Here is a 72,089-nt window from a genome sequence, read left to right as displayed (position 1 = left end):
AGTCCAGACTTCACAATCTGCCACACTGTGTAAAACAGGCTCCATGTTCTTTAGTTGGGAGAGTGTTTTTTCCCCTCCAATGTCATTTGCTACATTTAGGTTCAGGGATTTGGCTGGAATGGGTGTGAGAGAGAAGAGGGAGACAGTGGGGGAAGGTGTGGGACAATGGGGAGAGGGTGGAGCCTAGAAGGGGCAGGGTTGGAGTATGGGTGAGACCACAGGCTGGGGAGCTTTCATCCCTCAGCAGCAGCTTTACCGGCTGTCCATGGAGGCTCAGACCAGCTTTGTCCAGCCTAAATGTTTGAAATTTCATCTGCCCCTATATGCAGTCTGCTACATAAATGGACTGTTTATCAGAGGTGCTGGGCCCCCACTGTTCCTGTTGATTTCAGCAAGAGCAGGGCCCAGGGTTCTTTTATTTTCTTAGCTGGGATTCTATGATCAAAGTGAAAATAGTTATACAGAAGCTACAGGGTATGTTTTTGCTCCCCTTGTAAAGAATATCTCACTTTCCTACACCTGGGGCAGATTTGCTTCCACTGGTGCAGGGAGTAGAAGGGTACAGATTACTTCCCCCTGCTTCCAACACACACATCTTCTGCACAGAATAGACACAGAGGACAGTAGGCGGCCAGATCACTGACAGAAAGTGATGGTTTCTAAGAAATAGGTCACACCAGTGCTGCTTTGCCTCTATTAACCCTTGGAGTTAGGCCTGTGATTCCTAAGGCACTTACACTAGTTCTCGTTGTACAAGCACAATAAAAACAGTAATGCAGCCAGGCAGCATGGGCTAGATGTTCTGAGTGTGAATTCGTAGCAGAATCTTGATTTTTATATGTATGACTATGTGTTCAGAAGCAGCACAGACACTAGAGTGGAGGATCAGCCATGAACGATCTGTTTCAGAGAGTCCTAATCAGTAAATAGATCTCTGTTATTGGAAGGACATTTAAATGGGAAGCCATCTATTTATTTGAAAAGCAGACGATCATTGTATTTCTGAGTGTGGTAAGAACTGTTGTGTAGCGGTCAAGACAAAGGACTAAGAGTCACAACTTCTGAGTCCTATTTCAAACCCTGCCACTGAGGCTTGAACATGTCACAAGGACCAAGTTCCATGGATCTGACCAAGCTCTGAGCAGCATAGGAGCAGGAGAGTTGGGACAGGGAAATCTGGCTGGGAACTACTTTACATCTCCCACTAATCTGGCTGCTGAATTTTTTGAGGGCCTGATAAAAGCTTGAGCAGCTTTGAGACGTATCTAACTTTGCCGACTTCCAACGAGGTGTTGTAATATTAATAAGAATTGTGGCAGCATAAAGCACTATGATCAAGTCTCATCCTTTGGTCAACTCCAGCATTCTCCCTAATGCCACTGGGAGCCCAGGAAGGGATGGTGTCAGCTAGTTACATGAGCTTTCTACTGTTCAGGAAATCCCCAGCATGGGTGGAATTGCAAGATAATTTGCTGAGATGATGTAACAGTATGGGATAGAGTCTATTCTTTTTATGCCACTGTTTCCTTAGCTGTAAAACAGGCATAATACCACTCTTCATTTATGCACGTCTGCATTGCATTCTAACTTAGTTAACAAGAATGGGCTATACCTGCGCTAAGTATAAGTTTTGTGTTGCTTATAGTGAACTGGAGACATGGATGCCAACACAATTCATTATGTAAGGCACTGGCTTTCAGTAAATCTCCCAAACACCCTCGTCATTTAAAATCCAAACAGAACCTTGAATACCACTTGTTAACATGGGGACTCCCTGCTTTGTCAATAGCTTTCTTTTTCTCCTTGTTAAAATCAGCCCAGACTTGCCACATGGATTCATCCCTGGGGTAACAGTAGTGAATGAATCTGTCCCATTGAATTACTTGCTTTACTGCATAGATGAGTAAGTAGTCTGAGTGTTCTGAGGGAAAGTATTAAAAGGAATACTGATGACTGGCAGGACATCTACAGAAAGGGATAAGCCAACTACCCCACTGCAATGAGGAGAACAAAGCAGCTATGCCAACTCTTTCCAGTAGGTTGTACATATTGATAGTAACAACCGAAGTTTTGTTTTTTTGTGGGAAAATGCACAAGGACTTGAATTGTCTTGTTTAACTTGAAACTAAATGAATGAATGTCATGGAAAATCTCACACAATACTTGTATTGTCTTTATCAGTATATATATGAGGCTTTGGGAACAGTTTGTTATTATAAAAGAACAGCATTAACAAAAAAACAAGCCAATAATTAATTGCTACGCTTGGGGGCACTTGAGCAAAGTGGATATTTATTTATGGAATTATAAAACAAAACCCAAATACTCTGATTATTTTTCTCAACCACAACAGTTTTATATTATGTGTCCTTTTCGGCTACAAGTTCTTTGGGGCACTGAGCAGGCCTATTTGTGTTTGTATGTTGTCTTCTGTAACAGGTCTTAGCTTGAACAGAGTCTTTGGGCATTAAAATAATCTGAGGAATAACTAACAGCATGCATGTGCTGCATATATTACTCCTGGGGGAATTTTGTGTCAATGTGGAATGCAGAGTTTTGCAGAAATTAATGTGCATGCAGAATTTCCTTTTCTCCCCACAGAAATGGGCTGCAGTGCTGCTGGCTACCACCAGGGACTGCCAGACCCAGCAGAGCCCACCTCACAAGTAGAAGATACTGCTGGAGGATTCCTGCAGCTGCAGTTCCTAGCACACCCTGAAAGAAGAAGTTATTGTGCAGGGAATTCTAGGCAAGCCTGGATCCCTAGGTTCTCATGGAAGGGAGGGTTGTGTTTCTGGGCTGGGACACCTGTAGCTGGCCTCTGGATGGGAGATGCCTGAGCTAGGGTGGAGGGAGGAACCACAGCTGGGAACTGTGGAGGAGGGGGCAAAGAAACAGAAAGTGGATTGACAGGGGTTTCTTTAACTCTACTTCTGGGGGAATTTTTGTGTGTCTTTATTGTTGCAGACATACTTCCTGACAGATTGCAATAAATTACCAAAATAGAAACTGGTATGATTAACAGTGTTTATTTGGACAAAATTTGCAGATTATTAAAATACTGTCTGCAGAATTTCAAAAATTTTTGGCTCAGAACGCCCCAGGAGAAATGTGTGATGATGGCTATCTTGTTCATGATTGGGCTGTGTAATATGGACCACCAGCACGAAGAGCATGAGTCTGAGCTAATGGACTAAGGGTAAGATTTTTTCAACGATAGATGCTTACTGGGATTTTCAGATACACATCAGCACCTAACTCCCATAGAAATGTGGGCCTGGAAGGGATTTCGAGGGGTCATCTAAGCACTGCCATCAGGCTAAGGCAAGTGTAAGTATTCCCAGACTTCCCTTTATATAGAATCATAGACCTGAAAGGGATCTTGAGAGGTCACCAAGTCCAGTCCCCTGCGCTCATGGCCGGACTAAGAATGATCTAGATTCTTCCCGACAGATGTTATTCTAAACTGCTCTTAAGAATTTTCATTGATGGAGATTCTATGATGTTTAGTCACCCTGACAGGAAAGTTTTCCTAATGTACTACCGAAATCACTCTTGCTTCAGTTTTAAGCCTGTTGCTTCTTGTCCTATCATCCTTCTTGCAACAACCTTTTAGATAATTTGAAAACTGTTATCATGTCCACTGTCAGTTTTTTTCATTTCCAAACTAAAGAAACCCCATCTTTCCAATCATCTTTCAGAGGTCAGATTTTTCTAAATCTTTAATCATTTTTGTTGCTCTTTTCTGGACTTTCTCCAGTTTGTCAACAACTTTCCTGAAATATGGCACCCAGAACTGGACACCTGTCACGGCTTTTCCTCCACGCTGGCACTTTGAGTGGAGAAGGGGGACACCTGCAAAAGACTGTGAAATACTTTGTCAGTAAATGTCACAGATACCCAGGTCTTGGATTAGTATCACTGTCACCACCCAAATGCAAAACCACACTGAGAACCCAAGAAGGTGCACTTGGGCATTTCTTCCTGTGAGGTACCCTCAAACACTTTTAATTCTCCTCTGGAGCCATCTTGAAAGCCCAGGTGCTGAGATCAGTTGATAATGGAACTTTATATTTTCCTTAGTAGTTGGGTACATGCAGACAGAACCTCCTCTCTTCTCGGACGGAGGAATCAAATTATGGTCTTGAAAAGGAGACTTTTTTTTTTTAATTTAAAACCCCATATTTGGTAAAAATTGCTTGGTTGCTGGGTGCTAGAGCAACTGAAAAAAGGATTAACACAGAGAATTGTTTCCCTGGGATTCTGCTTGGAAAGTTGCAGTATAAGGGGATAGTTAAATGTGCTCAACACAAGGAAGTGCAACAAATTCAAATATAAAGAAATAACCTAATTCCATCTGACTAAACATTCCGTATTCTACTCACATATCTGTAGTTTCAAGACTTAGTCTTTCGCTAGGAAAGGATGTCACTGGATTCTCCATGCATGGCTGCCTCCTTAGAGGTGCTTTCACGAGCTCTTCCCTGGCCATGACAGGAAACAGGAAGAGGCACTGCTTTCAGTTCAAAAGCTAATACTTTGTTTTCATTGATTCTCCTGCCCTCCCTCCTTCCCTAACTAACTAACTAACTAACTAACTAACTACCTGCTTCCCTAAGCAGTCCCAGGACACTCTAGGACTCAGTGGCTGTTTTTAACTCTTACAAGCAAGAAAATTAGGGTTGGATATAAAGGGTTAACAACTACTGAGATAAAAAATTAGCTAATTCACCACAACCCAGTTACATCAGTTGAGGCCTCCAGCATGGAGTAGAGGGGGAGGATTCCTTTTCGTGTCTCACGGCATATCTTCACTTTGGCTGGATTGCTGGCACTGTGATTGATCTACTGGGGTTTGATTTATCATGTCTAATATAGATGCAATAAACTGATCATGAATCATTCTCCTCCCAACTCCCATATTCTACCTCAACAAGGCATACCAGACGAGCTGATGGGAGAGCTTTCCCAGTTGACAAACTACAGTGATGATACCATGGTAAGTAGATCTAAGTACCTTGACTTCAGCTACGTTATTCGTGTAGCTGAAGTTAAGTAACTTAGATTGATCTCCTGCAGAAGTATAGACTAGGCCTTACTTGCTAATACATCCCAGAATGATGATCACTTTTTTTTTGCAACAGTGTTACATTATTGACTCATATCTAGTTTATGGTCCACTGTGACTACAGATCCCTTGCCACAGTATTCCTTCTTAGGCAGTCATTTCCCATTTTTATACATGTAGAACTGATTTTCTTCCCGTTCCTAGAAGGAATACTTTGCATTGGTCCTTATTGAATTTCATCCTATTTACTTCAGCTCATTTCTTCAGTTTGCAGACATGCATTTGTCTAACTGTTCTTAAAAACCTCCAGTGAGAGAGATTCCACAACCTGGGTCAGAGGTAACCTAGTATCCCTGAGTAATCTAATCCCACCCTTCCATTCCCCTAAATACTTAGCTACTTTCCCCTCATTTTAAGATGGCTTCCTAGTTCCCATCCTGAAGGGACAATTTCCCCAGTCAGTGACTGTCAGCAGGACCTGCATTTGGTGTTATTCTGTCAACGCTAGAGAAAGGGTCTCAGGCCACGCTACTGCTTTTTATTGCAGGGTTCTTTTTTTGCTGGGCTCAAGGAAGGTCTCAATTTGTGATATTTCAATTCAGGGGCTGTGTTGTGGGGGTGTCACTGGACACATGGCCTCTAGGACAGCCTGGAACAGCAGCACCAACAGCCTCTGCAGGCCCCAGGGCAAGATGCTGGAGAGGGGCGGCTTCGTCCCCAGGAAGGGGCGGGGCCAAAGGCAGTCGGCCCTCAGAGCTGCCCTCCCCCCCCCGACCCCTTTACAGCTGCAGGCAGCAAGAGCAGAGCTGCAGCAGTGTTTCAGTTGTTTGGGGAAGAGGAAAGAGGGTCCTGCTTTCCTGAACAGATAAGACATTTAAGATAGGTTTAGCATCTAGTGCAGTTTGAGATATGAACAAAAGTTCTGGTTTACTAACCTTCTCCATGTATGCATGTCTGTGGAGCTTTGTGGTAAGATTGCCTTTCTGGGCTGAAGTTTGGCAGGCAGTTGTACCAGTAGCCTCTCTCCTCATGTACTTCTAGACTCTCCTTTTGCACAGAGTTTAGAATATGTCTTGTGCTTGTCCTTAGGGCCCTTCGCCACTCTGCTCTTCTCCTGCTCACCAGCACTTGCTCTGCTGGCACAGAATGTCAAGTGTTCCTGTTGTATCCAGAGAGAGAAGATACATTTGATATTTGTATCTTGGTGGTTATTCTCTCTCCTGTCAAAGTCATGGAGCTATTCCAGCTTCACACTGTGTTCAGCTGGGGTTCTAGTTCAGTCCCATTAAAAGGTGAGTTGGAGCTGTGGACTTTGGATCTGGATGTACGTAAAGTCCAAAGCTTTTGCCTGAGGAAAAGAGGAGGTGGATACCAGGTCCTATATTTGGGCCCAATATCTAATCTTAATTAATATTCGTTATGACCATTTTGGGCTTAGGTATTTCTCTGTATTTGAATCAAGACAGATGCTTGGGGAGCTACTTGGAATGGTATGTTTGAGCTCTTTGTGTCTATTGGCTACTATTGGTTGGATGTTTGGATGTCGGGTTTAGAGGGACTTTTTACACCTCTTTAAGGTTTTCACTTCCCCTTTCTCATTAATATTTTCTGCAGCTTCACCGTATCTGTACCCGTAATAGCCAAATATATCCCTAGTGACAGTTTATCTTGCTTGCTACTATTTCTCCACGATGCCTCTCAGACATGAGAATTATGCTATGACCTGGGTTAACTTTGCACTCCATTCAAGAAACATTGGCATCTTAGCAGAGAGTAACAGACCATAAAGCCTGTGGGAAATATATTTAAGTTTATATGTCACTTAGATTTTTAAAGAAACTCTAAACTTAACACCCATTGAATATCAAACACTTCAGCCTTTTTAATTTTTATTTATTTTTATTTTGCTGTTTGGAATTTTTGCATTTTTCAGAGACTTTCATGTAGAGCTGGTTGATATTTTTGAAAGTGTGCCCTCACACCAAAAACAAACCAAAACAAACAAAAAACCCAATCCCAATGTTTTTCCTGTGGAAAAAATACATTACTTTTCTGTTTTTTTTTCTCTCCAAAATGTGTGCTGAAAACATTAAAATCATGTTGGAACTCTTCGTGTAGCAAAAGCATTTTTTTTGTTTTGTTTTGTTTATTTTTTGGTTAATGGGTTCTTTAAGTCATGCAACAGGGTCAGGCCAGAGGGCTAGCTGAGAAGAGGAGAGAGACAGCACCTGGCTAATGAAAAGAGGGATACTTCAGGGCAGCAAGGAGCTGCTGACCTCGGGAAGCAGCTGAGGAGGGGCTGCTACAAATCAGTTAGGGCCAGCTGAGCTCACTTGAGGTTGCTGCAAGACTTTTTAGAAGGCCTCCCTAGCTAGGAGAAGGGGAGGAGAGCAGAAGAGGAATTTGGAGTGATGAGAACAGAGAAGGTGAGAAATCAGAAAAAGAACACCAGCATTGCCGGAGACCACGCAGGGAGGTGAAGAGTTCCCATAGGGAGTGTTTGGACTCCTCAACCACTCCCAGGTGACCAGAGGGCCCTAACACAGCTCCCTTCAGCCAAGGGGCACAGGAGCAAACTGCGGCTGGGGCACGTGGGGCCCAAGCTACTTGTGGGACTCTGAGGGAAACAATGGTCTAGGGCCCTGGAGTGAGGCTGACCCGGCCACAGTAATAATTTTGACATTTTAAAAGTGTGTGTGTGTGTGTGTGTGTGTGTGTGTGTGTGTGTGTGTGTGTGTGTGTGTGTGTGTGTGTGTGTGTAACAGGGCCAGATAAACATCCCAATTTCTGGATGTTTAACGTGTTCAGACCAACCTTTTGTGGTTCGTCAGTATATGAAACTTCGCATATCTGTAGAAATAGCACTGTTTAAACAGTAAGACTGCAAAGTGAAGCATTTGGAAGTCAAGAGCCGTGTCTACACGTGCACGCTACTTCGAAGTAGCGGCACTAACTTCGAAATAGCGCCCGTCACGGCTACACGTGTTGGGCGCCATTTCGATGTTAACATCGAAGTTAAGCGGCGAGATATCGAAGCCGCTAACCCCATGAGGGGATAGGAATAGCGCCCTACTTCGACGTTCAACATCGAAGTAGGGACCGTGTAGTCGTTGCGCGTCCCGCAACATCGAAATTGCGGGGTCTGCCATGGCAGCCATCAGCTGAGGGGTTGAGAGACGCTCTCTCTCCAGCCCCTGCGGGGCTCTGTGGTCACCGTGTGCAGCAGCCCTTAGCCCAGGGCTTCTGGCTGCTGCTGCTGCAGCTGGGGATCCATGCTGCATGCACAGGGTCTGCAACCAGTTGTCAGCTCTGTGGATCTTGTGTTGTTTAGTGCAACTGTGTCTGGGAGGGGCCCTTTAAGGGAGCGGCTTGCTGTTGAGTCTGCCCTGTGACCCTGTCTGCAGCTGTGCCTGGCACCCTTATTTTGATGTGTGCTACTGTGGCATGTAGACGTTCCCTTGCAGCGCCTATTTCGATGTGGTGCTGCGCAACATCGATGTTGAACGTCGACGTTGCCAGCCCTGGAGGACGTGTAGACGTTCTTCATCGAAATAGCCTATTTCGATTAGCGTTCACGTGTAGACGTAGCCAAGATGTGTCAAATTAAGGTTTCCCAAGCATCCTTAGATCAGTCTCCCTTTGCTAACACACACTTTTCCTGGATTACATCATTGAGTGATGCAGACTGTCCAGTATGCAGTGAATGAGCATGATTTTCAATAAGAATCCTTTGCCTAATGGGGCAAATTTGATCATTGAATGAATCATGACAACTTCACTTGAGCCCTGCACATTACTAGGTCACATAAATTGAGTGTCAAAGGTGAAAGCTGTGTGCCTGCCCGCCAACACCACAGCTACACTTACAGGCTATGTCTACGCTAGCCCAAATCTTCGAAATGGCTATGCAAATGGCCATTTCGATGATTACTAATGAAGCGCTGAAATACATATTCAGTGCCTCAGTAGCATGCCGGCGGCCACGACTCTTCGAAATTGCCCTGGCTCGCTGCTGCATCGCTTGTCCAGACAGGGCTCCTTTTTGAAAGTACCCCAGGAACGTCGAAATCCGCTGATAGGAGTCTAGTGGGTTAAGCACAAGACTAGCTTGGGTATCTGAGTTCTCTTTCTATCAGTGTGAGGTGTGGGCCAAGTCATTCAAATTCTGTTTCCCCATCCGTAAACTACAGGTAACAATATTTTCCTACATCACATTGGTTTTGTGAGGATTCCTGAATTAACATTTGTCCACATAGTTCAAAAGAGCACCCATAATGTAGGTGTTGAGTTATTTCAGTTATTTCCACCACAGGTTGAACCTCTCAAATCTGAAATGCTCTCATCTGGCAAACTCCATAATCCAGAATGATTTTAGTTAGCTGGATGAACATTTATCATGGATGTGGCCAAGTTTCCCAAGTTTGTTTTCAGCCACCAGGCTTGGCTGTGTTCTATTCTGTTATTTAGCTGTAATTTTCCGAAAGTGTCTTCTAAGAGCCCAGTAAGCAGTGGAACTGTTGGTAACGTGTTAGACAGTATGACCTCTGGTGGTCTGGCAAATTCTCTCATCCAGCTCCGGTCAGGTCCTGAGGGTGCTGGATTAGAGAGGTTCAACCTGTAACATTATCTTTATGAAAACATTTTATTTAACAGCATCTAAACAGTGGGCCGAAACACCTGATCATATCCCTTTAAGTTTCTATGACTATGTAGTGTACTGTGACTATTACTTATGTGATTTTACTATCCTCCACCATTTGTTTTATCACTGGTCTTGTATCAACTGAGCTTGCAAACTCCTTGGGGCAGAAACTTTTGGTTATCTCTTTTAAATCCTTTCCTATTTACAACATTAGTACTGTTTCTTAAGCATGTGTATGATGTCTGGCTCTGATTGTGACCTCCTAGGTATTACTGCAACATAAATAGTTAATGTAGTAAACTCTTTCATATCTGGCAGCCCTGAGAATGGGAGGTTGCTGAATATTCAAATATTCTGGATACTAGAGATGTATATCCAGGAATTCAGAACAATGACAACAACAAAAATAGACATTAAGAAACAAGTGTATGCAGAGTACTTTATCTGCCCACAGTAGTATTGCGCATTGTAAACTTATACTCTTATTTGCTGTATTTACTTTCACAATACTGTACTTATGGAAAATGTAACTAGAATTTTCTTATGGCTAAAATGCCAGTTATTTGAGAGTTCTAGATGGTAGAATGCTGGATATGAAACTTTACTGTACCAATAATTTTTCAAACGAATCAGGAAATTGAGCTCTGGAGTCTAGACTCTATTTCAAAAAAGTGTCTTGCATTTGATCAGCTACCAACTTTGCTAGGTGTGAGCATTTCCTCCCAGTTATGACTGCTGTCTTCCTAGGCATCTTAAAAACTAAATTCCTGACATGTACTATGTGATAGTGGGGTTTTTCCTTCTTGTGCTATTACCTTCCTTGTATAGTAGCCGTGATCTGATGTTTTTTTCTCCTGATCAGTATTCTGGTTCTGAAAATTTTCCAACTATTTTGAGCCTCTTGAAGGCTCTGGTCAATGGCAATTAATTCTCACACACAAACACTTAAGCATTATGGCACATTTACTTGATCTGAAGCATTATGTTTCTACAGGAGTGATTGAGTGCATACATATGATGCCTGGTATATGCCTTTATAAATGGGTATTTGACCATGCTCAGTTTCTGGCAAGAGCTAGTTTTCTTTAATGTCAACTTTCCTTAACACTTTGTTTTCAAAGCTGTTATCAAAAAGTTCCTGAGCAGATCTGACATAAGCCCCACAAAATGTATGCTTGAATGCTTTTTTTTAAAGGTCGCCTTCAGAGAGGTGTTTTTTTCATTTTTGCATGATACATGAAGGTATGAGGAAAAAATCTGCTTGGTTTCTTTATCTTAGAAATATATGTGAGACCCTAGAAGGCGAGTAAGAGCTTTTTCATGTCTCGGCTAATAACGTACAGGTACATTAACAGGTTTGCACACAGACCCCTCAGATTTGGGCCCCTTCTGTCCAGTGTTTCTTAAACTGCGTTCTGCAGAACACTGGTGTTCCATGAAGAGCTCGTAGGTGTGCCGTGAGTGTCTGACAAACTTCTGGTATCATACACTGATGGTATCTATTTTCTGTTATTAAAATCAGATACAACGTTACTTCTTCATGGCTAGGATACCTGATTAAATTACTGCATTTTGTTTTTGCTGTATATGTTGCTGTTTGGGGTTTCTTTGTGTGACAGTTTTTTTCTGAAGAAAATTTGCTTTGGTGTTCCAGATAAAAATATTGTTTTTATAGGTTGCTGTTCCTTGGTCTCAAAGTTTAAGAAACATTGTTTTTGTCCACGTCGGTTCCCACCATCTTCTCTATACAGAGTTTCAGCTCAGAGACTGCTGGCTCCTGCAGCTAGCTGGGGAGTACAGCCTGCCACCTTGTGGCTCCTCCCCTTCCTTTCCCGCTACTTCCTGCCTGTAAGGCTTATGTAGTCCTGTGGTTAACAAGGCCTGCAGCTGTTCCCCAATTACCTCTCAGGTGCGGGCTTACTCATCCAGCTCCAATTACCCTTTCCACTGCATAGCAGAGCTCTGTCTTACTCTTAGCCAACAGTCTGTCATACGGTACATGAATCATAAATTGAGAGCTTTTCCCCAAATGTGTATTTGTGTACTTGAGTTAAATGTGTTAGCAAAATACATTTCAATAGTCTCATTAAAATACTTTCTCCTCTTATTTGCTCAGGTTTTAGATACTCATCCTGCATTATGAATCACATGGGAGCAGCAGTCTGGCTGGGGCTGGAAGCAGAGCTGGTCTGGGGCCCAGGAGGCTGGTAGTGGTGGGAGGAGAAGTGGCCAGGGGACTGATGACTGGGGCCAGGAGCAGAGAAGAGCTGGGGAGCTAGAGGCAGGGAAGCCAAAATTGGACTTCCCCTGGTTCAGCAAATCCCTCATTCAGGATTGGTCAGGTCCCAAGGTTTGTCTGATCCAAGAGGTCCAACCTGTAATTCATTGACTCTCCACAGAACCTTCCAGCAAAAAACAATGCAGGTTATTTCTAAGGTAAAAATAAAAAAAAAAAGTAACTTTGCACCATCCTTTTTGGAACTTCATTTAGTATGATAAGGAAGTTAGCACTTTACAGAAAAGAGTCAATAATAGTTTTACAGATAGCCTGAAACTTTTCTACATCTTGTGCATTTAGTGTAAGTCTCAGTACATCTGGCATTCTGTACATTGTTATAATGACATATATACCAGACATGTCAAATATACCTCTTCAAGCAGTGGGTCAGTAATTTCCCGCTTAAGGAAATCTGGTGGTCTACAGCCTCTGTCACAATTCCTCCTCCATACCACCACCTCACCCCAAAGGCAATGAGACCTGGTCAACATAACCTATAGTCTTGTGATCTCAAGTTCCCAGGTTGCTCCCTTCAAGCTGCTTTGACTGAAGCAGAGGAGTGGATTAATGGGATAAGAGAATTGCATAGATGCTCTAAAGTTTGCTTAAGTGCCCCTCCTCCCCGTCACTTGGGTCTTTCATAGCTCCTTAACCAAACTGCAGGAAAGTGTGTGTGCAACAAACTCCCACAAACCACCTTCTTAACTTTCGATTTGGTTTCAACACAAAGATAGCTGCACTGCTCAAAAATAGCTGTGAGCTGACATAACACTTAGGGTATTTCCAATGTCCTGAGTAGTCTGTGGTAAATCAGACCTAAATTCTGTGGCAGTACCTGGTGGATGTCTGCTAAAATGATGAAGAATTAAATATTTAGCAGTAGCGACATTTTAATGTTAGCAGGTGGGGGTGGGTGAGGGTAAAGGAGCAACTTCCCCAGGGCCTAGTGATTCAAAAGGACCCAGGGCTCCTGGCCGCTGCTGCAGCAGTGATGGCTGGAGCCCCAGGCCCTTTAAACTGCAGCTAGAGCCCTGTGCATAGTGCCCTAGACAGTGCTGTGGGAAGGGGAAAGGGCCAGGGCATTGTCTGGGTGGTGCTGAGGTGGTGGTGCCTATTGCCCAGCCCTGCCTCTTCTGTCTGAGGTGCCACCCCTTCCAGGAGCCTGGAGCTGGCCTGCCGCTCATGGCTCTGAGATCTGGAACGTCTGCTGGCTCATCTGACCATTAGTTTAGAGTGAACACCCCTTCCCTTTGAGATGAAAAATGTAGTTTATACCCCTCTAAGCTCTATTACAGACTGCTGACTCAGAAAGACGGTCCACTGATTTATATTCAGCTCCCATTTTAAAGTCTCCTTCTTGTAAGCTATACAAGCTCCATACACACCCAAACGCACACTCTCTTTTTCCTCTGTTTTAATGATGACTTAGCTTCTGGAGCATGATTTTGTGGCAGCTCTCGTGGCTGCGAAATCATGACAAATATCCTGCTTAGTCCAGAAAGTAATTTCCCTTTGCTTCTGGCATGCGCGTACTTAATAGTAACAGAACTTATACTGCAAAGGAGATACAAAAGAATCTTACTAAATTAATTATTGCTATAACAGAATTTATTTTAGATGATCTTCTATAAAATAGGAAGTTGCTATCATATAGCAATAGCATTTTCTGTGATAAATGCATGTTCTGATTGCATGAATCGAACAAATGGTTTTAGCCTCTGTTCTTATTTATTTACTTTTGATTTGTGTGAATATTTTGAAACACTTGCATACCAATTACCATACTTGGTAAAGCAGTCCTGTAGAACTGGAAGCCTGTGATTTTTGAAGTTTCTGGAGAAGCTAGAGTGAGTAAGAGAAGTGGATGTGGAAAGGTGAGTCTTTGCATGTGTTGATTAACTGGTTAATAGGTTAAATCATGACCCGCTAGTCTACTAGGGATGACCAAGCAAATAGTCTTCAGGAAAGGAGTGAGAGAAGATCTATGGACATCCTAAAGGGCATGAATTTCTAGCAAATTATTATTACTTTGTACTCAGGCCCATTTAGTCCTACAAAATCCTAAATCAGGGTCGGAAACCTTTTTGAAGGGGAGTGCCAAAATTTGACCTTTTAACTTCTATGTCTGGTCCGAGTGCCGATGATACTTTCTAAAGTCTCTAATAGTCCCACTTACAACACCTTCATTAATAAATAAATGAAAATGCAGAGTAGCATTAGCTGGTCTTTTGTTAATCCACAGGTGCAATGGCTTTGAATAAGCTCCTGGCTGCATCGGGGAGGAGGGACACGGCTGAGCTCCCACCTCGCGTGCCAATAAAAACCAGCTTCTGTGCCTCTCTTGGCACCCGTGCTGGGGGTTGCTGACCCCTGTCCTAGATTTTCTGCACAATACTAGAGTAAGACTGAAATTGGGTTTTTACAGCTTCAAGACTGTACACACATTTCAGCAAAATCATAAGCATCACCAATTATCTATGTGGACAAATGTCTATGTATGGGGTAAAATTTTGCAGGATAATGTTAGTTTTCGAATTCATGTTACTATTATGCATTTCCTGACTATTTTAATATAGAAATATAAGTATTTAGCAATGAGGTATTTCTCTAGAGGGTGCTACTCTTTTTAATAGGCTCACTGAGTAAGTCCCATTACATACTTCTGTAAAATCATTTGTGAAAAACTATCTCCCTAGTTCATTAATATGGTGAAGTTGAGTTCACCATGTATTTCAGGCAGAATCCCTTCCGATATCAAGCTTCACTTCTGCTCCTGTTGCCTATTGTTCACCAGACCAAGAGACTCTCTAAAACAGATGGGAAAGTTGTTAGACACTTGTTTGCCAAAATGGACTGTTGGCAAACATACAGATATGGAGGGTGTGTTAGAAAACAGCCCTATTCTGAGGAGACATGAAGACATGTTTGACTGTGTTTTCTCCCACTTGATCTATTTTCATCTTTTTGCTGTCCTTGTGGGAGGTCCCGTTTTTGGGTGTGTTTCTTTACACTCATGAGCTGAATGTGACTTTAATCTGTTCATGGACACTTTAAAATATTCATTAAATGACCTTACCACTGCACTGAAAGCTTTTCTGTAATGGATGAATGACATACATGATGCTGGGTTGTATGTATTTATTATCTGAAGTGCATTTTATTCAATGAAAGTGGCCAATAGTAAAGAAATGGAGTCCAACAAATGGTATATCAAATGCATAGAAATACAATGCTTTACTTCTGAGAGCCCATTGCTGGGAAGATAGTAGATTGTTAGAATTCAGGACATTAGCTTGGATCCCTTGTTAACTTACTGGACATTAAGATCTCCAGATACCAACATATGTGCATGCTATGAAGCTCAGAAAACACTTGAGACAAGGTGTGTGTATTTATGGGCATGCAAAGAAGAAATTTTAATAATTTTGATGTAAGTGCAGTTTGTGATATAGTAAACATATTCAGCTAAGATCTTTTTTCATTTTATCTAAAGACACAAACCATGAAGATAGTAGGGAGCCGGGGAGGCTACGCTAGGCAGGCAGCTCAGATAAAAGTACTTAGGGGCTTTGGCCACAGAGGTTTGCCATTGACCCAGGTTACTTTTCTAAATAGTAATTCCCTTCAGCTTTGCAGCTTGCTCTTCAGGGGTTGAATTGATGTTCCTGATCTAGCCTTTATAGGGAGCCTTTCTACTTAAATACTAACTTTGGGGAGTGACCGGTCCTGCCTCTCATTCGTTCTTCAGAAGCAGGATTCCTTCTACCCAATTCCGCCACTGGATCAGATTGCCTTCCCCTTAAAATTAAAAAAAAAAAAAAAAACCCTCTGGAGTCTATGCCTTAGAACACCCTAGGAATGGAAAAATCATCAGTCTTGTAATTTCCCCATATTTTTTTGAGACTAATGGAATAAACAGTCAAAATAAACCTCAGAGGTGTGTTTAATTGGCTGCTGTCTGGTTACATATAATTTTACACACCAGCTAAATTAAAGAGCCAAATGCAGAGTCCAGCAATCTAGGTTCATGGTATGGCTTTGTGTTATTCCTAGGGACCCTTCAGTCTATTACATGCATTCAGACAGCTCGCTTTTTCATTGCGCTTACAGTGATGTAGAGAATGTGTTTGTGCAATAGTTCTTTATTTCATTTAGCTGTGTCAGAAAACGAAGTCCTAGACTTGCAATAAAATGCTAGGAATTAGAGAGAAAAAGACCTAAGTCTAGTCATCTCTTCAGTCCATTTCCCTTCCAGAATTGGTTTCTACAGTACATTCTCAAGTGCTTTGTTTTTTTATTTTGGCTCTATTACATGAGCTCCATTACAGTAGTATCTGAGCACTTTTAAAATCTTTTATTCACACAACATCCCTATGCAGGAGAGAACTGTAATTATTTTACAGATGAGGATCCAAGGCACAGAAAGACTAAGGTTATAGCTACACTAGTGAGTTTTGTCAACAAAATGGGTGGAACGTCCACACACACACAATGTGTTTTGTCGACAGTATGTTGACAAAAGTTGGTACTTCCACCTGTAATCTGCTGCCTCTCCCAGATGAGGAAGAGTGCCTTTTGTTGACAGGTTCTGTTGACAAAATGCTGTGTGGACATTCTGGGGAGGTACTTCTCTCAACAGACAGAGTGCCCAAGACAATGGGCAGCCCTGTTTACAGTGCTTCTGGGTGCCTGTTTTGTTGTAGCAGCAGCCGGGTAGTCTGGTCGCTCAGTCAACAGAGCGGAGCACTCTTCTGATTGGCCGCACTCTGTTGACAAAAGATTTGTTAGAAAATCTCTTCCAATGGTGACTTCTGTCAACAGCTTGCTGTAGTGTAACCATAGCCTAAGTGATTTTTTCCAATGCCACCCAGAAAGTCTTTGGCTATTGTCACTCAGTCTCTCTCTGGGCTAATGTGATGAGCACTGGACTATCCTCTTCTTCTTCTATCTAGTCTTAGGTTGATCCAAACAGTGATGAAAAGACAACAGAATAAGAAATGCTTCTACGGCAGTTGTAGCATTTTGTGAAACGTAGAATAAATTTTCCTGCCCTGTGACAAGAATGCCACAAAATGCTGCAATCCTCACAGGGGGTTTTTGTTTGTTTTTGGAGATTAGTCTTTGTCACTTCTCTCTCTGTCTATGTAGGGAAGAGACTGACATTACAACAGCTCAGCTGCGGATGCCATTGTGAAAATAGTTTGCAGTGTTGGCTAACTTTGAATGAACACATCTTTCTTTTAAGGCGGAGAGACATATTTTCAAAAAATCTGAGGTGACTGGCATGCTCCCAGCTTTTTTGTATGAATTTAACATATATCCTTCTAAAAATGTGTTTGAAGAGGGCTGTTTAAACAATAAATGTGTGCTTTGTAAAAAACGTTTGGCATCAGTTTGCCTAAAAATGAAAAGGACAATTTTATAAGCCTAATATAAATTTTCAGTGAGATAACAGGAAAAGGACCAATAAATAATTAATAGTCTTTTGCATAAAACTTCCTCCCCTTAATAAATATCTTTGTCATTTAAAAAAATTATGTGATCACATTAACATTAGTCATTTAATGAACTGTCAGGTTTTGAGACAAGTGTCTATCACCATCTCCCAATTTGGCTTTTTTTATCTGTTGGTGTAATTGAGTAGTGTGTCATATGACCATGACCTTTAGAAATTACATCGGAAGGATATGGTTTAGACAAGCCAGTTGGCATCTGTATTGCCATGGTATTTTCTTGCTGGTCATTGTCAAGCCATAAGATTCAAGTGCCAGAAGCAGAACTTATAGTTACAGTAAGTCTACAAATATGGCTGCAATAATCGAGCTCACAGTTACCAATTTCTTTGATCTAATGGAGTCCATTTGATCAGTGCTTGGCAGCTACTACATGTTGGCATAAAGACACTGCAAAGCAAATTTGATGAGGGTTTTCAGATATATTTTTCTTCAGAAATGATTGGTTGGAACCAAAACTTTTAGTAGAAATGTCTATTTCCACAGAATTTTCATCAGGAAAGTTTCTTATGATGAGGAAGCTGGGCCTCCCAGCCTTCACTACTAAGCTACAGAGAGAGAGAGAGAGAGAGAGAGTGTCTTGCACAATGAAGGTTTCATTATTTATACAAAGTAGGACAGCTCTGGAAGGAGAGAATGAGAATGAAGAGTGTCTGTCAACTGCTGGGTGCTCAGTGAGAACCAGACAATTCTGAACAATAGTTATGCCAGTGTTTAGGTGCTGATTTTTCTTTAATGCTCTTTTGATAATTTTTTTTCCTCAGGAATGCCAGCACATATTGAAAAATGGTCTTCATTAGGAGAAGTAAATGTAAAATCTGAAGTCTGTGGGTTAACACAGCAAAGCTTTAAAATTTGAAGAATTTGTCTTTGAGAAATAGGTCCAGTTTGTATTTGCAGGCTCTATCGATTTCAAGCTATACCTTGCTGGAAGTCCAATGGTCTTGAGGTCCATTGATTTCAAATGATACCTGTTCATGTAGCACTTGTGCAAATCATGCAGACTAGCTCTGAGATTTCCGGACTGTAGTTTGTATACTATTGGCAGTTTGTGGAACTCTTAATTGTGGACCAGAGAGAACTGGTAGGTCACATGACACAAGCTCTCCTTTTTATTTCTGATGATAAAGGATATTAAATCAGAAGTACTGCTTTTTCACACAAGCGATTTCTCTACCTGTCACAAAAATGCTATGCAATTTGAGAATGGGGAAAGGTATCCACAGAGCAATTCACTCTGTAGTGAAAAGACTTGAGAACTACCTACAAGGATGTACCTTTAAGGCAGATGTTAAGGCGGATGTTTCAGACTTGTAGGTAAACACTGTTTTATAGTAATTTTGCACAATGATCTTTATCATAACGTGTACTGTGAAATTCTGGCAGTCTTGAATTTAACAGGAGGGGTTCATTACTAAAAGGGGATTGATAATTGTGTAAGAAGTGATCTTTATGATATTTAGATTTTATGGGTGGGATTTTCAACAGAGCATAACTGGCTTAGGTCCACAAGTCCCACTGATTTTCGATTAACCTCATGCTCCTAAACCATTTAAGTACTTTTGAAAATTACATGCTATATTAGTGAAATACTTGTATCCATTGGCTGAAACTACAAATATGTACAGTTAAGAAGGAATCCCAAAAGCAAGAAAGCAGCAGAAACAGAAAATCAATCAGTCTGTTGTCTGAATGAATGATATGTAGGTTGCAAAAATTCACAAAGATTTGATGGCAAGCGGAAATGCTTGTAATGACTATTTAGATAGATGGGGAAGAGCTACAGTGCCTCATAATTGTGGTACATTCATTATATAGCTTAAAACTAAGGATGGGTTGAGTGGGTGGCCTAAATCAGATTTAGTTGTCAAAGTTCTGGACACAAAATAATGAGAGAGTTGTAATCTTTCAAAATATCTTGAAGGGTAGCTGCTTATTCATCTTCTTAAACGAAGAAAAATCTATCTATAGTATTTGTATGGCTCCTATTGCTATAGCGTCTGACCAGCTCATAATCTTTCTTTAATTTATCCTCTCATACCTGTGAAGTAGGGAAGTCCCATTAGCACTGATTTTCAAAGGACAGCTCAGACACTAGTGACTTTTTCCAAAACAGCTGGGACTCTTTTGAAAAATCCCATGGAGCATCTACACACAAAATGCGTTGTTTTGATGTTAAATTGGAAGAATGCAGCTTTTTTTCCCGTGGCCCTCTTCTCCACCAAGATGAGGAAGAGCCACTTTTCCTGGAAGAGTCTTTTGGGGAAAAAAGTGTGTAGATGCTCCAGGGGCCGTTTTTTTTTTTTTTTTTGAAAGAACAGTCCTTATGGGGCTGGATTTTTTGATTTCCTGGCCCATTCTTTCGAAAGAGTGGGGGCTATGTGGATGCTTTATATTGAAGAGCAGATCGATTTTTTTCTGTTCACTTATTTGTGTGTGGATGTGCTCTTTCAAAAAGTTTTTTTTTTTTTGGAAGAGATCTTCTGGAAGAACTTCTTTTGAAGGATTGCTGTAGTGTAGACCTAGCCAGACAGATAAAGTGGCTTGCCTGCTCTCACTCAAGAAGTCTGTGACAGAAAGGGGAACTGAAACCTGGTCTCCCAAGTTAGCACCCTGACCACAGTTCTACCCTTCCCCTCTAGAAATAATAATAAAGTATCTGCTCTGTATAACTAAATGAAATCCACCTCCCACCCAACTCTTTCTTCTTCTGCCTCTGGTATGCTCCTATCCAGAAAAAGGTTTTTGAAATCATGGGAGTTGATTGTGAATTCATACATAATCTCACTGAATAATCAATAAAATTGACACAGGGCTCAAGCTTGTAAACTCCATCAGTGAACTTTGAGGGTGCTGAACAACATCCTTAATACAAGTTGAACCGGTCTCATCTGGCAAACTCCAGCGTGATTTTAGTTAGCCAGATGACCGCTTATCATTGGTGTGTCCAAGGTTCCTGTGGTCCCATAAAGTTTGTTTCCAGCCACTAGTCCTGGCTCTCAGTGTCCTGTGCTGTTATTAAGCAATAATTTACCCCTAAATGTCTTCTAAGAGCCCAGTAAGCAGTGAAAGTGTTGGTAATATTGCTAGACAATATTGGCTTCTTGTGGTACTATAGATTCTCTGGTTCAGCACCGGTCAAACCCCAAGGGTTCCAGCCTAGAGAGGTTCAACCTATAATTGGTCTCTGAAATGGGATTCATCTGTTTAGATTCCAAACTCTGTGGTATTGTAAAGATCTTAGATTCACAGTATGACCTTGGGGAAAATTGCTGAAATCAACTGTAAATGGGGTAATTTTTCTAGATGCTTCGTAAATCTCACATCACAGGAAGCTGAATGCCTATGTGAATTTTATGCACACTGTAATAAAAGCCATCTCACAGACACTGTGAAGATGATTTAGGTAAAGTTGTTACTGTGCTTTACACACGTAAAATACCAATTATTGGGTGTCCATTATCGCTTAGAACTTCATGAGCATAGTCTCCTCTCTTTATATGTCCAGAAGAAGCGGTGTGCTGAAATTTATTTTTGTGTAGAGTGAAAGGATGGAGGTCCCCCACAGGTATTCTGTTTTCAGTATTTTACTTACCATGTATAACTGAGTTGAAATAACTCATTGAGACATAGTATGATGTAAGTGCTTCCTAGTGCAGGACTCTTGATTTCTACAGATCTGTCTCCTAGCCTGCCTGAAAAATGGAACTCTGGGAGATATGTCAGATTGCTAAGTAGTCACACTCATTTGAAGTGCAGGTTTTTTGATCTCTGAAGTTAATGCTTGTTTTTGGTCAGTTGAAGAGGTTTCCAAGAGAGGGAAGGAGTAAAATCTATCTCTTTATAAAATCCTCTTTCTGACAAAGACCCATTGCATGACCCACAGCTGCTGCTAATTACTCTCTTCCCCGTGACACTGAATCATTGTATTCTTCACCTTTTTTCAGAGCTGCTTTTGGTCTAGAAGCAGGAAGACACAAATTGCATTCCCACTGGAAATTACCTCCTTTTTCTTCAATACCAGTCAGCACCCCCTGCTGGAAATCATAATAGCTTTCAGTTGGCAAAAAGGAAAAGGATTTTCTCTTGACAATGGGCTCTTCTAGGGCTACATCTACACTTACCATAGAAGATCAACTGCTCCAGGTCAGTCCTCCAAGGTCCAGAACTTCTTTTGAGCCGCATGGTATTAAGGAAGGTTGGTGGGAGGAGTGCTTCCATTGACCTTCTGCCATGAAGATAGGCATGGAAGTTGACATCTGCAAAGGCAATTTTTGGCACGCAATTGGTGTACCAAAAATCGTGTAGCAGCCATCGACCTTCCAGGTAAGTGTAGATGTAGCCCTAGATTGGTTTTCAACCAAGGTCAGCCAAAAGCATATCAAAGTGACAGCAATGTTTGTAGTACAGGTTGAACTTCTCTAGTCTGGCACCTTCAGGATGTGATGGGTGCCAAACAAGAGAATTTGCCAGACCACGGGAGGTCAGTATTGTCTAGCAGCATTATCAACACTGCCGTTGCTTACTGGGCTCTTAGAAGACATTTAGGGGTAAATTACAGTTAAACAACAGCACAGAACACTGAGAGCCAGGAAATAAGCTTTATGGGACCACAGGAAACTTGGCCACCCCAATGATAAAGTGGACTTCCAGCTAACCAAAATCAAATAGGACCAAGGATGTTGCTAGATGAGAGAGTCCTGACCTAGATGTTCAACCTGTATCTCATTTGCCTACAGAATTGCATGGTTGTAACTTATTTTTTATTGCACTTCTATTAAGTAGCCTTTAATGTCTGTCATGAAAATCTAGAGATCAGCACATCCATTATGATGAAAATTCAGTTGTTTTGTCAAGTCCAAGTGCAAATGTTTGTTCTTTCCCATGGATTTGAACCACTTTCTTTTGTGTCCCTTTTAGTCTTTAAGCTCCCAATTTGGAGCACGTAGCAGAATATTCAATTTCCAAGGGTGAGTGAATAGGATTCCTTTCATTTCTGGTTCATGACTAGGACAGTGTCTGCTGGATGCTCTATGTGAAACACACCTTTCAGTTTTCTTGGTATGTCAAAGGAGGAGGATGAGGTGAAAGACTACGAGTCACGAGCAGTGTCCTTCATGGGTATGACCAGCTTTCTGGGTGTGGCAGACATGACGGATGTGCTACTCTTGAGAGCATGTGCCTTTCTGAGCAGCAGCAGAAGAGGGAGGATACTCCTGTGACTCAGATGAGCTAGTTGAATATTCAGAGCATGTAGGCAGTAGCTTGTACTTGTGTTTAGCGTGACTTGAGGAGGGAAGTTGTTGGACACAGCACAAGTAAAAGATTCCATTAAACTGAAATGCCAACATTGGGTGAGAGTCTATGGCAGCATTTATTATGGGAAGATTGTTGCAATGCTGTCATAGATGCAGAATGCAGGCAGCGTTAGGATACTGTACGAGCAATGGTGGGAATCCCACAGACAGCAAGGCTCAGGCAAACAATCTCTTCACTATACAGTGAAGATGACAAGTCTGCCTCCCTCTCCTCATGTTTTTCCTTTGTTGTGATGAGGTAGGAGACGGAGCTGGAGGTGGTGTAACAGATAATTCCATTCATCAACTACACTGAAGAACCTAACTTAGACTCATTCTGAACAGGGCACACAGGATTAACTATTGAAAATGGAAGACTAGGTGGAATCAGGAAGGTTATGATGATGATCATACTAATATTTGCTTGTAAATATTTCTGTGGCCCCTGTATCTCTTATAATTAAGGTTAAGATTTTGTCAAGAGTATTTTAAGTCAATGATAAGGACCCACAATAAACAAAAATTTCAGGGAGGCTGTGTCCTGTCTGTGAAATTTACTAAAATAGTGGGGAGAGGAAAGACCAACAGTTTGAGACCTGGGGCTGAGGGGCTGACCTCTGGCCCCTGCTCCAGCCCCACAGCAAGGGTCCAAGTCACAGAGGTCCATTAAATTTGTGACCAGATCATATGCTTATATTTGCTGGGCAGCCAACAAGCACAAACACCCAACAAGATCACAGAGACGTGTAGCCGCCTCCTTTGTCTTAACTATATACCCCCAGCAGCAGACTGCACCCTTTTTAAAGACCAGGACAAAATTCTTACGAAGGGAAAAGAAGCAATAAAAACAAAGATAATGAGAAGTCCTGTGGCACCTTATAGACTAGTAGCTTTATTGGAGCATAAGCTTTCGTAGGCAAAAACCCACTTCATCAGATGCAACAACAAAAATATAAGGGTAAGTCTTTCATATTCAGCAACAACATAAAGCCAGGTCATCTGTGGTGAGATGGCCAGAAAGAGTTTAAATGTACCAACTGGATCGTAGCAGCAGAAACCCTGAAATATCCTCACTGGTGACTATTTGCTCCCCTGCCAGCTAGGGATGACAGCACCCCAAACGCTTCTGACTTTATTATTCTGGTTTGCTAATATCAGTAATTTTCTGAGTCTTTCAGGCACTGGAACATTACTAATACTGGAAAGGCTCTCAGTCTGAGTCTCTTTTGAAGTTTTTAGGGTGGGTGATAGGAATTAAAGGCCAGATACAATCCCTGCTATTGACTTTTCTTTGTATTTTGCTAATCATTCCTCCCCTGCTGTTATCTTCATTGTCCCACCAGTGGCCTTGTCCACCAATTCCTTTTTTCTACATCTTCATTCGCAGTAAGTTCTGTCCTCTACTTTTGCAGTTACTTTCCCTCCTGCTCTTCCAGATAGCAACAGCTCTACAGAAAATGTGGTGATAATGGTTAATTTCAGGTGTTTTTAAAACACAAATTTTCTCTGGTCCAAATAGTGTTTTCCCACTTAGTGTTCGTCCTTCTGGTTTCCCGATCAGACTTGTTTCTATACCTCCTGCCTCTGCTGGTGTCTTATCTTCCAATCCCCAAGAAGAAAACCCAAGGCAAGTAAGATGAAGCATTAAAAGCATCTTTAAAATTTAAGATTCCTTTTCATGTATTCATTTTTATTTAACACAGAGTCTCTCAAGGTTGATCAGTCAGCCCCTAGAGTATTTGGAAATGACTGGACCTTGTTTAAATACTGTCAGTTCTTTGTGGCACAGTTCCTTTGAAATATGTATCTCACAGGGCATTGTATTTTAAACCGCTGGTTGGCTTGTCAGCCTGGTATTTGCCTTTTCCTACTAACGCAATCGTTTCAACTTGAGTTGCACCAAAAAGCAGCACCATCCACAGACCGTGCTGAATGTAATTGAAAGTTTTGCTTTTTGTTGCATCTCCTGGAAAGAGTTTCTTTCTTTCTTTCTTTACAGAGGTGTATTTGAACTGCCCCCTTCAGGCATGCAGGGCTATGTTCAGAACAGTAATGAAATCGTCAGACTCCCTTTCTCAATCAATCAAAAATGGTGTACCCGGGATGAGCTGCTGCCCACTTAAGAGGGAGTGAAGCATCATGAAATTTGGGAAATGTGGGTTTTCCTTTGCTTACAGTGGAATGAAATCCTACTGAAGTCAGTGGGAGTTTTGCCCATGTTTTCACCCAATTTTTTTTCCTGTTTCGCCTCCCCATTGCTCTGATGTAAATATTTCAAGGCTGCCTTCTCACTCTCATTGTCCGCTTCCCTTGGTGTTCCTGATTTCTTCTTAAGTAATGTTGTTTTCAGCTTTTGATTTTTGTCTCCCCATCTTTTCTTGCATGGTTCAGCAAACCTGGGCTGGGTCACTGGTTCCGCTGTATCAAGTACAGGATGAAATGTTGGGGAACATTTACTGCTTATGCTCCAGTACAGTGCCTCTCCCCCATCCCTTGTTGAGAGTACAAAATAGTTTGTGTTGACAGTTCTGTGGTGATAACTTGAGCCTCCCTAAAATAAAATTGCCCACACCCCTTCAGGACATTTCTCTGTAGGTACCTACCTGACGACGCTGGTGTTTGAGGTAGATTTTCGGGAAGGATCATATTCTGGGTATGGAGATGTGTATCTGTTTGATTGTGAACAAGCAGCTAAGACTTCTGATTTCTGTTGAAATTATTTCTAAAAGGAGGCAATAGTGGAGATGCCACATATGACCCTTAGCAAACAACTGTTTGAGACCCTCTCCTGCTCTTCTTCACTTTAGAGAATTTCCTTAATAAATATGAACAGAACCATTTTGATTGCATGCGCTACTTTTCATGTATTGCCTAACAATAGATATCTAGTGTGAATTGGACTGCTCACATAAGCAGTCTCTGGATCAGGCCTGTAGTGCAAGGGGGAGCCTAAAGCTAACAGAAGAAAACATACATGGCCATATGGGCTTTAGTTCCAGGAGACCAGAGTAGTCAAAATGGGCAGAAGAATCTCAAAATCATTTCCAGTATCTCCATAATAGGTGTAAACAAATTGCAATCTACTTAGCTATGAAAACTCCATTTTTCATGGAATAATAGAATAGTAGAATTAGAGGGAACCTTGAGAGGTCATCAAGTCCAGTCCCCTGCACTCATGGCAGGGTCAATACTATCTAGACCAGTGTTTTTTAAACTTTTTCCCTGTGTCTACATGAGCCTCTTCCTTTCAGAAGAGGCATGTTAATGAGTGGGTTCGAAAGATGCTAATCAGGTGCTCTCATGAATATTCAGTGCCTCATTAGCATAATGGCCTCTGCGGTGATTTGAAAGTGCGGCTTTCGAATCACGTGCCGCCTGTGGAGATGGGGACCTTCTGAAAGGACCCTCCCCCAGTTTTCCTAACACCAGATAGGAAGAAGGGGCTTTCGAAAACTGGGGGGGGTCCTTTCGAAAGGTCCTCGTCTCCCTGGGCGGCACACAATTTGAAAGCCACACTTTTGAATTGCTATGGCTGCCATTATGCTAACGGGGTGCTGTGTATTCATGAGAACACCTCGTTAGCATCTTCCGAACCCGCTCATTAACATGCCCCTTCCGAAAGGAAGGGGCTCATGTAGACCCAGCCTTTGAGACCACAGAACACCAAAAAATAACATTAACATCTATGAATTTTCTTCAGAAAAAAATTCAGACAAACCCCCACCAAACAAACAGCTACATATGCAGCAAAGCCAAAATGAAGTAATTTAATCAGGTATCAGAGAAATGAAGTGAGATTGTATCTGATTTTAATAACAGGAAATATATCCCATCAGTGTATGATATCAAAAGTGTCAGATGCTCATGGCACACTTGAAAGTTGTTCACAGAACACCAGTGTTCTATGGAACACAGTTTAAGAAACACTGATCTAAACCATTTTTCTGTCTATTCTGTATGTTTACTGTTTACTTGTTTTAAATTACAAAATTCTTGCATTTTCCTTTGAGAAAGTGGAGCTTTAAAGTTTTGAAAAGTTTGTGTATACATATGATTAAAACAAATTAATTAAGCCCCTCAAATGTCTACTTTCCCATCCTCTTTCCACATAAATAACATTTTCCACTTAAAAATACAATATGTAAACATGCCTGACCTCAGACATCTTGTGTGGTGAGAGAACCCATGTTGAATTCAAATATGTGACTTCTTTCTCGTCTTGTGGTTTTCTTTTACTGATTTCTCTTCGTTGCTGCATTCAGTTGGCATATGCAATTAGAGAGAGAAGACTATCAAGTCATGAGTCAAGATCAAACAGGCGGTTTGTGAGGTATCCATCTTTTTGGGTCTTGATTTATTTTTTGTTTTTTATAACTGTGATGGACATTGTTAACATCTATTTTAAGAATTTTTATTTTTATTCACCAATAACATTGTAAAATCAAGATCGTGAGCTTTAGGAATTTCTAAAATTATTTTTTTAAATTTTCACAATTGTGGTGAAATACGGAGAGGCCAGCTAACTAGTTAATAACACTAGTTATTGAAATTTTAAAAGATAAAGCTTCAGAACTGCTAAACATGAACTGTCAACATAACAGGTCAAAATATACAAAATTAATATCCTTAAGTAAACACTGAGTTCTCAAACAGCAATTTTCCTGTTTACCTGCCTGAAAACTTTTATTATCCATGGAAATATTTTTGTTTGCTTTGTGTGTGTGTTTGATTAAATAGATGTTTGTTGGTATTTACCAATAACAAGTTAATCCTCCCAGTTTACTTGTATTGTAAGTGTATGGCATAAAACTTCGAGAAATCCAGATTGCTGAAGATATTGACTGTGCAGGAAGGTGGTAGTAAGTTCTTCTGTTTCTATTGCTGATATGTTCACAAATGGTGAACCAAATAAGCCAGTTATGAGAAATATGGATTAGCAATTTGTTCAACAAGACTTCCTGCTGCTCTAGCCTCCACAGTTTGAAGTTCAGGCCTTAAGAAAGCTTTGTGTTACAACTTCCCAGGCTTTAATGTATACTATGCCAACATTTTTAGGAAACAGCACCCTCTTTTGGTAAGCAGAAAGAGTAACCACTATTTAGCAGCCAACAGTTACAACTCAAGCTGAACCTGCTGTGAACCAAGAAGGATTTTCTTCCTAATATTATCGAATCATAAAATGATTGCACTAAAAAGATCAGACTGTTCCTTGCTTGTTCTGTTCTGGTCTTCTTGGGAAGCTTGTCTATGCACCTTCTACGAAATTCAGGAAATAAAAGGATGGCAAATTTTAGGGATTTGTTAGAAAATCCATACGGGATCTTTTGTTCCCAGGATCAAATGGACATGACATGCAGTTTGAGGTTTTTTTGCAGTGAATTGCTACCTACCAATGTGTCTTGTTCCTTCTTACAAATACAGAGCAGACTTCCTAGTCATTAGCATTAGCTATTTTGCTTATTTTGTCTGGCCAGCTCAGCAGCAGCATAATGTATGTTGATAGAAGTTTCCAAATGGTGGGTTGTGATCCCATTTTAATGGGGTTGCCAGGGCCACCAGTAGACTTGCTGGGACCCAGGGCTGCAGATGAAGCATGAGCTCCATATTCTCCGGGCTGAATCCCAGTCCCTCCCCCACATTGGGTGATGAGGGCTTGGACTCTGCTTCCCTCCCCCTGGGCCATGTAGTAACTTTGTTGGCAGAAGGGATGTGTTGTGCAACGAGATGCAAGAGCCTCTACTTTACAGGACTGTTATAATACTTATCGCTTTAAAGTAGTTTACAAGTATTTGTGCATGGAACAGCTGACAGACTTTGCTGGGCACTGGACCAGGTGTGGGGGACGGGGGTTCGTGCGTCTCCAGGCACCCAGAAGGGGCAGGGCCTCAGGCAGAAGGGGCGAAGCTGGGGGCTAGCCTGCCACTAGCGTGCACTGCTCGAGGCTCCAGTGGTGATTTAAGGGGCCTGGGCCAGCTACTGCTATTGCCACTGTAGTGGCAGGTGGGAGCCCCAGGGCCTTTTAAATCTCTGGCCCCAGGGCAGCTGCCTTCTTTGTCTCCCCTCCCACCATTGCCAGTCCTGTTAGGGCTTGTGCCTCTTCCCATTTAAAAGAGTGTCAAAGCTCAAGTGAATTTCAGTTGAAGCAGGATTTTGTCCACAGTGAGCTTCACGACATCTTGGCGTGACCATCTGTCCCGTATTAGGAGGGGCGGTCCTGTATTTGGGATGCCAAAAAGGCGTCCCACCTTATTTTTCAAAAGGGACTCATTGTCCTGTGTTTGGCACCCCCCCCGCCCCCGCTGACCTGTTCCCCCAGCAGCTGTGCAGGTGCAGCTGCTGGCTGGAGACACTTCCCTGAGCCTCAGGGAAGCAAGGGGAGCATGGCAGCTGCTGCGTCTCTGCCACTTCCCTGAAGCTTGGGGAGCACTGGGGGCTGCTGCTTCTTCCCCAAGGTTCCCAGGGAGTGCTGGCAGCTGCAGTTTCCCTGGGGCTTCTGGGGAGGGCTGATGGCTGCTACCTCCTTCCTGGCTCCCTGGAGTTTGGTGAAGCCAGGAGGAGCCACTCCTCCCACCCGTATCTCCCTGTCCTGTATTTAGGACAGGGAGATATGGTCGCCCTACAACAACCCAATGGGAAAAATAAGTTTTATCTCCATTTTGAGGAGGAAAACCCAAAATCCTAAGCAGGCCACTCATTTTGTGTCCTTCCGCTTTGTGTCTCCAGCCGACAATTAGTAGGCTTAAGTAATTTGTCTGGAACTCCAAAGATGGGAGTAACATAGGCATTTATCTGGGATTTTCAGGTGCCGAAAGGGAGTTTGGCATTTAGCTCCAATTGGAGATGTGTGAGAGATGAGCAGCTAATTGACTTGGGAACATAGGTGAACCAAAGCCTGTCCAGTCCAATGTCCTGTCTCTGTGAGGATGATGCCAAATGCTTCAGAGAAATATGTCAGAAGCAGTAGACATGCATTAGGGATGTTAAAGGGAATAATTTGGTAACTAAATAACCACCAAAATTTTGGTTGGTTACTCAATTAATTGCCCCACACCCCTGCTCTGCATTTCAAAGGCTTAGCTGGCACACACTCTGTGTGGGATGTGGCTCTTCTCCCCTTCCCCCCAACTCTGCATTTCAACAAATTTTAACAAATTTCAGTGGGGACTGAAGCTGAGCCTGACTGTGTGGGGCTCAGCCTTTTAAGTGCCGAGCAGCAGAGGTGGGGAGAAGGGACAGAAGCTGAGCCAGCCTGTGTGCTGGCTCAGCCTTTTAAATGCAGAGTGACAGTGGGGGAAACAGCCTGATCCTGGTACAACCAGGTATAGAGTCTGAGTCAGCCACTCCCCATTTACTTTGGGTGGAGCGGGCTGCGAGTAACGGGTAGCACTAACCGATAAGCAGATGCTTGCTGGTTAGTTGTGTAACCAGATACTCAATTGCATCTCTAATGTTCAGTTTGCCTTTGAGAATCCTTGCCTTGTTTGTGACTTCTGTGCTATGTCTGTCTGTCTCTCACTACAGGTCATAAGCTTTATTATAAGAATTATTCATTTTCTGTTGACAATCTATGGACTCAAGTTAATTAAAAACTAGATGACAAGATGGAGAAACCAATACAAGTGTTGTTAAAAGTCACATTTTGAAAGTGAACAAAGACCATGTTGAGTTGGACCAGAATTCTCCACCACAAGCTACCTCTTTTATGGCCCATCAGTGCATGTTTGTGTACCTCCCTGAACTACACTTGATAGTATTGCTGCAGTTGTGTGTTCTATTTTCAGAATGATCTGTTTTTATGGCATGATAGTGATAAGATGCCATCTTCAAGTTTTTAATTATAATACTGATTTATGAAATTCTAATGAGAAATTTTTAATGTTTCTTATGAGAGTTAGTGAGTGATTAGGATTAGGCTAGGAAGTTTCCTATTTCCTCATGATATTTTTATATGACAAGGGTCACTGAGACGGAGTTTGTTTTTGTTGCAGGCTTTTTGAGTACAATAAGTCCAGGTTCTGATAGTGATAGGTTAGAAATTTCAAGGAAGTGGGAATCGGTGAGCTCCCCACTGTTCTGTCTAGTTGCTTTTAGTTTAAATGGATGGTGGCCCCTGGCTGTCTTCAACATCTAGATTTTTCATAGCTCTCATGAAACTCCTAAAAAGAAAGAAAGAATCTGAATTTAATTATATTCACTATTACACATCCCTGGACATTGGCTATTCAATATACAACCTCAGTGTTGTATATTCACAAGGGTAAGCCTGTTATTTCCAGGATGCGGACACCTGAAATGTAACACTTTGTACTCTGAAGCAAGCCATCCCTTGTCCAGACTAGTGGTATATTACTGTACAAAAGCTATTTCAGGTCATAGAGGAGACTGAGATACACTACTAATGATGTCATAAAACCGTCTGTTTATTCATGGACGTAATACAGCAACGTCTCCCCAGACCCCAAAGGATTGTCTACACTTAAATTGCTACAGTGATATAGGTGCGCTGTTGTACCACTTCATTTTAGACACTACCTAAGCCAATGGGAGGGGTTCTCCCAACATAGGAAATCTCCTTCCCTGAGGGACAATAGTTAGGTCAACAGAATGATTCCTGTTTTGACCTAGTGTTGTATTCACAGTTACTCGGTTGTTTAACAACACTGCTCAGGGATGTGGGGTTTTCATATACCTGACCAAGCTAATTAAACTGATCTGAGCTCATGGTGTTGACTCGTATGACTCTATCTGATATCCTGATCTGGAAAAAAAGAATTCTTGACCCTATTGTTAATACACTATATGCTGTTTTGATCATTGGGAGAATGGGGAAAAGTTCTAATGCTAAAGTTTACTATGTTATAGAATGAAAAAAGTATTGCAAGTGAAGAGATACAAATTTGAACACCAGCCTTTCACATACTGCAAACTTATTCTTTTGTACTGCATTTTATGTGGGTAATAACAGAAGCCTCCAATCAATATGTAGTTTGTAAAAAACAAAGTTCTCAAAGTCTTCCTCTGGGGGAAAAAAGGCTAAAAACAAGTTTGTCGTATTTTAATTATAGTAGTCACATGTTGCCTATGCCAGAGGTGGAATTCTGGATTTGGTAGACCACTGTCTGATTCAATCAAGCAAATTTTAGCTTATTTTCTGAAAAATATCTTGAGTAACTTTTTAAACACTAATTGATCAGTGCCTACTGAAGGAAAGACTACCAATCATTTAGTCAGCTTTAAGGATGCGATTGCTTGTGAGGAAGATAACAAGGATGCAGTGGTCTGAAAATGAGAGATATTGTATTTTCTATTCTATTCTGTGCAGTTTATTATACTCATTTCTGCAGTATCTGAGCACCTTCCATTAGTACGCTGAGCAATGTGGCTACACATCTGTCATGTTCTAGCATCCTCCCCTCAGGGGAATATGTGTGTTGTGGGGTGTCCTGTTTTGGTAGGCTTCTAAGGTGTGTGTGTGTAGTTTAAACATATCTTAGAGTAGATTTGTCACAAAAGGTAAGGTCACAGACACTGATCATCATGTTTCTAGTTGAATTTCTAATGAAGAAGGAAGGCAGGTTGTTGTGAATATATCAAAATACGAGTCCAGGACTGATTGTTGGGTCTGGTGTGGCCCATGCTCTGTGTAACCTAGTAAGAGCCTTTTACAACTTGATCATTCTGTTGCTGTTATAAGATATGTTGCTACATGGAAAAATTTTACCAGCTCTATTACTTGTCTCACTTTCTGGTTTGAGTCCTGAGAATGTAATAGCCTTTGCACGTTATTAATCTCAGTAAAATGAATCACATGCCGCATGCCAGAATTGTTGGTCCTGTGGGCTTCCACCAAAACTGTCTATGTGCCCAAAACTATCAGTGTCGTCATTTGCTCCAGTATTTGTTGGAAAGCTCAGGATGTATTCTGCTGAAAGTGTTAGGCAGCCCCATGCCGCATTTGATATGATCTCCAGATGACTTCTGTGAGGGTTGAGACACCTCGTCATGAAGAGCCAGAGATTCTCTTTCCAAAAAGAGCTGTGAGGTGCCTCAGTGCAAATGTGACTGGCCTAAAGACTGGACAGGACCACAGAGACTTTTTTTGGGGCTGGGGCAAAATTGGAAACTGAGAGACTCTACCTCCCAAAAAGTTATCAGAGAGGTGAAAGTGGGTGTTGGAGCATGAGCCTGCCCTGAATGCACTCTGCAGCAGTGGCTGTTGTCTGGCAGGCCTGGACATTGCTCCCTCCTCCAGGCTCACAGTGTCACTCACTGGAATTTGGCCAAGTGTCCCTTTGTATCACAGGGGTGTCTGAATGAGTGAGGATGCAACTCTACTTGTTCCAGTTTCATGGTTTGGGAGCCTGAGGTAAATGATTCCTCCCCCCAACCCCCCATCTTTTCCACACCTCCTCCCCACCCCCTGATGGTCCTGATCAGACAGGTCCGTTTGTGGCTAGTTCTCAGCTGAAACTTAGCAGGTAGTTAATATCTCTATAACCAGTCAAACTGAAACCTAGGAACTCTGACCACCTCTAAGCTTTGGGCTGTTCAGGACTCAGCTCCTAGCTCATTTTTGTGGGTTTTCTCATCTCTAATAGAACATTGCCATGTAACTTCAGGCCCATACATCATGATTATAGTGGCTTTCTAACTCCATGTCACCCCAAACATCTCTTATTCCTAGCCCACTTCTAGACATTTGAAGAAACAGGAAGCATGCTGGCTGCTCCAATGTATTTGTTCAGTGCTGCCTTGTTGCCTTGTGTGGATCAGGTGTCGTCGGAAAAACACCTGCCTGCTTCATTTTCTTTCCTGAATTCAGGCAGAGTGTGAGGAGTTCTTATGAATCCTAAAGCACCTCTGGGGGTTTTTCAAAGAGCAGCCTGTGACCCTAACACCTCCAACTTTGGAATTTGTACCTTTGAAATTTTCATTCTAAACCTAGAATCATCAGTTGAAGTTCAAGAGATTCTTTCCATTTCTTATCATTTTTTTTCCTGTAAAACTTATGTACAGTGAAAGCTGTGCTATCTGGCACTTTTCCAGCCAGAAAGTACTATACACCAGCATTTCTGGTCTTAATAGGGTTCAGCTGGTGTGGGGAATGCAGGGTCCCTAACCATTGCTGTGTGAAGCAGCCATGGAGGATCCATGCATTGGCTCCACTCTGAGCTCTGGCTCAGAGCTCATATTGGCTAGGAACCATAGCCAATGGGCATTGGGTTGGGGGTGGCGGTGGGGGGGGGTTAAGCACCTGTGGGCAGAGGCAGCATGCAGAGCTGCTGGCCATACCTGGCAGTTTTCTCTGCTTAGGAGCAGCAGGAGTCATCACTTGCACCCAGCACCCCAGAACCTATTTGCAACCCCAGCCCTGAGCACACTCTCTGCTATTAGTTAATTTGAATTTTTTACTTACCAGCAACCCTTCCATTGTTCTTCCCAGCATGTCAGGTAACAAACCTTTCATTGTATATTGCTCAAGTGAACTCCTGAAAAAAAGCCCCAGGGGACGAAGAGACTTAGAGACGATATCAGTAACATACTCAAGAATGTTATTACTGGCAACAAGTACCAGAGGGGTAGCCATGTTAGTCTGTATCTGCAAAAACAATGAGAAGTCCTTATAGACTAACAGATTTTTTTGGAGCATAAGCTTTTGTGGGCAAAGACCATGCATCTGACGAAGTGGGTCTTTGTCCATGAAAGCCTATTAGTCTGTTAGCCTGTTAGTCTATAAGATGCCACAGGATATATCATTTTTACTGGGAAGGTGCATAAAGATAATAGGACCATCTAGTAGGATGCATAGTTGGGAACGTGAAGTTAGCGTGCCATATAGCATACACACTGGAGTATTTTACTGCAGTTACAAAATGGCCTTATATTGATGGCAATTTTTATAAATGAATTATATTGTTATGGACATTCTGCAGTAGGAAGTGGCTTGAATGAAGTGCTCTTACAGATTAAACCTTTAATAAAGACTTTGACGTTAACATAATTAAATCCTCCTCACCCCCAGCAGCTATACTTTTACTCAAGTAACTTTTTGGGTACTTTTTCCACCTGTGCTTGCAGCTTAGCTTTGCTTTATATGAACAAAGTCTCAACCATTGTGGCCCAGGCCTTAAGCCTCATACCAGGTCTGTAATATATAGGCTTATGTTTCAGGTCCTCATCTCTACATCTGCTTTGCAAGTCTTTCAGAATACAAAGTAGCGGTATGCCTGAATTAACTGTGTTAGGGTGAAAGCTCACTTAGATCGCTACAGTGGCTCAAAGCAACTAGTTCATACTGGTGAGTCTGGACTGATGAATTAAATGAAACTAGTGATTTGCCTGCATAGATGTTCTAATGGCTTTTCCTTGTATAATGGGCATTCTAGAATCCATAGAGCACTTTAAAGGCTGGCACTGTGATGGCTGTATTTGTGTAACATATGCCTAGAAGATCATTCATAAATCAGATTCATGGAAACAGGGGGCCAGAAGTGTTCCATTGTCTCTGTCCTCAATCCCACCCCTTACCCAAGCTGGGGCAGGGAGGGAATTCAATAGTTATTAATTTCCTGAGTTCATTCTTTCGAAAAAATGAAGTGTTTATGAACAAAAAATTCTAGTGTGTAAAGCATAATAGAATGAGAAGTTGTGATTCAGCTCCCAACTGTTTCCAGAATAACATGGACTTATGCGAGATAATGAATTTAGCACAATCATTGTTTTCATTGTTACTTAGTTTTACTCCCTGCTAAAGGAATTAGGCAGATGATTCATGCCACAAGTGCTATGGAACTAAATATGAATGAAAAGAGTGAATTTATGCTGCCAGAGGATGCAAACTCTACATACACCTGCACTTTAAAAAGTAGACGGCTTTGGAAAATGTAAAATATTTTTTAAAAGCAAGCAAAAAAAAGTTGTCCAGTTGCAAAACGTGTGGTTAATTGTTTTTTTTGGGCTATCCTGTGCAAACTTGTATAGAAAACACAATTTTGAAAGCTAAATCTTATCTCTTCTGTACTGTGTTCATATTTTACCTCACCATGGTTCTTCCACCTGACATGAGCACACCACAGACCATGAAGGAGTGATCTGCTGCTGCTTTTAAGAAAAAATGCTAGACCTCAGTTTAGAATGACTGGGGCAAACAGATGGTGCTGGGTCTTGCCAAGAGAGCAGGGGACTGGACTAGATGACCTCCTGAGGTCCCTTCCAATTCTAGGAGATGTGTATCTCCACTTATATTATATTGTGATTTCCCTTAGTAACTAAATAAATTTACCTACATTTGGAGATATTTTCCAATGTCTTGTTTTAAGGATATGATAAAGAATGAGTCTTATTAAGCCACACGATGCTTTCTTAAAATGCAATGCTCATCTTTGTAGCGATATTTAAAATAAAAACCAAAATGGTTAACTTTCATGTTGTCTGAAATATATTCTAATTCAGAAGTTCCCAAATTCTGGTCCATGGAGTTTGCTGGCCATATGATATTGGCTTCTTTTCACTTCCATCTGCTGAAGGCTTTTAAAGCCATTTGAAGCACATTTTAAATACTATCCTGGGGTTACTTTTCCATGTAGGCCAGGAGTGTCCAATATGTTCGCCACTCCCCACGTGGCAAATAAGACACTGCATTATGGCAAACATGTATCCCGAGCCACATGCAGCTCTTGGAACCTTTAAATGCAGCTCCTCCAGAGAGCTGCATATAGGAATCACCATCTGTCTGCTCCATGCCCCCCTCCCCCCCCACCCCCCCCACCGGGTCGGAGAAGCGCATAGTAGTGGCAGTGCTGGCAGCAGTCTCAGTGGTCTGGTGAGTTGGTAGCATTGAATTAGAATGGCGGGGCTGGAGGTGCCTGGCTCTGGGGGATGGGGAGGGCATTTATTTAGAGTGCTGCAGGGGGAATGTGGCAAATATGGAAAGACAACCACGAGCATGGTGATCTTTGAATTTCTATTGGACACTGCTGATGTAAGCAATTGCTATGTTTGCCGTGGAGAAGTTGTACAGATATGAATAGAAAGGAGGTGAATGGAGTCTGATTGTGAATGGGAGGGTCTGTGAGAAAATTGCTATATTAAAATGTGGTATACACTGAAAACCCCCACTTTTCTTCACTAGAAAAATTAGAACACTCTAGTGAGCATGGAATAATGGGAGGAAATATTAACATCCAGGAGCATAGAAGGAAACTGATGTATAATAAAATATTCAATAATTAAAATGGGCTAGATGGCAAATCCACTGGAAAAAGTCCAAAAAAAAAAAGAGAAGCAGCAATAGGTCTGAGCCTGTATTGTTTGCACAGCTAAAATTCCCACTGCATTTTAGTGGGGGATGTGTGAGAGTTCAGGGTTTGTATGTGTAAGCAGTGCTGGATCTTGTCTAAGTTCTGAGCGATGAAAAGGATGCTCAGAGATTTCTGGCTAAAACTCCTGTACTGGAAATGTGCCCTCTGAAGGGCTAACTGCATAGGACTATGAGTCTGCTGGGGGCAGGCTGCAGACAGCCTTGCAAAGGGATTGCCTAATACTCAAGAGATTCTCTACGCAGGAGCATGAAGAGGTGAAGGATGGTGGGTGGTAAAATTACAATGAGCAAGACTAGTTGTGTATGTATATATCATCCTGTTTTGCTGGCCAAGCCTTGCTGAAGGGGTGAGATGGACTGTTTTTTGCTATTTGTTTCCATGTCCAGTAGTAGTGGGTATGACGTAGGTGCATAGGTAGTCTGGCTGGTTCAGCCTGACAGTTCCATTTCATCACTCAACAACTTTGTGCTCATACACATGCATTATCTTATAACTTAGTCATTTCCCTAAATCTCATACAAGTCAAACTAACATCCCAGATTACATCCAGTCTGTATATTTATTCTTTGATTTTTAATTTTGTCATAATGCCTTCATGTGTATATGTCACATGGAGCTGAAATAGATAACCAGAATGCCAAATGCAGCCCTTACTAGGACATTAAGTAAGAAATCATAATCTGTCCACCAATATCCAGACTGGGCATGGAGAATCAAACATACAGTTAAAAAAGAATCCTTCACTCAACAGACTTGCAAGTCCTTTACTTCTTTCAACACATTGAATTCAATTTGTCCAATTTCAGGTCATACAGTCTGAGGCTATGTCTACATTAGAGAGCTTTGTTAACAAAATTGTTGTTTTGTTGAGAAAACCCGCAGAGCGTCCATATTCCGAAGTTGTTCAGTCAGCAGTAAACTAACAAAACTCGGCATATTTGTTGGTAGTGTTCTTCCACTCCACTCTGTGTCAACAGAAAGCCAGTCTGGACATTCTGGAGGATCTTGTGTCAACAGACAGGGCTTCCAGGACACCGGGCAGCCCTGTCTGCTGTGCTTCCAGTTGGCCGTTTTGTCGAGAAAGTGGCGAGGCACTCCAGCAACGTTCAGTCAACAGAGCACATTGCTCTTTTGATCTGCTTTGCAGTCTGGCCGCAATCTATTGACAGAAGTTTTGTCAGAAGATACCTTCCAGCAATAACTTCTGTTGACAGATCGCTCTTGTGTAGACGTAGCCTAAGACTGATCCTTCAAATCATTATAAACATTGTAATTTTAAGTGGCTGACTTGCCGGTAATTTAATGAACCACAGTCTTGCAGGGATGTAACAGCTCATGTTATATACTAAACCATTAAGTTGCAGACAGTGGCACTTGTCCTAAGGTGTACTATTATCCCGTTTCATTCTTCATTTTCTGAATCTGTCTTTATATGCTGAACTTCATAGTTTGTGTGACTTTATTAAAATATTGAGTTTTAAATTTTATATATACATATGCCTATTCCTATTCCACCTTTTCCATCAAGATTCCAGGAATAAAACTATGTCTAAATCACTTATTCGATGAGTTACTTCACTGTCATTATTTTTTTTTTTGTGCAAAAACTATGTAACTAGAAATATATACACACACACGAAGGGAAATTTTATGTCTTTTCCTGTTTCTTGTATTATTCAATATAATACATTCTCTGTTCTCAAAGTGAATATTTTAATATTTTAGGTCACTTTCTACTAATCTGCTTTCTCAATTATTAACTCCCCTGGAGTAAAACTTATTCAGCAGTTAGAGTAACTGGAGTTAGCTTATGTTATTTTCATTTTTTTATTAAAATTTTCTGTTCCAAACATTATAATAATTAAAGGATGTTGTATTAATAATAATAATAATAATAATAATAAATAGTAGTAGTAGTAGTAGTAGTTATTATTATTAAAGGATGTTGCTTACACTCAGCTCATGAAAGAGCACAACAAAGTTTAAATTGTCCCATATCTTTAAGTCCGATTCCAATGACAGTCCTGTTTAGTTCCACATTTGTTTTGCATGTGTTACACTTCTGTTAATGGTAGGTGACCGCCAGAAGAGCCAGGTTCTTTTCCAAGGGCCTTCCGTCAGTAAAGGAACCAAACTCACTCGAGCCCCATCCCAACAGCCTGGGACAATCTCACCCTACCTGCCGGGTCCCTGTAAAGGCAGCTTTTCCCCTCTCACAAGCAGAGTCTGAGATTGAACAGCTTGTTTAATGCCAGTGGCCTAACATTAATTTACACAGCGAGACACGCAGTATGCTTAAACAAAGGAGAGGAAAACCCCATAAAGAAAGGCACCATAAAATATATGCATGTCTTCTTTGAGTAGCATTCCTGTGGGAGCCTCCAATTTGCTGCACCCCCGGGTTGCATCTGTGAACAAAGATTTTTGGTGGCAGTGCCTATTTGGCCCATCCAGGTGCCCCATACACCCTTATGCCTTGTGCTATGCAAGCGAACCACCCTTCCTCCATTCCTTCTCAGTTGTCTTTGGCCTGAGATGGAGTATGCCTACACAAGCTGTCTCTAGTATTCAGCAATTAGTTAGCATACAGTTATCTGTTTGGTGTTTTTTGAGTTCTCGGAACAGCTGTTTCCCTTTTTCTTTTTCCTTTCTAGTGCCCCACCCACATCAATGTATCTGTCACCAGAGACAGCTAGACAGATAGGCAGTACCTCAGCACTGCGTACCTCTGTGCTCTGAAGACTTCAGCCTTGGTATCTGCTTCTAAACAGAAGGTGGTAGGGAGTAAATCTCCAAGAACATCTTGGTCATATTTTATAGGACTATAAAATAAATTTGTTTCTTCCTTGAGTAGCATTCCTGTGGCAGCACCTCTGACGTGCTTCTGGGAACAGAGACCTCTGGTCCCAAAAGGAGATCCACACAGGCCCAGAGGGATCCCAGTACTACACCGGTGAAAAGGAGTGTTGCCTATGACAGGCTCAGTACTGCACTTTCATTCCTATATCTAGAATGGCAGAAATGTGGCTGAGAAGAATTCTCACCCTCGTCTAATTTGCATTTGACACAGCAATTCCTCATGCTTGAAATATATGGAAGAAGACTCCACAGATTCTTAAATATCAGGCAAGTGCTCGGCAGTCTATTCTAGGTCATATTGCTATCCATCCTACATGGATGTGTTACAGGAAGATAGACCTCAAATGACACACACATTGCAGGAACATAGATGGATGTCTCCACTTGGCCCCTCCTCAGTGGCCTTGCTGGGACTTACAAGCATTTTGTCATCAATAATTTGCAACAGCATTTTCACGGATAAATGTTCAAGCTCCTTTGCCCCCATCTATGCCAGATGAGGAGATCTTTGATGAACAAGAAGCAAGGGAAGATAAAGAGAGGGCACCTCTTACTAATATTTCCTCACCATCATCTGATGAAGCAGTGACGTTTCTAATACCTTTTATGGTGTATGACTTCAGGTCATTTCAGGAAATGAAGTGAATTGATGACATGGCATAGATTCCCTTCAAGAAGGTTCAGGAGTCCCACCATAAACTACTCGATAGCTTACATGCCTCCACATCTATGGAGTGTATGAAGAATTTTGGCCAAACCTAATTTACCACACATCTTATCTGCAAAGGACAGATAGATCAGAGAATTGGAGTTTCTATTTTTTCAACTATATCTAATTTCCTACTAGTGGAGGTCATTAACAAATGAGGCAGATGCCAAGTCCACCCCCCATACAGTGAAGGGCCACAGGAGGCTCATTCTTTTTGGTTGCCAATCCTGTGCTTCAGCCACACTTCAGTTCAGAAGGGCAAACCATGAGGCACTTACGGAAAAATTTGATTTTTTTGAATGGCAACAAATTTAATTTTTATAGTGAGCACCTGCCAGAAGAACACTGTGACCAATTGAAGACCTTTATACAAGCGAGTCAGCTCCTGGCAAAAACTTCACTCTAGGCTTCCTTAGAGGTTGCAGATACTGCAGCATGATCTAGACCACTGTAGAGGTCTTGGGATTTGCGTCTTGGCTGTAGTTATCTGGCTTTCCAAGAGATGTTCAGAGCACTGTTGAAGACTTCCCGCTTGATAGCTCTTCACTGACTTGACAGTACATTTCTCCACACTTTAGAGGACTTGAAAGCCACACTTACAACCCCTAGGAATGTATACTCCTGTAAACATGAGCAGATTTAACACGTCTCAGAAAGCACACTCATCCCATACACTACTTATGGTAGACCATTTGAGCCCACATCCAAGACACCAAGATACACCAATAGGAGATTGCCTTCATCTACATCTTCTCAGTCACCTGCATTCCCTAAGTGACAGTTTTGATGGATTGGTCGAGAGTCTTAACCATCTGATAAGGTTTTACAGCTGCCCTGTGTAACATCCACGGGGACATGATGTGCAAAAGGAGAAGGTGTTCCCTTGTGCAGTAACTGGAATTCGAGATGTGTGTCCTTATGTTTTGTTCCACTACCCATCTTTCTTCCCTTATAATTCAGAGGCTCCCTTGGGAGACTGCACAGCAGAGAAGGAACTAAGGCTGGTTTGCAAAGTGTATCTAAAGTGGAGCACCCACAGGTTCATTTCAGAGAACTTCTGTTACTGCACATGGTGAGTAACTTCTCCATGTGTAACTGTGACAGGATTTGTGGTCTGAATCCTAGTTATGCTAGCTGGGGATTGCAAGAAGAGACAGTGCACTGGACTCACCCATTTCTGTTCCTGAGACACCCCCGATAGGCCCTGGCTCTAGGATTGCTGGGATAGGTTGGCATAGCTCCAATTCCACATCAGCCCAGCATTCAGGCAAGGCAATGGAGTGATGAGAGCCTTTGCACAGCCAGAAAGGCAGTGCAAGGACCAGGAGCTGGACCTTTGTGAACATATGGATTCTGTGCTATCCTAACTCCAATATGTAGGTAGTATAGAAAAAGCAAAATTCAGGACGCCAGCCAGTGCATAGGAAACAGATATTTCCGCCTGGCAAAAGAAACTTTTTGAGGTGAAGAACCACTCTAGATGTCTTTCCAGTTTTGGTCATCTTTAAAATAGTTCAATGCAATTAATATACATGAGTCTCAATTAAATACACTTACTGTGAGTGTTTTTATATGGAAGTGAGCATTAGCTGTTCAATGTGCAGCATGAATTGAAGTGTCATTAGTACTTCACCTATGAAAGAGTCAGAAGTGTAATAATTCGCAGCTGTTTCAGTATTGTTTCCAGTGTCAAAGGAAATAGTAGGGATGAGTGCACACACTGGCTAGACTTTGGGCTGACCTAGACTGTTTGTGGAAATGCAGAATACATACTTCTTAAAAGGTTCTTAATTTTTCCCATCCCGCCCTGATTGAAAACTCCTTTGCTCAGTTACATGATGCAAAGAGCAAAGGGCTCAGTTGTACTCCATTGAGTTCACTGGTCAAACCCCAGTGTTTTCAGCTAGTGTAAGGGGAGACGCAAAGTGGGCAGTAACAGATCAGAGCAAATCAAAAAAGAACATCCATTTCATTTGTGTTGTTGTACGAAGATCTTGTACCATCTCCATCTACTGAGATTTACCACAGCTGAGGATCTGGCTCATTGTAATCAACAATGACCATTATTTATGTTGTGTCCTTAGCCACATCACAACACAGACTCCTACTTTCAAACAAATGGGTCTTTAGGTTGTCTTCTCTGTGCTCGTCTTAGTGAGTAAACCCGTGGTTGGACTATGGTGGAACAGATTGTTTTGTTTTTTTTTTAAAGGAGCAGAGTCCTCATAATCCAAAATATCCCTTGGGTGAATCAAACAACCCTCCTCCACCCAAACGAAACCTAAATACCACTTCAGATCTACAGAATATAATTAAAAATAAAGACCCTGATCTTGGAAACACTTAATAAACAATTAACCACGTAGTTATCGGGACTCATTTTGTTTGTCATATAAAAAAGCCATAACCAACTGCACTGATTACTGTCACAGATGATCAGCTAAACTTGTTATTGTCTCATTACTAAAACTGCCAAGCTCTAGTTCTGTGGCATGGGTAAACACATGACTCCCTCCTGTTCTTCTCTCTGAGATGAAGAGTCATGCTTGAGGTAACGAACTGGTCAGTTTTCAAGGTAGATTACATGACCTCTCCCACATATGCCTGATCTGGTAGACATCTTCAGCCCAGCCCATGGATAGTTGCTGGTCTCACACCACTGAAAGAACATGTCAGGCTTTTCTAGCCCTGGGACAGATTGCTGTAGCATAGTTAGGGCCCAATCCTTCATAGGGCAGAGCAGCTCCTACGAGGCTGGCCAAACTCTCAGCTCAATTGATGGGGAACACTTCGAAGCAGAAGGCATCTTGCAAGTTCCATCCCTTAGTTTGGTGACTAAACACAGCAATGAAAATCACTTTGCATCTCAGAGGGTTAAAATCAGTGAAGAAAAGCTTTGCAACACTAGAGAACTGTCACATATTAGCCATATTAAGTTCAGCGTACCTGATGTGAATGGAAAGACACCTTAAGCATGATGAATTTGAATCTGGAAGTATTTTGTTCTCTTTGCTGTATTGTACAACAGGCCACAGTGATTATCTAAGAATACATCTGCCAGTTAACACCTCTGATATTTCTGCTGTGCTAATGAGGAACAGAATGTAAGGTTTTGTGTTTCATTTACATCACATGAGAGATTTAATATTTTCAATATGCTGTGTGTGTGACCAAGGTACTTCCCTGCATGCTGGTGCCTGGATGATGGTAGCTACCATGTGCTTTGATTCACTGGAAGGCTAATGAGCACTTCCAATTGTTTCAAGTGCTCCTTTCCATTTATTGCCATCCTGTGTGGAAATTCATCAAGTTGGCTATGCTCAAAGAAGGATTTTCAGTGGAAGGTAGTTTTGCCTCCCTCCCTTAAATTATGGATTTCAAAATGAGAGTGCTTGTCATTCATGGCAAAAGGATTATATTTACTGCAGCTAGTTTGGACAGATTGAAAGGAAATGGAAGGTTTGTTGCTACCGTCGGAGCCAAACAATAGCTGACTGATGCACAAGGAAAGGTTTCTCACACCCAGGAATGCTAAGATGATCTTTAAGTGCATAGGCTATGTCGACATGAGAGAGTTTTGTCGACAAAACCTGGGTTTTGTCTACAAAATGTGTGGAGCGTCTATGCACAAGATGCATTCTGTCAACAAAACTGCACTTCCGCTGACAGCATTCTGCCTCTCCAATGAGGAATAATGAGTTTGTCAACAGTTTCTATCAACAAAAAAGCCATGCAGATGCTCTGGGGGCTTCTGTTGACAGACAGTGCTTCCAGTTCACCGGGCAGCCCTGTTTGCTGAGCTTCTGGTTGGCTGTTCTGTCGAGCGAGCAACTGGGCAGTCTGGCCGCTCTCTGTCAACAGAGTGGATTGCTCTTTCAATCCGCTTTTGTGTGTGGACACAATCTGTCAAGAGAAGTTTTGCTGGAGGATCTCTTCTGACTGTAACTTCTGTTGACGGATCGCTGTAATGTAGACATAGCCCGTCAGACTAAAAATTGGTCTCTCACCCGTACATGGAATCTGCCTGTCCAGAAGCTGCTAGGTAAGCTGACTTGCTCCGCCCCTTTACTCTCTTTGTCAATGTCTACACAGCAGCATTATTTCTTAATAAGCTATTCCAGAACAGGTATTGTAGAACAGCTTATTCCAAAATAGTGCAGCTACAGACAAAGTGCATTTCAAAATGGTGCTCAGCTATTTTGAAATACAGTGGCTGTGTCTCCACTAGCCCCCTCCTTTTGGAGGGGGCATGGTAATGAGGGATTTGGGCAGATGCTAATGAGGCACTGCCATGAATATGAATTGCCTCATTAGTGAAATAGCAGTCACGCACAATTCGAAAGTGCAGCTTTTGAAATGCACGCTGCCCATATAGACAGAGGCCTTTCAGAAGGAACCCCTGGTTTGAAAGCCCCTTCTTCACGTTTGGTTTTGGGAAAAGGGTGCTTTCAAAATCAGAGGGTCCTTTCGAAAGGCCCCTGTTTACACAGGCAGCATGCGTTTTGAAAGCAGCACTTTCAACTTGTGCTCAGCTGCCATTATGCTAATGAGGCGCTGCATATTCATGGAAATGCCTCATTAACATCTGCTGAAATCCCTCATTACCATGCCCCCTCCAAAGGGAGGGGGCTAGTGTAGACACAGCCAGCATCTACACACAATGGAGCCTATTTTGAAATAGAGCCACTGGACACACTATGGCTTATTTTGAAATAGATTCTATTCCCTGTCTACATACCCCCAATTTTGAAATATCTGTTTAGAAATAGGTTCTGTTCCTCATACAGTAAGGTTGACCTCTTTTGAAATAAGGCATCCTCTATTTCGAAATAGCAGTTGCATTGTATTGCTTGCATAGTTATTTTGAAATAGCAGTTGCTTTTTCAAAATACAGTCTTCCCCTGACTTACGAGGATAATTCCTTCCTGAAAAACCCCTCTTAGGGCAAATTCTCATAAATCGAAAACGTAATTACCATTAATTCAATGGGAAAAATTTTATGCGTTCTTGGGCCCCAAAATTTACACCCATTTATGCTAAAACAACACCAAATCCCCTTAAAATGAACACGATTATTTCAATAGTTAACATTAGTTATCATAACGCAACCTAACAAGGCATTTTCCCTTCATTAATTACAGTTCGAAAAACAGGGAGGGAGATCTGCCAGGAAGCCAATGCCACCTTGTTTTGCATCATCACCAGGATGTGGTGGCTGGGCTTCAGTAGGAAGCGGGAGTTCAGGAGAGGCGCAGAGCTCAGAAAAGTCCTCCCGGTAGTGCGGCCTGGGGAGCAGAGCCCGGAGCCAGCAGGCTGTCCCACGTGCAGAGACAGGGCTGCGAGGGGAATGGAAGTCGAAGAGCGCTTGGGAGAGGGGCACAAAGCTGGGTCGCTGCCCGTGGCTGCAGAAGCAGGGCCAGTGCAAGGGGGCGGGCAGGGCAGAGCAAGGCATGGGGGCGGCAGGCTGGCCTGAGGCAGCTTAGTTTAAGTTTAAGCGGGGAGGAGGCAGTGTCAGGGGCTGGCCACGTGGGGAGCTAGGCAGGCACAGGGGGTCCCCGGTTGGCGAGGGGTGGTGCCTCGCTTGTGTGGGGCTGCGTGGCGGAGAGGCCCCAGCAGCAGTGGCTGACATGCTAAATGTGACGGAAAGCTGCAGGCAGCGAGTGGTGCCCGAGGAACAGCTGCGCAGGGAGGCGAGCGGCAGTGGCGGGGCCACGATGGGCTGTGCGCCTAGCAACCATGTCTCGCAGAAGCACCTGGGAGCCTGTGGCCACTGGCTGGGCTGGGATGTGCCACTGCTGCAGTGCCAAGGCAGAGACCCAGACCAGCCACAGCAGTGTATCCTTGTAAATGCGAGGAAATGCCTCGTAAGACGAAGTAGGGGTATTAAATAAAACTCCTCATAAATTCAAATTCTCTTAACCCAAATGGGTGTATTTCGGGGTATGACTCTAACTTTGCTCTGAGGACTTACCCTTTCTCTTGTTACCAGCAGAGCTGTCTGCATGGATTCCCTAGGTTTAAATCTTCGATGCCAAACACTTTCCTGTCTGGTGGCATTTCATCAAAGGCAAGTTTAATTCTTAGCTGCTGAATAAGCCAGTTGTTGTCAGCCTTAACTCATTGCCTTAGCTGTATCTACTCTTTTGGGTGCTGTAAAGAGATCTTAGAAGCAAGTTAATGCCAGACGGATGCACAGCATGGCTTATAAAAAGAGTTTGCAAGTTGACCCTTGCATATCCCAAATCCTTCGTTGTCTGTGTTCTGGGCTGACTCCCTAAGGTAACTTGAACTGACTGATGGCTTCTCTATCTCAATCATAGGGGCTGTCAGTGGCTATTGGGGCCAACCTGGAAAGCTGGAGGTCAGCCAGAGTGGAAAAAAAACCCACCCACACCATGATCCTCAGGGGAGAAGTTACACTGGGGACACCATACCCACTTACACAAGCTTTAGGGACACCATTGGCCAGTGATTTGGTGCAATGCATTTGCACAACAATAAATTTGAAGGCCGTATATCTTGATGCAACAATGGGCCCTCAGGATTCTGGCTCAAACGTTGTAATGTCTGGGTTTTCAGGACTGATAACTTAAGGCTATTATTACTGTGGCTATATCTACACTACCTCCTGACTTCGAAGAGAGGAAGGTAAGTAGAGTGTCAGGAGATTATTAATGAAGTGCTGCAGTGCATATGCAGCACTTCATTAAGCTAATTCTCCCCCACGGCAACTTCAAAGTGTTAAACTTCAAAATGCCAGCTCGTGTGTAGCTGCGGCTAACTCACTAGTACTTCGAAGTGCCTGGGCAACTTCAAAGTCCCTTTACTCCTCAAAATTTTGCCCAGGCACTTTGGAGTACTGGTGAGTCAGCTGTGGCTACACATGAGCCAGCACTTCAAAGTTGCCATGGGGGAGAATTAGCTTAATGAAGTGCTGCACATGCAGCGCAGCACTTCATTCATAATCTGCCCACACCCTACTTACCGCCCTCCCTTCGAAGTAGGGAGGTGGTGTAGACAAGCCCTGTGTCTTTTTTATTGCTAGATTTGGTTCCCTCACTTAAATTATGGATTTCAAAGGGAGAGTGCTGGCTGCTCTGATTTTTAGGAGATACTGGTGTATCTACGATATGACTTTGTGAATGTTATGGAACTAATGGGATCCAAATCCTGCTCCTTAATCTGTTCTGTTTTATTTTTTCTATACTGTATATATTGTGTACGGATAGGGTTTGCTGCAGGGTACATTTTTATACTTTTGTGTAAAGGGTATCTCTTAATGTAAACAGCATACTAGGACTCCTAAAAGGCGGGGACTGTTGGGACATACAGGAGCAGTCAGTGTGTGTTGCAAAATGCTTTGAGCAAGTATCAAATTTTATCCATGTTCATCAGTCTTTAGTATTTTACATTTTGTGGACATTTTTGAGGGTGATGCAATCAATTGGGATGGGAGGATTTCAAAATATGACCAGTGTTTGAAAATGCTGCACCTTTTGGTGGTGGATAAAAATGTTGCAAGTCCAGTGGTTGAAATAAAATCGCCAAATGGAAGAGTAGTTAAGATTTTGCTTGTGTTGGTGAAGCAGGCATACATGCTGTGGGTCTTTGCAAATTTGTGCACACTTAGGAAAAACTGTTATTTGGGAACCAATTTGCCTATGTGGATTTTTCATTCTTGTTCTTTGGTAAAGAGCAAACATTATTGCACAACAGTTAGTGTATACATCTGATATTTCTTAGGGAGAATGGAAATAAATCCATAGGTAAAGCTTAGTGGGTTTTTTACCAGGTTTTCTGAATAATTTACACAAAGGAAATTTTTAAACAATAGAAGAATTCATGCCTTTATGAGATGCTGGCTTTTCAAGTTTTTTTCAAAGCAATAGACGAGCCTTAAATTCCTGAGAATGATACTACCAAAAGTGAATGTCTAGTCGCAGAAGGGATTTTCCTGTCTACATGTCTGTTTTTCTAATTGGTGTTTATTTGGACTGCTGTCTGAATTGGTTTTGGATGCTGACCTTATGATATTTCTCTAGCTTAGGACTTCAGGAGGTGAAATATAGTTTCCTTAAACTGATGCAGGAAACATATCAGATCAGGCTGGTTATTTAAATCACATTGTTCAAGTAAGCATTTGGGGGAAGTTATTGTGTTGGCGCCAAGACAGCTGTGTCTCACTGGCTGTAGCTGACTCAGAGTTTATCAGACAGTTCATGCTGGATGGAACCCAGCACATGGTGACAGTGGTTTGGGAAAAGTTGAGTGTTTTGTTTTGTTTTTCAGATGGAGAAAAAGTAGTGAAAATCTAAATGAAAACACTGCTAAAAGGCAGATAGTAGTTTAAAATAACATTTTGTTAGATTACAGAAGGTAGTAGGACAGAACATGCTTGCTGAAGTAGGTAAGAATGATTTTCAACAATATTCTCTTTCTGAATAACTTCAGCCAAGAATTGCTTAGAGAGAAACTGTTTCAGAGGCTATTCTATAAAAATGACTGTAATTACTGGAAGCTACAGTCTGTTGCACTTCTAACTGGAAGAGGCTGAAGCCCATCCTATGTATAAATGGCTGCCACTGAGTCACAAATGACTAGTCTGCAAGAAATTAGTCAGATTAGTGGGTTTCAATCTTTTACATACTAGGACACCCTTTCATTATATTTTCTATACTGGGAAGCCTCTCCCATCAAACAATTCCCCCTTAGCATTATGGGAAGGGCTGACAGGTCACAACCTCCTGATACCTGTCAGTGATCAACAGTTGAGAGCTCATGGAGTAGTCAACTCCTTTAGATCAGTGGACAAAAGTTATTCCATGGTTTAGTTTAATTTTATGTGGTAGATCTTGTATGAAATGAATTGAACTGGTCTCTACCAACATTGACATTTATGATAAGGGAGTGGGAGCAGCAGTGACACAACAGCTTATTTGGCTTTGGATCTCAGGTAGAAAACTCTGAGCTATGACAACTAAAGTCGATTATCAATTATTTCAACTTAATTAAAAAAAGTCAGCAGGTTCCTCTTGAATAATTCCAGAAGCTAATTTATTAGGATTTCTACTGACTTTATGACCTTGTTTTCCTCATGTGCAGTTTCCTTTTGGGAATGTTCATACAACTCTATAGAATATTAGAGATTCATTGAGCAATGAATAAGTATGCCTGATGAGAACTAGTGGAATTCCTCAGTTTGCCATTGTCACTTTTCCTTGTTTCATCTAAAAACATTTGTAGCACGAGTGCTACAGGGGAACGCGTTTGCAAACAATTGCTGACTTGGTGCTCTGTTCTTGGAAAGGGGAATGCCTTTGTCACCGCTCTGAGAGAATTATAGGGTAAAAGGCAGCACAAGGGTCACCTAGTCTAACCCCCTAGGATGCAGGATTTGTTGTGCTGTGCCATCCAAGACAGATGGATATCCAACCTCCTTTTGAAAACCTCCAATGAAAGAGCTTCCACAGCCAGCTTAAACTTGTTCTTGTCCATAGTCATCAGGTGTTCAATGTTTCCCCGCAGAATGTGAATTCTTCAGGAAGCTCACCCTGTGGTAGAATGCTCCTTGTTTCATGTCCTTTTGACCAACAATCCAATGTAGGTAGGCTCGAGACTGGCCCGTTGACGGGAGCAGGGTCAAAACGGGGCATTTGTCACTGGCTCCAGCCTTTCAAAGGGCCCTGGGGCTCTGGCTGCTGCCCCTGCTATTTTGCTAGCAGCAGCCAGAGCTCCAGATTGCTTTGAAACCTTGACAGGACTGCTCTGGCTGTCCGTGGCTGTAAGGAAGAGCAGGGGACCCAATGGCAGCATGGTCCAGGCAGTGTTGAGGACTGACTGCCTTTGGCTCCGCCCCTTCTGCTCTTGGGCCCACACCTTCCAGAATGCAGAGTCAGGCCCCCTCCCTTCTTACCTAGGGCCTGCAGAAGATGTGGTGCCATCAACTCCAGATACCTTTCCTTCATTTTGTATATTTAACTAGTTGAAGAATTAATTTACAAATAATATTTGTCACTAATTTAGTGCACCCCTTTAAAAAGCAAGAAAAAAAAAAGCTGGCAGCTCAGGGCTGCCCCTCATCATCCTCATCAACAACTCAGTGCCTGTTGATGTCTGATCATAGATGAGAAAAGCGAGGTGCTCATGAACAGGTAGAAGATTGTGCAGCAATGGACAAGAGACTGTTTGAAGAACTGAAAGAGATCTCTACAGAGCATTGAGAGCAAGACCGGTATTTTGAAGGAGGAAGCAGAAAGAGCAAAGAAATGACTGAAGAACAAGAGCCCTGGAAATAAGATCATGAGAGAGATAATTAAATATGGCAGAGAAAGTATGATTCCGGGAATGCACTGACTATGTAATATAGCGTGGAAAGAAGGGAAGGCACCTAAGGAATGGACAAGATCCGTGCTAGTGACAATACACAAGAAAGAAAGTGCACTGGAGTTCAAGGCCTACAGAATAATTGCCCTAACAAGTCACCTAGGCAAAGTGTTGATGATGATACTGACAGAGAGACTAAGGTCACAGATAGAAGAACATCAAGTGGACAAGCAAGCTGGGTTCAAGAAAGATAGACGTTTGAGGAGTAAAGTAGCATGGGACCTTTGAAGTACCCATGGCTGACCGGCGGCTACATGCAAGCTGGCACTTCGAAGTTTCACACTTTGAAGTTGCCATGCAGGAGATTTAGCCTAATGAAGTGTAGCATAAGCACCGCAGCACTTAATTAGTAATCTCCCAACACCCTAATTACCATGCCCCCCTCGAAACTGGAGGCTAGTCTAAACACGGCCTATGTGATGCTCATTTTCCCTTCGGAGTACAATGTATAAATAGGGGTACATTTCAAAGACACTAGAGAGGTAAATTGTTTATAATTTATAAAAAGGTAATTCTTTTTCTTGTAATAATTGTAACAATACATTTACCTTCCCACATTCACATAATACATGTATATTTAATTCATACCTGGAATTACTACTAAGTCAAACAAAAATGTCAATGAAATGGGTCTTACCTAAGAAATCTCATGGCATAAATTTCATAGTCTCTAAGGTGCTATGGGACTGTTTTATGTATATTTTTATGGTTTTTGTTCCATTTTTCACTTCTTCAAATATGTTCTTAACTATGCAATCCACTCATGTTTTTGTTGAACAAATAAATGTATAATATTTAGAACTAAACTATTTTCTTATTTACTGTACTATATTTAATTTTTGTTTGCTAATATAAATTTAAAGTGCTATGCTTCATAGCAGTTAAGGTTCTCACAGGACATCCTCCAATCCCCCAAAAACTGAAAAGAACGGAAAAATAAAGTGTTCTTTTTGTGTGTTCTTTTTCCACCTTTACTTTGCGTACAGCAGTGGTTCCCAAACTTTTCAGTAACACGGCACACTTCATCGAGACAAACAATTCCATGGCACACCCACTTTTTTCAGCTGAATTGATTGCTCATAAAGATCACATTTACTTACATGCAAGTTACATTTACTACGGCTACAGTCTTACTAGTAAGGTTTGCAACACTGTAGTGCCTACAACAAGCTAAACAAAGATCAAATGCGTTGATATTTCAAACCCATTGATGTTTCAAATCCATCACAGAATGCACCGTCTTAGACAGCGAGCAGACACATTTTCACAAGCTGCTCAATGCCACGCTAGGGATGTTGAATAAACGAGTAACCACTGAAAGCAGGATCCCCTCCCCAGCAGCCCATTAGAGCCAGGAAAGTGGCATTAAAACCACATCCACCCTCCCTCCCTACCCATTCATACAGCAGGGAGTGGGGAACAGGCTCCCCGCCAGCTCATTCTGGATGGGAAGCAGTATTTCAGCTGCCATGTGACACAAACAGGGTCCTGCAGAATTGGCATTTCCCCTCACAGTGGCTCAGCAATGAGCCACAGTGAGAGGAAATTGATGAAATTTCATGGTGTCTTTTGACCGTTGTCATGGGACACTGGTTGAAAACCACTGGCCTACAGCACTCCAATGTGTCATAAGTTCGCCTCTTTCCTCTCCAGCCAGTATCTGAAAGGGGTCTGCCTTCATCAGGCATACTCTTATCCATTCAGCTTCATCATGCTTATTCTCATGCTGAACCTTAAGCAGCATCATACTGTAAGGATATGGCCTTTTTCTGTAGCCATATTGGAAAGCCTGAAGCCTAGGACTGTCATCTGCAGCCAGGCTGAAAGAGCAGTAGCTATTAGATGTAAAGCAGGGAGTCACATACTCGCAGTCCATCTAAATCACATTAAAATAATGCCATAGCAGGTTAAGATATATCTAAACGGGACTCAGGTTTCACTGTATAAACTGGGGTCCAAAACGAAGTTCTTTGGGAATCAACTCCATGACACAGCTCCAAGATCAGAGCTGCCAGCCCTTAACTCTGTGCCAGTGGCATTGTGCTGAAACTGGAGTCCCCAGATGGACCTGATCCTGACTGGCCATTAAGGCAAGTTCATGTGTCTTATTGGGAGTGGTAACAGAGAGGTAGCCGTGTTTGTCTGTATTCTAACAAAACAAACCAGCAGTCCTGTAGCACCAAAGACTAACAAAATAATGCATTAGGGGATGAGCTTTTGTGGGACAGACCCTCTTCCTCAGGCCAATAGTATTTTGAGTACAGACTGACAATTATATAGCACAGAGGTCCCCTCCCCCCCAAAAAAAAAGAAATGAATGAGTAACGAGCTTTGTGAGCTTAGTGTGTTTATGCCTGAGCCCTGGACATGGGTAAGGATGGGTACCTATATTGAACAGGTTACACCTGAGCCCTAGGAACAAGTAAGGGTGGATGCCCCAGTTTGTGTGAATGACAGAATTTTGAGTGGGTAACTATTTCTTGATATCAGCTTGGGTCATATGTTCCAGGCATTTGTGCAGTTTATTTTGCTTTAGCACCACAGAGGTCACTCTTCAGGATTCTTAAAGAGAACATTTGAGCTATGGTGATCTTTTAGTTAACCAGACTTCGAGGAAGAGTGTTAATTGGCATACAAATGTGTGGGTGCAGGGTGGGAACTCCAAGAAGGGGAAAATGAAGTGGGAGAGTCAAATGCTGGACTGGTCCTGTCACAGGGGAAAGCACGAATTCCACAGTGGGGTGGGGGGACGGAAGTACAGCTAGTAATGCTCATCTAGATGTTCCCCTCCTGAGGATTCGTGTGGTAAGGAAAAATTCCAGACATTATAATCACTGATGTTAACATCTGTTGGCTTCATACTGTAGGCTGGGAAAACAGACGTGAACCGAAGAGGCCAGACATAAGTGAGAAGAATGTTAGAGATTTTATAGTGAATTGTGTTGTTCTGAGAGGTTTTTTAGTATAGTGGTTGTGCCTTCCTGGTCTGATACCTTGGGACTTGAGTGGTCCTGAACAAGGGAATTTGCTGAACTAGGGAAGGTCAGGCCTCCCAATTTGACTGCTGGCTGGATTCTCCTGCTGGCTACCTCCCTCTCCTTACCCCCAGGTTGCTTGGAGGTGCTCCACTCCTAGCAGGGCTTCCTATCATGGAGCTGCCAGTGGGGCTCCCTGGCTTGGACTGGCTCCCTGCCACCACAGGGCCGTGGGCAGGACTCCCTGGCCCCAGCCAAGCTCCCTGCCACTGCAGGGCTGCCGGCAGGGCTCCTTGGCTCAGGCCCAGCTCCCCACTGTAGGGTTCCCTGCCCCCCACTGGGTTCCCCACATCAGGGCTGCTGGTGGGGCTCCCTGCCACCAGTAGGGCTCCGCTCCCAGCCCACCAGCCACACCAGCTCTGGGCAGCTGGGGCTCTCTGGGCCAGCCCTCTGGTCTGGAAACATCTGTGGTTCTGGTGGACCATGGATGCTGAGAGACCAGAGAGTGCCAGACCAGAGAGTTTCAAGCTGTACTACCATTTCACTCAATGTATTAGAGCTTCTTGTTACTTATTCTGTGTTACTGGAAACAAAAAAAAATTACTGTTGACTGATGGGAACATTTTAAGTTTATCAGGTTTCCCTTTAATTTCCTTAAAGTCTCTGAAATGATTGTATGTGATTTTCAAAGTAGCCACAATATTTACAATTGCTGGAATTTGGAGAAAAAAATGCTTCAGTAGTATTAGGATTAAGTCCCTAATTCTGCAAAAACTCACATATGTAACATAACTTCATAAATGTAAGCAGTCTCCATGAGCTCAGGGTATTACAATGTGCAACGTTAAAGGCTTAATTGGACATAGGCATTGTTTCCTCAAGGTTAAGTATTTTGGTCTCTCAGACTGTGCAATGCAATGACTGTTACTACTAATCATTTTGATAAAATTTGTTAAACCACAAACAGACAACTTCTTTTTTCCTATATAATAATCTCATTATTTTAATTACCATGGATTGTTTTGATGATGTGTACTTTTTTTATTAATTAATTTCCTCATGATGCCTCTGTCTATCTCCACGTTTTGGAGTTTAGTGATCTGATGACATAGAGCTCCCATTTCAAACCAAGGTACTCAGGTCTCTTGATAACATAGACCCATAAAAATGAAGGACTGTAAGGGTAGGTCTATACAGCACAATTATTTCAAATAACAGCTGTTATTTCGAAATAACTGACCTAGCATCTGTCGCTACATCTACTCTAGGGGAAAGCTTTGAAATGGCCATGCTAATGGCCAAATCGGAGAATACAAATGAGGTGCTGAAATGAATATTAAGTGCCTCATTAGCATGCTGCTGGCCATGCCTTTTGGACCCCCATGTAGACGAGCCGCACATGAGTGAAATGTGGCACTTTCGACATGCTGTAGCTGGCAGCATGCTAATGAGGCTCTGAATATTCATTTTAGCACCTCATTAGTATTCTCCAGGTTGGCCACTATCATGGCCATTTCGAAGTTTTCCCATAGTGTAGACGTAGCCTATATGATGTAACTGCTATTTCAAAATAGGTGCTGTTAAGACAGGGAATAGTGCTTATGGGTCTATTTTGAAATAGGTTCTGTATGTGTGTGTTAGAATAAGGCTACTGTATAGACATACCCTAAGGACCTTGATAGGTTATCTAGTCCAATCCTCTGCATTGAGGCAGGTCTAAGTATTGTATAAACCATCCTTGACAGATATTTAACCTGTTGTTAAAAACATCAAAGGATACGTATTTCACGTCCTCCTAATTAACTTGTTCCAATGGTTAACTACCTTTATAATCAGGACACTTAATTTAAATCTCCTTTGCTGCAATTTAAGCCCATCATTTCTTGTCCTTTTTTTTGGAGGGTAAGAACAATTTATCACCCTCCTCTTCATAACAACTCTTTACAGGCATGAGGACTGTTACATTGTCCTGTCTTCTCCTTCACAGACTAAACAGACCCAGTTTTTTTCCCCTCAGTCTTTTCTCATAGGTCATGTTTTCCAGACATTTTAATATTTTTCTTTTTGTGCTCTTCTCTGGACTTTTTCCAACAGCCACATCTTGGAATGGTTAACTTTTTAACAACTCTTACACAGCCTTTTGATGGCTCTGTATATACAAGAGTTTGGTCTTCAGGAAATCTATTGTCCTTCACTGTTGGCACCCAAGACTTTGAGAGCACTTATATGGATGATGCCTCTTACATAGTTCTTCAGATTCAGCTAGGAATCAATTGGCCTAAATTGTCAAAAGTAACCAGAGACTTTCAGTGCACAAGGCACTTAAAGGGACTTAACTTGCAAAATGTGGTGAGCATTTACCCCCTGAAAATCAGGGCTTTCCAAGGGTTCTTAAATTGGGTACATAATTATTGGGCCACCTCCAAATCACTAGTAATGGGGAAATTTAGGCTATCTCTGTGTGCGAGGCATCAGCCCTATGTACAGTTAGGTTAGCAGTTCTGCTATAAGACAGAATAAAAGTATAAGTAGGCTTTGTGACCAAGAGGGCTTGTCTAGACTGGAAGAATGAGAGGTGTTAAAAAATGTGCTAAAGGAGCAGGACCATGTGGCTGGCCGTCACTACCTGCACAGGGAGGGGACCAAACACACATGTGGGTGGGTGTCCCTGGGCCCCAGCAGGCTCCTCTGTCCTCTCTCATCCCCCTTCCCCCTAGGGGTCCTTGGGCACACCCCCCACCAGCTGCCCCACTGGCAGCAGATATGTGTGAGGGTGGGACAGCACAGTCCCCTGGGGATGGGGCTTCCCCCCTCCCCAACCCCACCCCCCACACAGCTGAGTGTCCTCCCTCTGGAGGGCAGGGGCAAGCCAGGCGCAGAGGTCCAGGAAGGTGGCCTTCCTCATACAGAAGTTCTGGAGCCACTGCTGGTTGTACCTCTGCCCCATGGCCAGCTGGTCTCACCAGTTGGAACTGGTGGTGTACCTCCAGACCTGCCTGGTCACCTGGGGGGCAGGCATGGGTGGGGCTCTGGGGCACACTCCTTGATGCAAGTGGTAGGCGCATCCTTCCAGAGAAGGTGGAGGACAGCCATGATTAGGGTGATCAGCAACTCGAGCAACTGGAAGTGGGCCCAGCACAAGCCCAGGGGCTGATCGGGCACCATGGGTATCTGGAAAGCTTAAGCTCTCAAAGAAAGTGTGTGAGCCCTGTGGTAGCTATGCTAACAGAGTAGGCAAGCCTCAGTATGGACAGGGAAGGTGTGTATGTGTGTGTGTGTGTGTGTGTCGGGGGGGGGGAAGTCCCTTTAAGGGACTGGCCGGGACTCCCAGAAGGGCTTGCCGGCCATGTGACCCTGTCTGATGAGGTTCCGGCGTCCGTTCTGACAAGAGAGTGTCTGGGCTCTGTCAACAAAGCAGATTGCTTTTTTGATCCACTTATGTGTGTGGACATCTTTTGTCGACAGATGTTTTGTTGGAAGATCTCTTCTGACAGCAACTTCTGTTGACAGACCATGCTAGTGCAGAGCAGCCAGTGGCTACGTCTACACTAGAGAGTTTTGTCGACAAAACTGAGGAGTGTCAACACTAAAAATAAATTCTGTCAACATACTGTTGACAGAACTCAGCACTTTTGTTGACAACCTTCTGCCTCTCCCCTATTAGGCAAAACACCTTTCTCGACAGAATCAGTCAACAAAAAAGCCGTGTGGACACACGGGGAGGGCCCACTGTCGACAGACAGGGCTTCTTGGTCACCAGGTAACCCTGTCTGCTATGCTTCCAGTTGGTCATTCTGTCAAGGAAGTGTCTGGGCAGTCTGTGTGTGGCTGCAATCTGTCAACAGAAGTTTTGTTAGAAGAGCTTTTCTGACAGCAACTTCTATCGGCAGATCACTCTAGTGTAGATATAGCTTCTGTTTATTAGTTGTTTCCTAAGTGTAGTATATGACCCTTCTTTTTACAAAATCTCAACTTGCATTGTTCTGACAAATCTCCAATGTTCTCTAAAGCATCTGTATTTACCATCTATGGCTTCTGTGTTTGATATACCTTCCAGCACCATGCCATTCACAAATCACTGTCAAATTCACATATTTCCCTAATAAATAATGTAGAATAAATAGTGACACTAAATAAATAAGCTGAATAACACTTGTCCCAGTGCAGATCCCATTGGGATCCTACTTAATCTCTCCATATTTTATTGTAACACCCTTGACTCAATGTTTCCTATTTGACAGTTAATTTTATATCCACCTTGTTTTATTATTACCCAGACAACATTCCTCTGCCTTCTTGCATGAGCTTCCTATACCAAAGGAATAATGGCAGAGATCTGTGTCAGATGTTTTTCTGAATAATATCAAATAACTGTTTTTAACCATAGACTTCCTCAACTTTATTATCTCAGTAGTCAGTAACTGGTGGTATAAAATATGAAATCATTAAAGCAAATAGGAATTAAACATAGATTTGGCATTTGCCATGCAATGAAAACTGCAAAGGGCGCTCTATGTGACTCACTAAAATACTTCAGTATGATGTTTGTTGCCAGTATTTCAACAATTTGCAAAAGCACAGTAGTTGGCTAAATATATGACTCCAAAGGAAAACAAATTAAGTAGCAGGAATGCCAGAGAGAGGCTTGAAGCAAGAGACTGATACAATTGTACTAGAAGTGAAACTCGAGCATTTGCTGAAGATGAGTAACATAAGTCAAAATTGTAAACAATGCCTTTAAAAAGAAAATTCTTCATTAATTGCCTTATTTGTTTCATACCACATAGTTCTTCTATTTGAACTATGACATTTTAGGCAATTTGATGCATGCTGGCACCTGGGCAATAACAAGTCTGCAATGCCCCTGCCATACCCATTCACCTGGACGTGTTGAGTTTGATTTGGTGCCTACTTCCATCACTTAGTAAGGTGTCCTTCCCAAATATGCAAGGATGTCTGTCTTAAGGGTAATTGGGTCTCATTGAGGCCAGTCACCATAAACCCATCCCAGATTTGATTGCCCTCACAAGGTCCATAAATGGGCTTTGGTTGTAGATGTGTGGGTCCCTAGTTAAGTTGGACAGGCGTCAGACAGTGAATCTTCCAGTCTTGGCTCTTTAAAATGCTTTTGTTGTATTGAAATTTGGAAAGGTAGTTCATGCAGATAATTAACTGCTTATCAGATGTATTTTTCTACAAGTGCCTATATAAATATGGAAAGATTGAGGCGTGTGCGCTTACACACACACACACACACACATGCATTCACACATGCGCGCACACAATTTTAAACTAGATAGAATAACTCCTGAGCTGTAATTTTATAAATGAGATTTACTCCAAAGTGAATTTTTGAGAGCAGAAAAGGATTTATAGGAAAAAATGGGCAGGGTGGGGAGGGAGGTATTTTGCTACATTACTTTTGTGCCTCTGTTTTCCTTGTATTGCATCTTTAAATCTCTAAGATCTCTCTTCGCTGCAGACTGGTAGCCAGGGTGAGGTGCATGGGTGCTGAGGCTGTATACATGCACAGACATACACATGGATATCTTCTGTGCCTTGCAGAGTTGCTACTTTTGTTCTTGGTTTTCTCTAATCTAAGTCAAGTCTGTAACAGTCCCTACCATTGGGGCCTGGGTTTAGGACCACAGTATAGCAGTCATGGCTACAACCCTTGACTGCCAAAAGGGTTGTGCAGAGGGGATCTCAGACCCTCTCGCTACATCAGGCTCCATCTCATGGTCCTTTAGGCTACCTGTGGTCTGGCAACCATAGTTGGCTATGACTGCCCTTCCTGGGCCTCTTCTTCTTGTCATCTCCAACACTGCCCAACCTCAGTCAGCCTAATCCAAGGGTTTCTCTTGGTGAGGCAATCCATACCAAAATAAGTAAGACCAGGTTACCACTGTGCAAGGTCACAGGATGCTTCCCTCTCTGGTTGTCTCTAAGGGTGGGTCTTCCCAGTTGCATCAGAGCCTTTGGCTTCCCTGTTGTGTTGGCTGCAGGTCTGCTCACTTCCAGCTGTGCCATCCAAATAAACTAATTCCCTGTCCTTCAGCAGATGATGCGTTTTCTGCAGGTGTGGAGGGATGGGGCTGGCTGAGCCCCAAAAATCCCCCAACTTTTGTAGCCTGGTGTGGGGTTTAGCCACCCTATCACAAAGTCATTGAGACTATGTGTCTAATTCTTTTGCCATAACTCATAGAGAGCATTATTTTGAAATAGATGTAGCTATAAACACAGCCATTCTTTTGATATTGTATAGTTTTATACTTTGATACATGGCATTAGAATATTAGAAAAGGGTCATGCTAACTTAAAAAAAACCACACACACAATCCACATACACATACAGTATAATGACAGTAAATAGTGCAATGAAGAAAAACAAATAATAGAGAATCACTGTTAAAAGACAGGCAAACTTTTCAAAAGGGTCTAAGGATGTATATACACAGCCATTTTATTTCAAAATAAGCTCTTCTGGAATAGCAATTCCAAAATAGAGCTGCAACACAGAAAAATGTATTTCCAAATACATAGTCTGCGAACATAGCACTTATTTTGCAAAAGCGCCTATTTTGAAATAACTCTTTTGAAATAGGTGCTATTAAGAAAGGGAATAGCACTTATTTGGAAAGAGGTGCTAGTCCTCCTGCAGTGAGGCTTACCAATTTTGAAATAGTGCATCCACTATTTTGAAAGTATTTCAAAATAGAATGTGCATAGTGTAGATGGCAGCAAAGTTAGTTTGAAATGACAGCTGTTATCTCAAAATAACTTGGCTATGTGGCCATAGCCTAAGTGAAATAGAAGCCCATGTCCCATTCATTTGTTTTCCAATAGGACAAGATACTTTTGAAAATCTTAAGTAGCATTATCAGACCCTTAAGTAGGACAACAATGTTGCCTTTTAACAGTGATTATTTGTGTATGATTCCTTGTTCTGAAATTTTGCCAAAATAATGCAATCCATCAAATTGGTGATGTTGATTTTCTTTCCTTTGCAAAATTTCAGTTTAAGACATTTTGACATCTGAATTATAAACGTCTAAAATGAGGGGTTTAAAATGGAAATGCTAGTAGTTAGGACATTGCAGTACTATACTGACAGACACGTTAGATCCAGAAAGGGTGGCCTACTTTTGACAGGCGGTTGCTATGTTTGTGTGGAGGGCGGTGACCTACTGTAAAAAACTAACCTTGTTATCCCCACCCTTGCTCTGGCTTATTTATACCTGGCCCTGCAGATTTCCGAGACCAGCATCTGATGAAGTGAGTCTGTGCTCACGAAAGCTCATGCTCAAAACTTTTCTGTTAGTCTATAAGGTGCCACAGGACCCTTTGTTGCTGTAAAAAACTAGACTCCTTAGTAATATCCAGGCTTGCTAGTCTGCTTCTTTGCAAGTTTATTTACATTGATTTTACATTTGAGTTTGTGAGGAAAATCTACTGCTGAAGGTAAAAAGGAAGATATCGGTTCTTTGAATATTGGCTGAAGCTTCCAGACAGAAAAATATCATTTTTGTTTTTTTCTCAATATTTCAAAGAAGAAAAACCTACCAAAATTATCTGTAAAATGTTTGTTTATAAAAAATGTTTATGCAGCTTGTAGAGAATTAGTTTGTAGGAAATTAAATCTCTGTATCTCTTCCATCTTATATATACACACATCATCTTGCCCCCTAGAGACTATACTTTTCTATGTCATCGGTATTACCAGAGCCCTGTAATATTTTCATACACAAAAAACAATCAGACACTTTTAATCTAAAATTATTTTATTTTAACTCAAGAAAAAATAGCAACAGGAAAGAACAAAAGTAAAGTCTCTTCTAGTTTAAGACTCTAAAGAGGAGGTGAGGCCAAGGTTCTCTAAGAACTTGATCTAAATTAAACAGATCCTGGGAGAACTCAGTGGGTCAGATTTGCGATAGTCCTGCACCTCCTGTTATTATTTATGTCAGTACAAGGGGAGTGTAAAGCACTCCCAGGTCAGGCTGATACCATCTTATGCTCACTTTATGCTTCCTTTTTTCTGTATGGGACTACACAAGGTGCAAGATAAGGGTGAATCAAGTGCAGTGTGTGGTAGCAAACTGCAGCAGCTGTACTGAACTCAACAAACTTAGGGCTAGTCTATACTTACCACTGGGTAGGTGCACTGACAGTCGATCTTCTGGGGCTCAATTTAGTGCTGAGTAGGGCCATGTTTAATTGAATGTTCAGGACATTGCTGTTGACCCTGGTATTCCTTGCAATAAAGAGTAAGGAAGAGGAGTTAGGGAAGTTGATGAGAGAGGTTCTCCTGTTGACCTCCCGCTGTGGGGACAGTGCAGAAAACTGATGCAAGGTACATGCAAGTAAGGCAGGTAATCCCCATCTTCAAAGGAACCCTTCTTCCTAATTTTTTTTTTAGGACGAGGGGGTCTTTCGAAGATGAGGATTACTTTCAAAAGAGCTGGCATCTATGCTTTTTTTTTTTTTTTTTTTTGAAAAGAAGCTCTTTCAAAAGAAGAATTTGTAAATCAGGTACCAGATATGTAATCTGTGCCTCATTTGCAATTTAGATTTCCTTCATTTGCATGTCTCTTTCGAAAGAGGAATGGTAGTGTAGATGTAGCCACTGTGTTGAGACAATGTATTTTGGAAAAGCTAAGTGCTACTTTGAAATGCATTTTTGTGCGTAGCAGCATTATTTGAAATAAACTATTTCTGAATAGTTATTCTGAAATAGCTTATTTCGGAATAAGGCTAAAGGCAGACATACCCTTTGGCCGCATCTACACTACAGCAATCTTTTGAAAGATGATCTACTGGGAGATCTTTTTCAGAAGATCTTCTTTTGAAGGAGCATGTTCACGCACAAAATGGTGGATCAAAAGAGTCGGAGGGAGCATGTTAATGAGGGATTTCAGCAGATGCGAACGAGGCATTAATATAAATATGCAGTACTTCATTAGCATAATGCTGGCTGTGCATGATTTGAAAGTGCCGCTTTCGAAATGCACGCCACCTGTGTGGATGGGAGTCCTTTCAAAAGGCCCCTGTCTACACTGCCAACATGCGTTTGGAAAGCAGCACTTTCAAATCATTAGCAGATACCATTAGGCTAATGAGGTGCTGGATATTCATAGTAGTGCCTCATTAGCATCTGCCAAAATCCCTTATTAACATGCCACCTCCAAAAGGAGGGGGCTAGTGTAGACACGGCCTTTGTGTGTGGATATACTCATGTTCTTTCGAAAAAGGGCCTGATTTTCAGAAAGAACTTGCTAGTATAGACACAGCCTTAGTGTCCCATGCAGCTCAGTTTTTAAGTGGGCTGCACTCAGGGGAAATTATGAACTATTCATCATCACATCCTCCAACCCGCTCAGAAATCTCACATCATCATCAACCATGGGCTCAGTGGCCGTTGGTGTCTGATGCCTCCCTCGCTATTTCCTTCCATCTTTCCCTGTCCAGTGGAGAGTGGTTTAGCTTCTGTAGACTAGCTCTGCACCAGTCTATTGTATCATCTACCCATTCTCTGTGAGGTCTGTCTCTCCTATCTGAATCATCCATTATGCCAAATACCAGGGTCTTGGTATTTCGTTTATTGTTCATTTTACAAACATTCCAGAATAGCTATAACTTGCATTGTATAACCTTCTGCAGTAGGTTCTCTTTCGGCTGTATCTTCCTGTATAATTCTTCATTGGTGACCGTCTGCATCCATCTATTCTCAGGATCTTTCTATAACAACTCGTCTCAAATGCCAATATTCTTCTCTTTGAATCTTTCATTATCACCCATGTCTCACATCTGTACAATATGCTGCTGAATACACTTTTTCAAGATGCTCAGCTTCATTCCTAAACTAATTGCTTTGCTTTTCCAGATCTTATCCATTGCCTTCAAACTCATTCTTGCTTTCATTATTTTAGCTGCTATTTCCCTCTTACAGGCTAGATCATATGTTATGTTGCCCCTGTGATGGACCCCTCAACTGTCCCTAAAGGGTCCTGTGCCTCTGCGTGGCTCCTTGTGGGCCTCAGAGACTCTGGAAGGCCCGCTTCGTTGCCATGGGACTTCCTGAAGGCAAGGGTCTCCCTTTACCAAGCCATTTTCATCACAGGCCAGTCTGAATTTGGTCTGGAGCAAGTCCTTCTCCACCAGCCTCAAGCTGCTCCTGCCCTACCCCAGTTGGCTGGCCCTACCAGGGAGAGTGGTGTGGGGAGTCCAGTCCCACCCACTGCCCTGGACTCTAGCCCAGGGACCCTAGGGGAGGAGGGGACCAGTGGAGCTTTTTGCCTCTTCCCCATGACAGCTCCCTTTCCCTGGGCCTCTTCACCCACCACTACCCTCTGGGGTCTTTTCCTGCTGTGCTGTTCTGGGGTCTGGTCTGGTCCACTCTCCACACCTCCAGCCTCCTTCTCTATGAGCACCATGCCCCTCCTCTTCCTGGTGCCTGGGGAAAGCTTTTTATAGAAAGCCTGAAGACCTACATTGGTCCCAGGTGCTTGAATTATGGCCTGATGCTGACTGTCCTTTGAGTTCCAGCTGCTTATGCAGCCTGCAGGACTGCGCCCTCTGTGAACTTACAAAGGGAACAAAAACGTACTTCTCCAATGCCCAAAATGTTCTCCCTCCCCTAGGCACCTGTCAGCTGCAGTCTGTGATCTGCCACACTCCCCAGATATGTAGACTTCTCTGCATTCTCTAAGTCAATCCCATCTACACTGATCTTCCTTCCTATTTCCTTATCTCCAACTACTAGTATTTTTATCGATCTTCATATTCAGTCCGTACCAGTTCCCGTCCTCATTTAGCACCTGCACCCTTTTCGCTAGCTTCTCCTCATCTTCCTCAGTACTAAATATATCATCCACACACCTCAAGTTGTTAATTCTTATCCCATGCACAGATATACCTCCTACTTCTTCCTTGATCTTGTCTATCACTCTCTCTAGATGCATGATGAAGATATTCAGCGATATTAGATCTGCTTGTCTCATACCTCTACTCATTCTAAACCAATTTCCCAACTCTCTTTATGTTCTCACTGCTGCCTCCGCATTGTCATTGATACCCTTCAACAACTCTATCAATCTGCTCTCTGCTCTATATGACTCCAGTACTGCCCAAGTCACTTTCCCATCTATGCTGTCAAATGCTTTCTGAAAATCGATGAACTAAGTGTAGATGTTCTTGTTCTTTGTTGAGGTTTCTCTGCTATCAGTCTTTGTGCTAATATCTGCTGTATGGTACTTCTATCTTTCCTGAACTCCACTTGCTTCTCTGCTAGATGTTCTTATATTTGCGATCTTAGTCTCTTCATCAGTATCATCACCAGCCCTTTGCCTAGATGATTCATTGGGGCAATCTTTCTGTAGTTCTTGCACTCCAATGGGCTTCCTTTCTTGTGTATTGTCACTAGCATGGATCTTGTCCATTTCTTAGGTTCCTTCCCTTCTTTCCAAGCTATAATACATAGTCAGTGTATTTCCTGAATCATACTTCACCATATTTAATCATCTCTCCCATGATCTTATCATTTCCAGGGCTCTTGTTTTTCTTTAGTTATTTCACTGGTCTTTCTACTTCCTCCTTCGAAATATTGGTCTCGCTGTCAATGCTCAGTGGACATATCTCATTCAGGTTTAGAAATCTCACAGGTTGTCATTATTAAAACCAGAAAAATAATGGAATCCACGACTTCTGTGACAGCTACTAAAAAGTTGCATAATAATGAAAGCACCAAAAAGGTAGAACAAAGGTTAACTAGCTATACAAGAGAAGACAGAGAATACTCAATTGCCATTTCAATGTGATCCAAGCCACTGAACAGGTAACATTGTTGGCTATTAAATGGCTTATTAAATGAACTCAAGATTCAGTCCAATTTCTCGTGAACCAGCATCCATCATGGAAGCGTCGTCACAACTGGCGCTGCTCGCCATCAATACTGATTGTCTCTGAAGGGAGAAAAAGGACTGAATGGAAGAGGCAGTTGACCAACTTTGTCAGCCCTACAATTGGCCCTGTATGGTTAATGTTTAAAGTGCAATGGCAGGACAGAAGGGAAGCTTGGTCTGCTGCTGTCTGCATTGCAGATCTTTTGTAGAGAGAGGATTTTCATTCTCCAGGCCTGTCCAGCCCATTTCATGAGCACTAAAATTTACCACAAATTTAAAAAATACCAACAATTTCATTTCCCAGATGAATCATGATGTCTTCATTTTTCTCTTTTAAAATAAAACTCAGCAAATGAGGCAGGAGCCCACTCCTGCACAAAATCAATATCAATTACGGTGCTGTATAAGACATACTCCATGTATATATGCTTCAGTCCCCTTTGTGTATTGAGTACTATGTTCTTTTATAGCATTTGGGGCTATAGTGGCAGTTGAGCCATTAAGAGGAACAATTGATGAGGCTGGCTGACATCAGTGCTTGAAAGGTACTTCTCCTATTTTAGAAGCAAAAATAAATATGGATGTCTGTTAAAAAATATAATTTAAGGTAATCAGAATGCCATATAATAAGAGCTCTGTGCCACGTAATTGATGCTTTTGCCTGTACTTAATTTCCTCCCAAGGTAAGGCTGTTGCTCATACCATCTATGTTCACAGATAAGCAATCTTCTTTTCCATTTTCTAATTTCTGTTAAGACTACCTTGTGCCCTGTCTTTTTTAGTGTTTTAAACTGAAGATACACTTGTCGATCCAGACACACGGATATTGGACAGATGATATAGTAAGGCAATACTAGTAAGTACAATTTTCATGTTAGCATTCTGGCTTGTTGTACTTTGTAGAATGTAAACTAGCAGAAAAATAAAACTGTACTTAATTTTAGATTTTAAATATTATTACCCAGACCATCTTTGAAAATCCCTGGATTAATGATTTTCCATTAGATTTTAAATAAAATGACTTGCTACAGCTCTTTGGTGCACATTTGTGGTGGAAATTAACAGATTTAAAGCCAGAAGAAAACATTGTGATCATCTGGTCTGATTTTTTTGCATCACCCAGAATTTCAACTCACGTTGCTGGATACACCTCAACCAATTACTCAGGTTACAACTGTAATGCTTTAATGTTGCAACACAGGACCTAAACCAAACACAAACTAAGCTAAAACTAATAGGCCGCGTCTACACTTGGAAGTCGTTTTGGAAAAGCAGGCCCTCTTCCAAAAGAACAAGTGGGGCGTCCACACAAAATGCTCTCCTTTGACTTTCTTTTGAAAGAACATGGTGCTTCTTCTGGAAGGCCTCTTCTTCTCCCAAATGAAGAAGAGCACCTTTTTCTGAAAGGTTCTTTTGGCAAAAAGTGTGTGTATACATGCTCTAGGGCCTTTTGTTCGAAAGAGCAGTTTCCGTGGTGCCAAATTTTTCGATCCCTGGCCCTGTCTTTCGAAAGAGTGGGGGCTTTGTGGATGCTCTCTTTTGAAAGATCAGGTTCTCTTTTGATCTGTTTTTTTGTGTGTAGATGTGCTCTTTCCAAAGAAGACCTTCCAGAAGATCATCTTCCGAAAGATCACTGTAGTGTAGACATGGCTATGGAAGAATGACTTGAAGTTCAAGGGTTGAATATATTGTGGAGAAGCTTCTTGGCTCACCTGTAGAGGTCTAGAGTTTGCTGGTACAATAATCAAAAGTTATGTAATTGATGAAGGTGTCTGGAAATTATTAACATGATGTAGACACTTTGTAAGGAATGTTCCCCAAAATCTTTTAAAAGTCAAGTTGTTTTCTTAGAAATGCACAGGGCACCCCATAAAAGTTTGTGTATCTGAACACAATATTTTAGTACATGTTTTTGCTTATGAGACTTCCAGACCAATTTCTCAGTAAGTGGTTAGTTTTGAACATAAAAGTAAGTTTTTAAACTTTGAGGTGTTTTAATCTTCGTCTTTTGGTGTTTGTGGATCAGTAAAATCATCAATAGCACTCAGGTCCAAAAGTGTCTCTTTCTTTCTTTTTTTTTTTTTTTTTTATTAAAAAGGGAATACAAATGATGACCGGATCCTAGTTCCCAAATTTAGGAAGGGTTGCCCTTCTGTTTAAGACATTCAACTTAGGCCAACAAAATCTGGGTTCTGACATAAATTTGTTAATCTTTTCTGTATTTAGGATTGCAACTGAGACATTTCCACATATTAACGCTAACTTCCCTATTTGACAAACTATAATTGTTCATAAAACTGCCAAGTATAGTAAGTATTTAAACCATTGATGTAACAGCAACAAATGTCAAAAATTCTGTAGCTGAAAAATTGACATGTAGGGAGAGCTGAATATCCCTGATTAAACTTACTTTATTTCAGAATTAGGGGCCCAGAACACAGTGGTAAAAAAAGAATGTAGCAAAAGTTTGTGGTTAACCAAATGAAGGATCTGGCATCATCATCATCATCATCATTATTATTATAGAAATCCATAGATCTAAAATTACCATAAATTGCCTCAACAAGAACATTGGTAACAAAATGAATGAACCAAGACTTGACTAAATGGGGTTAATAAATTGTAAGCAGTCACACAGCTCATCTCTGAAGAAGAATATATTTCAAGTAATTTGAACAAAACTGTAATAACAGAAAAGTTAATCATTAGAATTAGTCTTCCTGCCTTTTGTATGCAGTGGGCTAACTCAAACATGTATCCAGATGAAGCATAATTCACTATTATAAAGAGACGAATTTAAACCTCCAAGAAATACATTTAGCAGTAATCAATTCTTCAGTTTTTAAGAAATAAGGTTCCCAGTTTACCAAAATCACTTTTGTTCCAATGGATCTCACAGCAACAAAGCTGATGAATCTGGGCCAGCCAGACCTCAAGTGACATGCTGACTTCTAAACACTGATGCCTGGTTGTGGAACAAAGGCTGCCCATACAATTTTCTATTTTCTATTCATATGTGTATATGGACAGGCACAGTAATTTTGATATTTTTTAAAAATAATAAGGGCCCCATCTCTGCAAAGGGGAGTACTTGTGTAAATGTCTTTTGCATTTAGGTTCAGATTCCACACTGATGCAGCAAATGGACATTGCTGTCCATCTTTTCCTGCCAAAGCTTCATCATGTTTCCCAAAATGATGAAAATAGGGGATTGCTCCACTTTTCTTCAGATAAACATATAAAATGTTAACCTTTTTCAGGACAGTCTTCCCATGGAAATATTCTCTACACCATTTAGAAATATAATTCCACATTTAGAAATATGGTTCCCATCTATTCTCAAATATACCACCTACATGTCTTTAAATCTTTTTATTTGTACCATAGGTAGGCATAGAACTGTAAGGAATCTTGAAAGGTTGTCTAATTCAGCTCCCCAGTGCTGAGGCAGGACCAGGAATACTTAAGCTAGAGCTATACTACCACAGAAGATTGACCCACTCATGGTTCATCTTCTGGGGCTTTTATTGTGCATGTGTGAAACAGTACTTCCTGGGATCAAAGTTGACTCCAAAACTCCTCATAAGTGATGAGGATTAAGGAAGATCAACAGGAGAAATGCTCCCTTTGACTTTCTTCTGTATAGACAGACCTTGAAGTTGACTACTGATAAGTTGATTTTAGCTACATCAATTGACATAGCTAAAATTGTGTATCAGCGCTTGACTTCTGTGTTTAGTACATACACAATCTAAGGCTATGTCTGACAGATATTTGTCGAACCAATTCTTAGAAACTTGCAATAACAGGGATGGCACAACCTCCCTTAGAAACCTATTTTAGTGTTTAACTGTCTTTTCAGTTAGAAAGAATTGCTGAATGTCAAACCTAATTTCCCTTCTTCAGTTAAGACAGTTACTTTCTGCCCAACTTTCAAGGGGTAAAGACAACAACTGGTCATGTTGTCTTTATAATATCCTTTAACACATTTGAAGCCTTGTCAGGTTCCTCAATCACCCTTCTTAAGACTAAACTTGCTCAGGTTTTTCTAGACCTTTATTATTTTTTGTAAGAAAGTTACCCTTACAGCTATGTCAATTTACAAATGACAACTTTGTCATATATGACAATAGCAACAAACTTTTCCTTGTCTACATGAACAGAAATGCTACACAAAAAGAAAAACAAAACACAACAAAAACAAATGACCATCCCTGTTCACAAACACATTAATGTGTAATGAATTCTGTTTTTTCTCATTTTGCCACATAAATTGCTCTCATAGTATTGTACCAGAGTGAAAATTAAACAAATGCAGTGTTTGTATTGTGCAGTAGCAGAAGCTCTTTGATGTATTTAAGAATTCTTAAAAATAACCATGATTTTATAAGCTTCTTGTAAAATGAAAATTATCTGTATTTCCCCATACACCTTCACCCCACATACATAACATGCTTCTAAACAGACGGGCCTTAACAAATTTGCCTAAGTAGAAACACAGCAAATGAAATGGTACTGTTCTGTCAGCAAATTCATATTGTCAGAATGCCTTAGAAGTAGAAAGTTATAAATAAACAAGAAAAGAGCTAAACTATTCTCTGCCAGTATGAAAAACTACAGACTGCTCACTCTTACCTTCCGCATTTCAGGACAGCGCTTGTGACTTTTATTCTACTGTCAAAAATGGAAGTTCTGCTTGAGTACATACTGTTGGAGTGGACCCTTAATGACTTAGAATCTGGTAAGTGTCTATATTTTATGATGCTTCAGAGATCATTTTCAAAGATGTCACAGTGCCTAAAAATATGCACACAGTTACTATGAACACAAGCTTATTTATGGGCTCAGATAAACATGCAGCTTGCCAGAGGGCAGGGTCCTCTCTTAACCCAGGATACATCACAAATAAGGTTGAATACCTCTCACAGGCTACATCTACACGAGAAGCATCTGTCAACAGAAGTGACTGTCTGAATGGATTTCCCGGTAAAACTGTTGTCGACAGATTGCATTTACATATAAAAACAGATTGAAAGAGCAATCTGCTCTGTCGACAGAGAACAGCCAGACTGCCCGGGCGTCTCTTGACAGACTGGCTGACCAGAAGCTCTGAAAACAGGGTTGCCCAGCAAACCAGAAGTCCTGTCCTGAAGTGTCTACGTGTCTGTTTTGTCGACAGCAAACTGTTGAGAGAGGCGTTATACCTGAATGCAGAGAGGCTCAATGCTGCCTGTGGATGTGCTGAGCTTTGTCTTTTTGCGTGTAGATGCTCTATTGGTTTTTTTGATAAAGCCCAGTTTTGCCAGAAAAATCGTCTCATGTAGATGTAGCCACAATCTCTGAGCAGCACTTCTACCCTCGGTGTCTTTCAACCCACAGCCCTTTCTCCAGGGAGAAAAGGATGCAACCTCATAATGCAGAGGCTTAGTTTCCCATGAGTTCTGCTGGCCCCTCCTCCTTTTGCATATTTTTCCTGTGTTTTTAAATAGTCTCCATACCTGAGGGAGTGATCAGAGTGCTGGATCAGGTAATGGCTCTCAGAACTCTTTCACAGATCAGCCTATCAGGTAATTGTTCCTATAGATGGACAGTCAAGCTCACAACTTTCCCTTTCTGTGTGCGCAAATGACAAGATGTGTGTGCAGCCACTGCACCAGCACATTTATTTGCGAGCGTGCACATGGTGTTTCTGCAAGTCTGTCTCCGATATTTCATCTATATATTGTTTGTTCTATTTTTATGATTTTTTTTATAAATTACCTGTGTTCCTCCAGGTGGTGGTGTACCTGTAATTACTGGCACTTGAACTTGAGTATTGATCTGAGCATGGAAGTGAGTGAAGGGAACGATGGTTGTTAAGTATTAGGCTACTATGTTGTTAAACTTAACACTGGGAGCAGTGCTACTCGCTTTGTCACTCAGGCACTCATATACGCTCATGTTTCAAGTAGTTTCTTGGTGGAGGTTATAGGGATCCCACATCACAACCTGTAACTCTTCAGTCTTGTGGACACAGGATCCATTGACAAAATCCATGGTCTTGTATATCTTTTTAGCCTTTTAACCTCACTGGAAACTGGCTGGGGGTGAGGGAGGGTGTCAGAGGCTAGCTTGTATGCACATCCAACCCACACCGCCTGGTGT

The 72,089-nt window shown here is 41.9% G+C and overlaps 1 long non-coding RNA gene across 3 annotated transcripts; it reads right to left on the bottom strand.

Moving 5' to 3' along the window:
• Positions 1-16,610: 16,610 nt before the first annotated feature.
• Positions 16,611-70,666, bottom strand: LOC142016067 (uncharacterized). 3 transcript variants are annotated; one of them, XR_012646284.1, is made up of 4 exons: positions 70,581-70,666; positions 34,215-34,287; positions 26,955-27,050; positions 16,611-16,754 (listed from the first exon to the last, which is right to left on the bottom strand). It is a non-coding gene; the product is annotated as an uncharacterized LOC142016067 (long non-coding RNA). The 3 variants fall into 3 exon arrangements; XR_012646282.1 differs by lacking the exon at positions 16,611-16,754 and adding an exon at positions 25,098-25,216; XR_012646283.1 differs by lacking the exon at positions 16,611-16,754 and adding an exon at positions 25,402-25,520.
• Between the last annotated feature and the right edge of the window lie 1,423 nt (positions 70,667-72,089).

Source organism: Carettochelys insculpta, chromosome 7 (assembly GCF_033958435.1).
Source record: "Carettochelys insculpta isolate YL-2023 chromosome 7, ASM3395843v1, whole genome shotgun sequence".
In the NCBI taxonomy this organism is placed as follows: domain Eukaryota; kingdom Metazoa; phylum Chordata; order Testudines; family Carettochelyidae; genus Carettochelys; species Carettochelys insculpta.
Note: the sequence above shows the minus strand (reverse complement) of the source record. Positions and strands in the feature narration are given on the sequence as shown.